Source organism: Brachyhypopomus gauderio, chromosome 2 (genome assembly GCF_052324685.1).
Source record: "Brachyhypopomus gauderio isolate BG-103 chromosome 2, BGAUD_0.2, whole genome shotgun sequence".
NCBI lineage: Eukaryota > Metazoa > Chordata > Actinopteri > Gymnotiformes > Hypopomidae > Brachyhypopomus > Brachyhypopomus gauderio.
The window spans coordinates 24347792-24418325 of record NC_135212.1 but is presented as its reverse complement, the minus strand read 5'-3'; the positions used below and the strand labels follow the sequence as shown (position 1 = coordinate 24418325).

At 42.2% G+C, this 70534-nt stretch overlaps 4 protein-coding genes across 12 annotated transcripts; all 4 read left to right on the top strand.

Annotated features, from left to right (window-relative positions):
- The first annotated feature begins 13883 nt into the window (after window positions 1-13883).
- skor1b (SKI family transcriptional corepressor 1b) lies at window positions 13884-21478 on the top strand. Of its 8 annotated transcripts, none has more exons than XM_076992324.1 (9): window positions 13884-14234; window positions 15295-17056; window positions 17583-17679; window positions 17796-17903; window positions 18066-18137; window positions 18702-18755; window positions 19047-19121; window positions 19847-19912; window positions 20274-21478. In XM_076992324.1, exons 2-9 carry the CDS (start codon window positions 15305-15307, stop codon window positions 20426-20428), a joined length of 2379 nt encoding a protein of 792 aa, XP_076848439.1. In that variant the 5' UTR covers window positions 13884-14234; window positions 15295-15304; the 3' UTR covers window positions 20429-21478. The 8 variants fall into 8 exon arrangements, with proteins under 8 accessions (XP_076848439.1, XP_076848440.1, XP_076848438.1 ...); XM_076992325.1 differs by having other exon boundaries at window positions 18702-18776; window positions 20331-21478; XM_076992323.1 differs by having other exon boundaries at window positions 18702-18776.
- Window positions 21479-24810: 3332 nt separating this feature from the next.
- On the top strand, window positions 24811-40556 carry pias1b (protein inhibitor of activated STAT, 1b). 2 transcript variants are annotated; one of them, XM_076992321.1, is made up of 14 exons: window positions 24811-24887; window positions 30915-31362; window positions 33067-33151; window positions 33436-33483; window positions 33876-33966; window positions 34285-34419; window positions 34512-34617; window positions 34749-34822; window positions 35380-35540; window positions 36148-36278; window positions 36712-36892; window positions 36984-37123; window positions 37342-37382; window positions 37568-40556. In XM_076992321.1, the coding sequence occupies exons 1-14, from the start codon at window positions 24846-24848 to the stop codon at window positions 37874-37876; spliced, it is 1992 nt and encodes a 663-aa protein (XP_076848436.1). In that variant the 5' UTR covers window positions 24811-24845; the 3' UTR covers window positions 37877-40556. The 2 variants fall into 2 exon arrangements, with proteins under 2 accessions (XP_076848436.1, XP_076848434.1); XM_076992319.1 differs by having other exon boundaries at window positions 24848-24887; window positions 30865-31362.
- Window positions 40557-41546: 990 nt separating this feature from the next.
- morf4l1 (mortality factor 4 like 1) lies at window positions 41547-48452 on the top strand. The gene is made up of 12 exons (XM_076992322.1): window positions 41547-42051; window positions 44277-44323; window positions 44636-44703; window positions 44805-44891; window positions 45149-45229; window positions 45336-45361; window positions 45530-45618; window positions 45886-45987; window positions 46191-46279; window positions 46781-46953; window positions 47347-47431; window positions 48045-48452. Exons 1-12 carry the CDS (start codon window positions 42012-42014, stop codon window positions 48127-48129), a joined length of 972 nt encoding a protein of 323 aa, XP_076848437.1. The 5' UTR covers window positions 41547-42011; the 3' UTR covers window positions 48130-48452.
- Window positions 48453-49030: 578 nt separating this feature from the next.
- uacaa (uveal autoantigen with coiled-coil domains and ankyrin repeats a) lies at window positions 49031-63604 on the top strand. Its single transcript, XM_076992318.1, has 17 exons — window positions 49031-49475; window positions 50383-50510; window positions 52514-52602; window positions 52791-52855; window positions 53362-53419; window positions 54869-54939; window positions 55801-55907; window positions 56924-57105; window positions 58200-58240; window positions 58581-58631; window positions 58944-59030; window positions 59148-59175; window positions 59260-59300; window positions 59658-60824; window positions 61066-61206; window positions 63059-63124; window positions 63225-63604. The coding sequence occupies exons 1-17, from the start codon at window positions 49428-49430 to the stop codon at window positions 63294-63296; spliced, it is 2442 nt and encodes an 813-aa protein (XP_076848433.1). The 5' UTR covers window positions 49031-49427; the 3' UTR covers window positions 63297-63604.
- The last annotated feature ends 6930 nt before the right edge of the window (window positions 63605-70534 follow it).

The following is a 70534-nucleotide window of genomic DNA, read 5'->3' as shown; positions in this document are numbered from 1 at the left end:
TTAAAGCCAAAAGATTTAAATGGGCTGCTGTAGAAATGAGGTGATCAGAAGGAAATGTGCGTTTTTCTGATTACTTTCTAACCCTACTGAGGAACCTCAGATGATAAATATGCAAATTAAAACCCATTGGGAAGCATCCCATTTGAATTTTAACATGCAAGAGTATTGTAATGTGATAAGTAATCAGATTGGGAAAATGTGCTAAATGCAACTTTGAATTCCCTGTGAGATAAATAAGTGTGCAAAATGGTGGGGGGTTTTATTACTGCTTTTAATGACAGTTCGTATTAACTAGGACGAATGGATAATTCACCTAGCAAACATGCGAAAATATCATTTTCCAATTTCCTCCTTGTGTGGTTGGCAATTATAGTTATTTTTGCAATGCAGGACAAATTCATTATCCATGTCGACTGATAATTCATTTGCTAGCAGCGGAATGGATATTGTGTCAGGTGGGGGGTCTCTAGGTATTAACAGAGAGAGGAGAATGCCAAGTCTTACTTAATTGAGAGAACAAATCAATAACAGCATTGTGCCTTTGTAAGAAACACTCTGCAAAATGGGCAGATAATGTAGTAAGTGACATCCAGAGAACAGGCTTTAAGGTCACCCTCTGTGCCCAGGGCCCATAAACATAACCTGAACTCAGCTGGAATGGTCAGAGTTGTGCAAGAAAAGAGACTAAGGAAACGCTAACGGAACTCTCCACCACACACTTAAATCTCCACCGAGTCCAGATGAATGTTTTGTGTCTCTTAATCTTCATTTAGGTCTGGTTTTCTGTGCTTAGTAAAGAGACAAGAGATCTGTCACAGAATGATGAATAAAGGTCTTTCCTGAATGTCACAGATGGATAAGTGCAAGCCAGAATAACTAAGTTTTTACTCTTCGGTCCTTGGGCTGGGATTGTGAGCCATACTAAATGAGAGCTTCTGCTGTTCACGTAGCACTGAAGCTCTAGTAGTGATTTGAATGACATTCCCCATCATGATCATAACCAGTTAGCATGGGACAAGACCGTAGCTGGAGGTCTTTTCAGTAAAAGTGTGGAAATCGAACTTGGATTTGAACGGCATTTTGTAGATTAAATCAGCTCCTACAGCAAAATGGATGTGTTGCGTGCTGCTTCTTCCTGCCGGAGGACAGCGTGCTTGGTGTTCGTCGTTTCTGTCGCGTCGCCAGGCTGCTCCATTTGATCGCAGAATATGCTAATTATTGTTTGTTTGTGAGTTTTGAAGAGATTTTAAAGTGATAAAATATGCTATTGTGTTAGACTTTATAACTGTGCACAGTGCTGTAAAGCAAGAGGGATTCCATCAATCACTGCCATTCTCAAGGAAATGGATGAATTTAAATCATTCTTTAAAGGGAAATATAAACCTACACTTTGGCAGGCATCCAAATATGTTAATTCCTATATATGGTTTTAGACTCAACTTCAAATTAAATGGGATTTTAATTGAAAACGAGATCATTGGAGCCTCTCTAGAGAAGAGTGGTATTGGAAAAGTAGTTATTTTGATCTGCAAAGAAAATAGTCACAGTTCTAAGTGTAAAATCAGAAAAAACAACATTTGCAAATGGATCAAGCATGCACGAGTACCTCCAACTCTGCGGCTCTGCTAGGACCTAAGGGCTAGAGAAACAGCACTTTTCCTCTGTAGTCCCCTTCCAAATTAAGGCGCGGGCTATTAACATTTGTGTATTTTCATTATGGAAATGGTGTTAACACATGCCCACAGATTGCCACCAGCCATGCTGTAATTTCCTCCCAGTGATCATAATGTGTCCGAACGAGTCGTTTTGATTATGACATGCTAATTACATATCGCCTTTCCCTTCTTCCTCTTTATGCTGCTTTTCTGACTCACTCCATCCAGGGATCTTTAATGGTAAGCTTTTATGAGGCTGGGGGGGGGGGGGGGGGGGGGGTACAGAGAATATCATCACTGCCTGTATTCCTGACGGCAGTGTGGGGCTCATGCTTCAGTGGCTCCCTTTAAACTTCCCAAATTGCATTTCACATTTCACAATGAAGAAATATCCAAGCCCTTAACTGCCTGTATTAGATTAGACACCATTAGATGTAATAGAACATTTCTACCCCTGTGATATTTTCATAAGAGTTTGATGCGTTTGATTAATCTGGGCACATTTTATTGCATTAATGATTTTTTTTCTTTCCCTCACCACTCCACAGTAAAGACATCGCATGTAGGCTAATGCTCTCGTCCTCTCTCCCTCCATGTCTCCACCCTCCTCTCCTACTCCCCCTCTCTCTCTCTCTCTCTCTCTCTCTCTCTCTCTCTCTCTCTCCTTGTAGCCTGTTCAAGCCTGCACGGTTATTGCAATGCATTGTTGATGAGGTGAGTCGCCGTCTTATGTGCTGTAGCTCCTAAAGTCATTGGTAATGGAGTGGAAAGCTTATATTTTGTTTCCTAATGAAGCAGACTGGTGCAGCTCCAGCTTGCTCTGTAATACCACACTGCCCCCAGCCATGCTGTTCGCTCACAGCCTGGGCGCGCCACGCCGGGCCAGCGGGCGGACACACGCTGTAGGCCCACGCTGGGGCCCCTTTCAGGTGGCGCATGGTATACATATCACATTAATACAATAACCCTGAACAGGTGAGGTCTGTCTGAGTCACTGCTGCAGCTGTAAATGGAAGGGCTGCTTTAAAAAAACTGATATTTGCCTCAGGTCTTTGCAATAGAGTAAAAAAATATATAAGCAAGCTATTTAGTGAGTAAAGGCCTGTATCTTAAGTTAGGCAGTGAGACACGGAGGGCTGGGCATTTGAACATTATTATCAAATGCCCTGGGTGTCTGAAAGAAGAGTTATTCTGAGCCCAGCTTCCAGAGCAAGGTCATTTTTAAAACACAATGCCTCTGACACTAACTAGGTCACCACACTCTCTCCTGTCTCTCTCTCTCTCTCTCTCTCTCTCTCTCTCTCTCTCTCTCTCTCCCCTCTTTCTTTCTCCCAAACTAACTGCCTGCCACAGCTGATAATTAAACACACTCAATTATCCCAAATTTAATGGGATTTCGGAGCCAGTGTTGTATTTAAAACGTAATGAATAATATTTTAATTGCTTACAGTCAGTAAGTGTGTGAGCCAAGTACGAATCTGTGTCTCCACGTGTAATTACTAAGCCATGCTGATTTGACTTGATATAGATTCCATGGTGTGTGAGTGCACACTCCGACCATAACCATAAAATGCTTGTTTTTCCTGTTTTTTTATTCTTCTCTGTGCCATTCCTCTGTGTGTGTGTGTGTGTGTGTGTGTGTGTTTAGGGGAAGGTGCAGCAACAGGGATGCCTGAAGTTGTCCTTTCCCTTCTGGAAGTGTGTAATTAATAATTAAGCAGCTGCAGTTGTAATGGCTTGACCTCTCTGAACTTTTCATTACTCAGGCGACAGAGGCATCACTCAAAGCCCAGCACTGCTCCGCACCCCCCCTACACACACACACACCACCCCACACAGCCCCCCCTGCCCCACACCGCTCTCTCCCGCTGGCTAGAGAACACCTATTTCAGCATCTATATTCAGCTGACCAGGGGCCTAATAGGGGCCTGGACTGAATTAAAACTCCCAGCTCCGTAGAGAACGGAAATCTGCTAAATCCTGCCGAACACCTTCCTTCAGTAATCCTGCTCAGTCTTTACTCTCTGGCCCTGGGAAGGAGTGTGGAGAGGGGGGAGGTGGAGGGGGAGGTGGAGAGGGAGATGGAGCTGAACCACAGAGAGGCAGCAGTGGGGCTATTTGAGTGTAAGATCACTGCCTGATACCCAGACTACTGCAAATATGTGGGTTTTGATGACCATCTTGGGTTCTCTTCCCTGTGGACAGGGAGCTCAGTCTGTTACACTTTTTTGACTTTGTGTCCATAGATTATACGTTTCAATATGTTCCACGAAAAAAAAACATTTCAAGTGCATAAGAAGCTTACTTAATTTTCTCTTCTGTAATTACTGATCAGTGTCTTCTCTGTTCTCCCTCTAATTGGGCCTTAATGATTACATGTATATGTACCAGCCACTGTGGGTGTCTGTGGGATGATAGTCTGTCTGTACTCTTTGGGAAAGATGAGTCTCACTGTCCTTCAACAGACATATAATCTCTTTCTCTATTCTCTAACACAAATGCATACTCTATCATATCTACAAACACACTTACTCTCTCTCTATTTCATACTCCCCCCTCCAAATACACACACACATGCACACATGCACACACACACTCACTTTCCTACATCAAAAGCTGCTGCCATTATGAATACATGCATGTCTGCTGGCCAGATTGCCTGGCTCAGTAGATGAAGTCTCATGCAAGGCTGCCCAGCCTGGGGTGCTGCGGTTAGGGGAGGGGGGAGCAGGACTCTGGGTAATGACACATTGCTCATCTGAGTGGCCACAGCCTTCCCCTTCTTAAAAAAAGAGTCCGATTACAACAAGTCACTCCTGAGTTAATTTAAATGGCCCAGTGCATTACGGCAGGTAGGAGGGTGTGAGTTGAAGCAGCCAGGGGGCTGTTCCTGTGAGCTCCAGTTAGGACGTGGGAGAGGCACCATCACTTCTCAACCCTGTTTTTTCTTAATCGCTTTGCACATTGTTGTTGTTGTTGTTGCTGTTGTTGTTTTGGGAGCGGCTCCCCAGCTGTTTGGTATGCACTGCCACTGTGATTGCTGTCACGGGCCACTTCTTTCCTTATTTCTCTACAACATATTGAACTGTGTTTTAGGGCACGTTCTGTCATAGGACTCATTCACCTGGATTATAAGAACAGGTGTGGGCTAATGCTGAAGAATATGGAATGTGTGTAAGCTACTGGTGTATCAGCATATGGAAGTCACTATATCCAAAGCAAATTACCATCTAAACCCATCAGCAGGCTGACCTTGGGGCATGTGTTGCTTTGGAAAACTTACACAATGTTTTCATTGACTATTATATTGACACAAGATGGAATTTCAATTCAATTTCAATTGATTTGAGTTGAACGGAATAAGAATGCCCTTGAGTGCAAACCACAGCAAAGCTACCCAAATGAAATTTGTGAATTGAAATAAAATGAAATAATATATATATAATATAATGTTATAATATATCAGTATTTTATGAAAGTTGACTAGTATCTAGTAGATATTTGAAAAGAGAAAACTATTTCAGTGTCTCCCCCACATCAAATTCACCCTCTGCTTTGTAAGGGATGGAGGTTCAGGTGCGAGCTAAACCATCATCTACAATGTAATTACATCTCAAAGAACAGACACAATGGCATTAGACTAATTTGGAACCCTTTATGAAGGACAAGTTCAAATGCCTTATTTTATCATAAGTATAATTTTTATTTTTCCCTGACCCACTTAATGGACTTCTAAGTACAAGGACAGGACTTGAGAATGGCATTTCTCTTTCTAACACTTCATGGTTTTTAATGACACGAGTAAATGAATGAAGATGAATTTGGAGCTTATTATGATATAACGTTTTTTGTTTTGCTTGTAAAGCACAGGGAAAAATCAGCCATATTAAAGTAACTCCTGCAATCAAACACTGTGGGAGTTTAATTCAGAACTGAGGAGTTTACATTGTTCTCCTCTCTTATAGACTTAAGAATATTGATGCGGTTTGTATTGCATGATGATATTAATATCCTCTTGCACTAATGTGTTGCTGAGGGAAAGCTAATACAAACTGAATCAGTCTTACTGGGGCTCATACTTCAGGGGGATTGGACAAGAGGAATGCAATGTCATTAGTCTGAATCACATCCTTTTAATGGAGTTTTTGTGAGCTCATCACCTGGAGTGTGGTGTGTGTGTGGCTGTGCGTGTGTGTGGCTGTGTGTGGCTGTGTTTGAATGCGTGCATATGCATGTGTGCTGCAGCTACTGTTTACACCCTTTTCCTCCAAAGCTATTATTAGTCCAGCCCTCGCATGCATAATTAATCACAATGCAAACAGGTTCCATCCTTAGCCCTAAAGTGTCACCTCTCTCCTCTCTCTGACATTGCATCTGGAATTTATCTGGGTCCTACTCAAATGTATAGCTTATACTCTTCTGTACACATGCTAAATATTCACTGTGGAAAACTATGTACATTCAACCTCACATTCAGACGTTAGCATGAAGACAACCTGCACTGAGGAAAATTATGAACTTTTACATTTTCATTTTACTTACTTTACTTACTTATGTTAGAATGTAAATGTAGCTCTGTAGCATTTTTAATATTCTATTTTATGACTTTTTCCTGTATACCAAGGTCAGGAAACAAAGTTTAAAAACTTTGCCTTTGGCCTCTCAGTACAAAACAGGGGTGGAGTTGTTGACAGGGATGTAGCATACATCTCCACTTCTGTTGTGCCCTGATGGAAATGTCTGGTTTCTGTTCACACACACGCACAGACATGAGGCTGAGACTATTTGCACCTGGTCCCTCTGAGAGTGCTGCTGGGCTTTTTCAGCACCCTGGACAGCAGCCTTATAAACATCCCCAGACTATGAATGTCAAAAATGTGTTCATGCATGGGGGTGTGTATAAGGAGATATATTGTATGTAATGTACACAAATCCACACAGTCATGATAATCTACATTCACATCATGATAACTCTACATTTACATTTAGGACATTTAGCAGATGCTCTTATCCAGAGCGACTTAGAAAGTGCTTTGCATCAGCTCACAGAATGCATCCTACATAGTAACAGATAGATAGATAGAATAGATAGATAGAACAGACAGATAGATCAGAATTCAAGACACCCTTGAGCCAGACTATTACTAAACTACAGGAATCAATGCCAAATCTATCTGTCTGTCTGTCTGTCTGCCTGCCTGCCTTTGTCTTGTCTGTCTGCACATCTGTCTGTCTACAAGGCAAACCAGTGCAAAACCAGGGCAAACCAGTTCTTCCTACAGGGCAAACCAGTGAGGATGAAGAGGAGATGGCCAGACCACAGCTTGAGCTCCCGGTCAGGAAGGCCGAGGGCATCTGTGCACCCGGGTGCTCCTCTCTACATACATATCACTCTTCTTCTGCACATCCATCTGTATGGAAATGCAGCCTCCACAGCTGGAATCCCACAAAAGCGCTGTCCTTTACTAATAGTTATTATCTCAGCGGACTGCTCGTCCGATAGACCCTGGAAAACAAGCACCTCGCATCTTTATGGTAATGCCCTGCTATACCATGAAAAGCCCCCCGGGCGAAGCGCCAGGCCCCGACACTGGATCTCATTACTATAATTCCCATTATCACTGACTGATGCTCATCCTGTGATTGGCACTATTGGACAGCATGCTGGGCTGAAGGAGGCACCTTCTCTGTGTTCTCTCTTTCACTCTCCCTCTATCTTTGCACTGTTTCTCTTTTCCTCACTCTTTCTCACTCTCTCTCTCTCTCTCTCTCTCTCTCTCTTGTGCTCTCTCGCTCTCTAATATGGACTGTTCTTCTCTTTTGAATGAGCATAAGGAATCACTATCTTAAGCTAAACTCTGTGTTCCTTCAGAGCTGCGCTGTGTCCTACTTTTAAAAATAACATAACCAGATGATGTCCTCACTCGTCTAAATATTATTTAGCAGAACACAGTCTATATTTGGGACTGAACTGAAATCTGAGTTCAACACGAAAGCTCGCTACTCATGGAGGTTATACAAATATACCCACCCTTTGAAAAACATCATTTTTAACACGATGTTAACAAGTGCTACTATATGGTGTTTAAAATGTGATAAACGGTGTCAAAGACACCGTAGTGTGTGTGTGTGTGTGTGTGTGTTTAATTGTGATTGAGGTTTGATTGACAGGCGTGGTTGTGTGTGGCAGGCCTCCTCCCATCTCAGGTTGCCCTCACTGTCACACTGCCTTTTAGCACTCTTGTTCAGCGTGTCCCTCCTGAGAGCAGACGCCGCACTGGCAGATGAGTCCCCGCGTGTGACAAAAGGCTGCACGTGCCCTCCGCCATTGAACGCCACGGCGGCACCCCCTCTCATTCCACGCATCTCTCTCGTACACCCGATGACATTAAAACACACACTCCACCGACCTTTTCCAACAGTGACCTCCATTCCAGCTCTTGTGTCTCACTGAAACAGCCACTCATACGTGCACACAAAGCACACGCATCAACGTGTGCATGCTGAGATGAAGTGTGCGCTCAGCAGTAGTGTGAGTGGGGCGTGAGTGTGTGTGGGTGTGTGTGTGTGTGTGTGTGTGTGAGAGAGAGAGAGAGAGAGAGAGAGAGAGAGAGAGAGAGAGAGAGAGACTAGGAGAGAGGAGGACCCAAGGGTAGGCTTTTAGAAGGCCGATAAACATCAGGCCAGGAGAGGAGTGATGTCTTGTTTACACATTAGCAGGTTGGAGAATCTTCTGCTTTAACTCTCCACACTCTCTCTCGACAGCCCTCCAGAGAGTACACTAATACCCCCCTCCACTGCGGTTTTCTTCCAGCTTAGCACACACATAGAGTCTGTGTAGAGCTCCGCTTCAGACGTCCATCTGGTTCGATGGAGTCGCGGAGCCCCTGGTCTCCTGTCTGACCTTGATTGAGTGTATGGCATCTGAAGGGCTGACTCAAAGTCACAGTTAAAGAAGATCTACTGTGTCGCTCTATGACACCATTAGTTAAAAAGAAACATCATTCCCGAAATGATCAATCCAGTGCCGCAGACCTGAAATTGGCCGTTGCCAACAGAAAGAACGGTGAGTTTTACTTCCTTGGGAATAAGACTATTAGTATGTAAATCTGTAAAGTCCCCATTATTGCACTGACCTTCTTAGCTACCACTCTCATTCTGCCAATCTCTTCTGTCCCTTTTTCCCCTCCGTTACAATCACTTGTTCCTCAGATTTTCAGCAGCATTGTGCAGTGCATTGTACGTCAAGAGGTTGTATTCAACTTTTAACAAACTTGCATGAATATACATAAACACTGTGCAGTACACCCTGCTAACCTTATTCTTAAACATAAATATGCATGTGTGTGCAAATCCTCTCTCTCTTTCTCTCTCTCTCTCTCTCTCTCTCTCTCTCCCTCCCTCTCTCCCTTCTCTGTCATATAAAACACACGTACTGCATCTTCCCAACATCAACTAATGAGGTAATGAGGTGATGACCAACCACTTGTTATAATTGCTTTAGACTACTTTTAATTTTCAAGCTTATTAATCATATGTAGAGTTATTTAAAAATGCATAAATTAATCTTGGATTAAAAAGCCGATCAAAGCCTCAAAACAATTAAAGAGTAAGGTGAGATTTCCCCAGGGCTAGCAGTTTTATTTTAATGGAGTGTTCAGGTGATTATCACACTTTGATGTGCAGCCTGTGATTAATGTAGGGACACTAAATGAGTTTTTCTTTCCCTCTTCCTCACAAAGGTAAGCATGAACCACATAATGACCTCCCAACTTTATGTCTGAATAGCTTTTCTCCTCCTCATTCAAACATCAGGTGCTGCCAGGAATGGTCCTCAGTGCTGGGGCCATGGCATGGCACTCATTTACATTCCCAATCTGAATAATGCTAATATGAGCATTAAATTATTCATGTATTATTAGCACCATTTGCATAGTTAGGTGAAGTTTTCCGTTAAGGTTGACTGTTGAGTGGAGGAAGCTTGTGCTGTACAGACTGGTGTTGGGAAATGAAGCCACACACTGCTACACCGACATTACCTCTCAGCACGCACTGACATGATACTACACTGGGGGAAAGTGTGGATGACAGTATATCTGCACCTCTCTTGAATCTAAAAAGAAGGTTATCCTGTCCGTGTTATTTGTTTATTTTGTTTATTTGAGTTTAACAAGTCAAATTTTCTTCTTAACGCCTAATTTAGTATTTAAGAATTCCTTTATATAAGAAATGCTATTGCATTCACTATTGCGTTCACTAGCCTATATTAGATCTTAATTAGCTCGGAGCCGGTCTGATGGAATCAGAGCTCCGTGACCCCATGTCAGGCGAACCAAGAGTGACAAGTTCATTTTAACCTCTGGTTTGTCGTGTATCTAATTTTCTGACTTGACTTGTAGAATTACCGTAACTGCCAGTCACAACTGGACATTCTCTAAATCTAACGACACTTTCCAATGTCTTTGATCAGACCCTGGAAAGTGGACATTTGAACTCAGTTTGGCCTATGAGAATGATTTGACGCGCATTTTACAGCTTCCCCACGCGCGTCTGAAACGTAGTTGGGAGGTTTCGAGACAATCTTGATCACCCGTTCCCTTTCGTGTGGGTTCACTAATCCATTTACACCCATTGACTGTTTCCAGAGGCTGGGATATAAATGACAGTGGGCCTATGAGCTCTCCGTGTAAACGCTTTCTAGATTATTGACCCACTTTGATTCGCTGATTGTATCTCAATTCTCCGCCACCGAGCGTTTCCCCATTCGCGGAGCGGCTCCACTCCCTCCTCGTGTGGTTGTGCTGCGTGCGTGTCCTGCTGCCTCGCTGCATTCACTACCCAGTGTTTGGACAGAAGGGCAGACACCGATAACAGCCCTGCACAGAGCTATTACCAGGACACCTTTATCAATGTCCAGTAATTAAATTGTCACCGTTTAATTTTCAGGCCACGGAGATTCTTCTCAAGCAATCTCTGCTTAATAAAGGGCCTAATCGAAATGCTATTTTCAGCTAAAACAAAAAGCCTTCGAGAGACGGACGAAGTGTGGCGAGTTGGTAGAAATCAATGCGAGAGCAACCGACTGATGCGCTACTAGAGTTAAATTTATTGGGGTCATGGTTTATGGACCTGATACGACATCAAAAAGAACAGAACATTTGTTTTTAACAGTTGTGTTATTTAATACTTTCTATTTTGAGTTTGTGGCGTATATCAGTAGGCTATATCACACCTTTTAAGCCCCATGGGTCTATTTAAATGTCTTGTTGTTCTTGTTGTTTTTAATAAATAGCCTGTTCAATTGAGGGTGTTTATTTGTTAAGGAAATTAATTCCTTGCTTGACTCAGTAGGCCTGTCATATGTTAGCGCCGAGTTTGGAAGTTTGTGCATCTATGCATGTCATTCTGCTCCCAGCTTTAAACATCGTTTCTACTGCTCATGTTTCCGCTGAGAAATGAACCAATAAAGTATAACCATTGTTTAATAAACATAAATAAGCTAAAGAACATATGGGGTCTCTGGAACCTCCCAGTTGGTTTGCAACTACACGTTTCTTCAACTGCGTCCATTTTCTTCATCCTACCATCTGTCTCCTTGAACTGGATTTCAAGAAAAAAGTATTTAATAAAAAAAAAAAGTTTCGCCACCCCTTTATCTGATGTTTGATGGTCTGTCGATTGATGTCCAACCTATTTTATGGTGTTCATTTTTTCCAGTCACCAATTATTTATTTTTCCCCCTTATTGCCCATGTATCTTATTTACATTGCCCTTTTCAAATGACATGCAAAAATGTCCATCATCAGCAAGACTCATTAGTGTCTACACCAGAGAGCTCACACTCAAAGCTCAGCAGGCTATGTAATGGGTATGTCCGCTACTCAACTTCTGTTGCCCACAAGCAAGACGCAGCGGCGTAGCTTAAGCCAATTATCACTGCCGGATTCATAGGACGTCGTTGCCTTTTTCCAAATTCTGAAGTACAAACAAGCGGTAAAACAGCAACAGTACAAAAAAAGGATTTAAAAATCCAAACAGTTTGATGACAAATATGACAGACTGGTGTATGGGCAAAGAAAATATACTGCAGTAAGTATTTGACTTACTCTTAACTGATAATAACCATCTAACAATTTATGATGCAAGTAGATGCTACCAAAATATTTGTGTATTACGATGAGTTACAGCTATTTTTATATGAAAATAAATCTTCGAAATTTAAACTTGCTTATTGCCCAATCGTCTAAACCAGAAAAAAACTCAATGTAGGACCAATGTAGGTTTCCCTTCTTGAAACACTGCCACCAATATGCGTCAGCAAAACCGATTAAAGCTTTTTACGAGTATAGGTACTACACGCGTATCTATACTAAAACCTTTGTCCTTCTCCATTAATTTTTAATTGGGTCGTAGAATGTAAACGTCAAGCCAATTTTATAAGAATACACAAAAATGGTGAGCTGGGTATTTGTCTTTGGTCCTTGACGATAGTCTCTAATTTTTACGGTATGCGACAAACTGTAACCTGAATCTTAATTTTACAATTAAGTACTAATTTCTGTAAGAAGTAAACATCTCGATTACAGCAACGCCAGTGTCAATTCCCCTCTTTCATGGAAAGGAATCTTGCCTTGACGGGCGCGCAAAAAAGGATAACAATGTGGCATTCACCTCACTCTTGAATAATTTAAAAGAAGTGAATAATTACAGTCCAAAATGGTAATTATTGTTGGTGAAGAAGAAAGTCTCTTGTCTGTGAAAGTCAATAGCACTGCGCTAGGTCGAATTACTCCTCCAAACTCTGGTTCCTCCCTTTGCCATCAATATTGCAGAAACCCTGAAAGAGGCGCGCAAGAAACTGCCTCACAAACGACTTCTTCTTAAAGTTTCTAAGATGCATTGGTAAAGAGTCGGATAAACGTCATAGATGCACGTTACGCTTTTTAAACAACATCTTATTTAGTATGTTATTAGGCTATAGCGTATAGTGTTTCGTGTATGTTTATGTCGTTAGAAAATTACACATCGGCCAGTCTAATGTTACAAGATAGACCAATTCAAAGGGTTCTCTCATTCTCTAAATAATCTGTAACATATCTTATAAAATCTAACCATCTTTCTCATTATCTAAATAATCATATATGAAAATGTTCTTTAAAGGTTGGTTATGAGAATCGGAGCACATGTAAGCAACGCGTATCCCCTCGCCACACCGTCCAAAATTGCCTCTGGAGACAATCACCGGTTACTAAGTCCCGCGGCGCATATCATTTCAATAACAATGTTTTATTTTTAAATGAATAGCGAATGCAGATGGAACGGCTCAAGGCAATTGTGTATTTTATAACAAATAGGCTTCAATATTTAAATAATAGTCTATTTTGACGACGCATATCAAGCACAAAATTCGCTAATTGTTATATATATAATTTTTTTTCTCGATTCATTTTGAAGAAGCTTGCTCCTTTCCCTGTCTGTAAACCCATTTTGAAATGTAGATTACAAAGTGCAACGGTACAACACTTGACACCGATACCCCCGCGCGAGGCTTTGTAGTGAGACAATGGTCATTGATCGGACTATAAATACTTCTAAATAATTGATACAACTGTAATACTTAAACCACTCATACTTTACTATGTAGGCGTTTGTCAAAACTAACATTACACCTATTTTCACAACTTTGGGTTTCTATGTGATACGTTGTAGATTTTGCAAGATTTTTGAAATCTAAAATGTCATATGAAACTTTTCATAGCCTAGGAAACAAAAACCGCTAAGCAATTAGAAAATATAACAGTTGTTAAAATGATAAACCCCCGGAAAAATTTTAACATAACAGAGACTGAAACAGAAACTAAATTACCTACCTATCATTCAAACAAATTTGCCAATAAGCAAAAATGTAACAAAAGAAAAAAAAGTCTTCTTCATTATTATTATTATTATTATTATTATTATTATTATTATTATTATTATTATGTTAGCATTAAAACTAAACACTACACGGCAAGCTTGGTTTATCTATCAAATAGGTAAACAAAGCAAACATGTAAGCTTCAACCCCCCCCCCAACCACACACGAACGAACGCACACACACGAACACACACAAACCCCGTAACGTCCCGTTCGTGTGTTAAAAGATCACGTGATGAACTTTAAACGTCCCCAGGCCTCTATGACAGCAGAGTCTGTCGTTTCCATTGGTCCCGAAGGCAAATAGTTAATGTAAATATGCTGGCGCTAAGTGGGAGTGCCTTGCCATTAGTTTAGCTGTCACTCGATCTTTGCGGAACGTCTTCAGTGGTTATTTGGTAAAGGTCCGCACTAGCGTGTGGTCACCCTGCGCGGACTTCTCCACAGTCTTCGCACCACAGCAGAATGCGAAGCCACTCGCTCTAGAAACCCACAGCTCCTCGAACAGCGCGTAGCCTTTCACGTGCGCCCGGAATTCAGTAGCCCATTTTACTAAAGGCAAGAAAGGAACAAGTGACGACTGATTTTAAAACGCATTACATAAAGGGGTGATTTACGAGGTCTTCTGATACACAACATTGCTTCTTTCCTCATCATATCAGGTAAGACGTCTTATTATGCGAGCGATCTTAACTGCAAATTTGCAACAATTTCTTGCTATCTTTAAATAATCGTACTCGATGATGCAGTTGTTTTACACTAAGAATGCATTTATAGGTGTTACAGAACGTAACATTGAAATCAATTATCACTTAAAAATAAACGACATCGAAGTTAGCTAGTTTGGTCAGGTAAGACTGAAAAATGTCATAAATAATCGCCGGAATACATGCTTAATTACGATGTATTGTATTGCCATGGAAAAGTGTCGACACAGAAATGTCCTAATTCTATTTTTTTGGAAAGTAAGTTTAAAGACGTACACTAGGCATTAATAATGATGAAATCGGATTAAGGGCTCTTATTCCATTCTGGCACGGCTCAGAGTATTTACCTGTTTTATCCTCTGTGCTGGCGCAAATATTTGTCTTAGTTAAAACCATTTAGCGACTTTTCCCCCCAAAATATTCTACATAGTACAACTTCAGTAAACAACGAAAATGTTGTAGATGCAAATAGACTGCAAAGAATACAAAAGAGCGATTACACTTTTAATGAATGAAAATGAGTTAATTAAGACCAATTAGGAAGGTGATCTCGGGATAAAGATCGTTTCTTTTCATATGAATTAACGAAGCTTCGAATAAGGGCCACGAGCGGTTGATTAACCTTAATGCCACACGTCAAGTTTCTACAATACTTCTAAAAGAGAATTTATTTTAATTCTGGGATCAATATTCAGTATTTTACTTTTTTATAGAAAATGTACTTTTTATTTTAGTTTCATTATAGCCTATTACCCATTCAGTTTATGTAGGCTATTTGGTTACAATATATTTTTAAACGGTTGTGGTATTTTTAAATTATTGTTATAACCCTACTGTATTTTATTGAATATGATCCCTTTTTTTAAATCAATCTTAATCATAGTTGTAATGTTCAACTGTGATTTCATCGAGTTTATTTATATTTCAGGGAACCTGTCAGAAAATAGAACGCCAAATATCGTTGACAATGGACTTGAAATGTCGATATTTCGTAACTTGCATTTGGTGTGTGCAGATTTCCAGGAATGGAATCTATTTCGAGCCAGCTGTCAGCGGGAAGAGATTCCACCTGTTCTCCTAACTCCAAACAAGAGCTGCAGTCATACCCCGGGACCACGCTCAAACCAAACCAAGTCAGTGAGACCTCTTTGTACGGAATACCCATCGTTTCTTTGGTCATAGATGGTCAGGAGCGACTTTGTCTGGCACAAATATCTAACACTCTCTTGAAGAACTATAGCTATAACGAAATTCACAACCGACGAGTGGCTTTGGGGATCACCTGTGTGCAGTGCACCCCAGTTCAGTTGGAGATTTTAAGGCGCGCGGGAGCTATGCCCATCTCCTCGAGGCGCTGCGGAATGATCACGAAACGAGAAGCAGAGCGGCTGTGCAAATCTTTCCTTGGAGAACACAACCCTCCCAAATTGCCCGAAAATTTTGCTTTCGATGTGTCACATGAATGTGCCTGGGGCAGCCGAGGCAATTTCATACCAGCTAGATACAACAGCTCAAGAGCTAAATGTATAAAGTGTTCATTCTGTAACATGTATTTCTCACCAAATAAGTTCATTTTCCATTCTCATCGCACACCGGAGTCCAAATACACACAACCTGATGCAGCAAACTTCAACTCTTGGAGACGGCACCTCAAACTGTCGGATAAAAACTCACCGGATGAGGTCACGCATGCCTGGGAGGACGTGAAAGCCATGTTTAACGGGGGCAGTCGTAAGAGGACACTGCCCATCAGTGGCTCTGAGAGCACATCCTCCTCAAAAGCACACGGAGCTGTAACTCGGCCCCAGAGAGAGTCGTCCGAGGTGCCCCACAAAATTCTCCGCTGCGAGGATGACATGGCCAACGTGACCATGTCGAGTAGCATCCGCAGTTATCCTGTGATCCCAGTGCCTAGCAAGACCTTCGGGGTACTTCAGAAGATCCCACCGCCCCTATTCCCTCACCCATACGGGTTTCCGACTTTTGGACTGTGTCAAAAGAAGGATGAGAATGTCGTTATGGGAGATCAGAACAAAGCTAACTTGTCAAATATGTTCTGGCCAGCCGCTAAAGACAGTGCGTACCCTTCCTTTCCGGTGTTCTGGCCTACAACCGGTAGTCTACCTATGCCGCCGTACCATCACCAACCTAAACCACCCTCTGACATCCTGTGCGCGAGGCAAAACGAGTTGGACGTCTCTGAACAAAGTGACCGAAGTACTCACACCCCTAAGGACAGTCTGCAGGATAATGAGCGCTGTTCCAGCACACAGTCTACCCGGAACGAGGAAGATAAATCTGGTGACGAAACCAGGTCAATGGAAGGGATGCCAGCCGCCCAGAGAAAAATCAGCTACATTTCAGCGTTCAGGCCAGTGGTCAAAGACGCGGAGAGTATAGCGAAGCTATACGGCAATAGAGGTCCGTATTCCGGAGGCCGAGCTGGCTACCTGTCTCCTGATTTCCTGAGTGAAAGTTCCAGTTACAGGTCAGTGTCTCCGGACGTGGACAGTGTAGAGGATCCAGATGTGGACGTGGAATCGCACAAGGCGCAAGAAGATGAAGAATGCCTTCAGCTGTCGGTGGATGACAACCAGAGTCCCCCGAGTTTAACTGTAGCGCACGGCGATGGAACAAAGGATCAAGAAGAGGGAAACTGCCAGACGGCCCCTATGGGTGATCCACGTGCAGCTACCTCGAGCGAGGCACGCGCCTCTGACGGAGAGAAGCAGATCAAACCATTGTTCGAGAGCAGCAAAACCACCGCGCGCTTTGAAGTGAGTAACACAATTCTCCACCGTTACAAAAACTCGCGACATGAACCGATAACAACGTGACACCCCTATAAAACTCTTACTTTTAAAAAATCCTGTTTAATTTAAAACCGCAAAGCTATATGCTGTTAGTCTAAACCTAATATTAGTTAAATGAGCTGAAATGCGTGTGTTTCATGATTTATAACTCTTTGACAATGCAAATACTTCATACAGCTTATCCCAAGCCAAGCTTGTCACTGTATCGATTTAATGTCCATTGTGATGTTAATCAAACAGATCTAGACGACAACCCAGGATACAAGAAGAATTGTAATAGCTTATACATTGCAAACGAATTCTAATCAACTTACTTTTGTTGTGAGTGGTCATGATTATAGTTCTTTAATTCGCTCTAAATAGTAGTTATTCTGATTTGGTTTGGTATTGAGGTGTTATTAAAATAGTCTGCTTTTGCTGTCTCGAGAGGGGATGTAAGAAACAGCAAAATTGAGGATAATTGCAATTAATTGCCTGGTTAATTTTACAGGTGTATACACATGAAAGGGATGAGCGTATGCATCCAATAAGTGCCCAGTGTTTTGGACCAACAGCCACTTATCAGCGTGACCCACGGGAGTCCAACGGTAGGCCCGTTATGCTCCCGGCTGGATCTGTGTTTGGGCTAAAGCACAGGCCTGCCCAGAACTACTTTTGTTACCGATTTGAAAGTAATCTGGGTTTTGTTCTGCTTTTTGTACAGTTAAAGATGCGCATGAAGAGGAGCCATCGTCAACTGTTGAGGAAATGGAACCGAAAGCACATGACCACGCCGGAGTTTCTGAAGAAGACCCAAGAGATCCCAGTGATGGTTCGTGAGGGTTTCTGCTTGTGAATGAATCACCTACATGTTAGAATCGATTAAATATAATCTAAATACAGACATACAGATGGCACGAGTGACACAATGGCGTGTAAATTAAATTAATGGAATGTTTTTGCTATTTCTGTTTTTCTGTTTTTTTCTGTCCAGATATGGAAGCAATGCGCAAAGAAACAGGCAGAGGAACACTGATAGAAAAGGACATTGAAAACATGGCAAAGGGTAAGGGTAGTAATTATTATTATTATTATTATTATTATTATTATTATTATTATTATTATTATTATTATTATTATATGTTTAATAAGAATTTTTTATTTTTGCTAATCAGATTTGCCTGCCGTGGTATAGATTAGCATTTAATTTTATATTTTACAAGTCACATTTATTACTAGAGAAATCCCAATAGTCACGGGGAGACCGAACATCCCTGACAACATGCTGAGATAATTAATAGCTACGTAATTAAGGTTTGAAGCATTTGTGCAGGCATTTATAACATTGTAGTTTGTATGTTCGTTGTAGGTCTGTAGGCTGAGAATTTAAGAAAAGTCAGGATCAAGAAAACGTGTGATACACTATGAATGCTCCTAAGCATAACAATTTTAGTAATCTAACATATTTTAGTAGTTAGATACAACAATTATGTATTGTTTATTGTTTATTTCTTAGCTGGCTTCAAATCAATTAAAGTAAAATGTTTAAATCCCCATAAAGATTTTCTGAATTAATTTCATGCAATGAAATATGTTGTCTAATATGGATTTAAATGTTTGATTCCAACAGAAGAACTACAGAAACAACTGGTGGAACAAGTGGAACTTAGGAAGAAGTTAGAACGTGAGTTCCAAAGTTTGAAAGGTACTTTTAACATGTTGTAATTCTAACATTATATACTGTATGCCATATTATTATACTTCCAGACATGGCGACAGTGTTTTTGCTGTATTTATATTAAAGGTATTTCTGTTATCTTGATTAATTTATTAATTTAATTTAATGGTCATCATTTCATTATCTTTCTTAGTAGTAATCTTTAATCATTCTTTGTTCTGATTTATTTTTCTAATCAACAAACCCCATTTGGCTTACACTGCATTGTTAACATATGCTGGGATGATTGCTTCCTAGACAATTTTCAGGACCAAATGAAAAGGGAACTGTCCTACCGAGAAGAGATGGTACAGCAACTACAGATTGTTCGAGGTGAGCTTCCCCAAAAATCTCCCTTACATTACACCAGTCAATCCTGCTCTATCCTTTACACTTTTACTAGCAGTGTTTGAATTATTTAATATACTGAAGTGATTAATTATGTTTAAATAATTCCAGTTCTAGGTTAATAATTTATATCCCCCCCCCCCCCCAAAAAAATCTAAAAGTTGGTCTAATCATATTAATTTAACTTTAAATAAATAAATTCCTTAATGATAAATGTACGTAATGTACATTTTGGATAAATAAATCTGGGGATATTAAGAACACAAAACCAATATCTTGGCAATTTTTAAACAATATTTTCACTTATTAAACAATAACTCAAAGATCTAAAATTTAAGATGTGATCACTTTTAAACTTTTGTCTATTTATTTATTGAAGTCTACATCTAAAAACAATTTAAATAAGTTCTCTCAAGGTGTAGTTCATTTACAAAATTCAGTATGATTTCACTGAAGGAAATTCCTGACAATCATGTTGAGAAAATCTGATTTAAAACCACATCAATCCATCACAGGCTTTTAACATTGAACTATAGATAAATAACTCCAGATGAGCTCATTTTGTATGAGTCATGTGCTGAACTTTAGCACATGCCTGAATGTCAAAAAATCACTTGTATGAATTAGAGTAACTGTGTTCTGGATATGAACACATGAGGTAGGATAATTGGCCTTTCATATCTGAGTCATCCTTTGTCTCTCCTGCTCAGACACATTGTGCAGCGAGTTGGACCATGAAAGAAAGGCTCGTTATGTTATTCAGCAGAAGTTAAAAGGTAATCAATGATTCTAGAATAGGGGACGCATAACCATCTAGTCAGAAAATTTCCAATTTAAAGAAACATCAAAATTATGAGTTAACACTTAAAAATATGGAGCCCTCAAGCAATATGGCTCTCAAATATGAACCCCTCTAAATTTCGATAGCAGATTTTCAGAAAACTTTCCCTCTCAGCACTGTGGGAGATGTTTATAAATCTTTATGAGGCCTTGATAGTTTTGACATTTATTGTAGAGTTATTGTATCATCTTTTGCCAGTGTTTTGCCAGGTGCATATTTCTTTATGACCTTTATCTCTTTTGTGTGTTTCTTTTTGCTCTCCACACACATAACTACAAACACACACATGCAAACAGATACTGCTTTTTGTCATAAGCTTTTGGTTTTAAGCAACCCATCCACTTTTTTCCCAGAAGCTCACGACGCACTCCACCATTTCTCGTGCAAAATGCTGACCCCACGTCATTGTTCAGCCACCTGTACCTTCAAGCCTCCTTTGCTGCCACCATGATGCCTTCAGGGTCCCAATAACAACAATACAGCTCTCAGCAACACTGCTTCCAGTATAACAGCTCCCAGTAAGACTGCTCCCAACAAGACTGTTCCTGACAACACTTCTCCCAGTAAGACTGCTCCCAGTAAGACTGCTCCCAGTAAGACCGCTCCTGACAGGACTGCGAGAAGGTTGGATACTGAGAAGTTTGCTGTATAAAATAAAAAACATCATGCTCATACTAGCCCAGTGTTTCATGTAAGGAGCTGAGATAAGGGTGTATGGTAGTATGTTAACTTTCAAACTGTAATCAAACTGTAATTACTATTAAATTTAAAAGGATTATTGTATGTATTGTATAATTTATATAAAAATCTAGCTCATCATTACGGAAATGTTCATTAAAATGATAACCATCAGTTTAAAAAATGCTGATGTACTTGTATTAGGTGGCTTTGTGCAATGCATATATTATGTATTATAATTATTTTCATTTTTGTTGATATTAGGGCACTTTGTTAAGTTATTTATAAAATATGTAACATTTTTTAAGTTTAATTTCATTCTTGTTGTTCATTAATGTTGTTTGTTCTCATCTGTAAACTGTGTAAATTATTGATGTAAAGCACTTTAAATAGATTACCTGAAATGTGTATTAAATGATCTTGTATGAGAGGGCTATATTATTGTGATCTTTGATAACAATTCTGGATTAGCCATTGTGTTATTATTCACTGTGAGTATTTTCCACTGGAGAGGACGTAACAAGAACTGTGTTACAGGATGATCATTTTCCTTTGCCACGGTATGAATAGACAAATTAAACATTTTTAAGTACTTTGCATTATTATAGAGCAATGCTACATAGATACTAGAATATCAGTTTCAATATCAGTCTATTGTATGTGAATTGTCCTTAATTAGAATGCAGTGACCAACCCTTTTTTCAGATAATGATAATCATCTAACGGCCACACTCTGCAGGTCAAATCATAGGACGCTGAATATCAAATTACAGGACAAAGCAGCCAGTACTTCTCAGTGCTTTCCTGAGAAGAGCCACCTGTGTGCGTGTTCATATTGTGTGTTCTGTGTTCATATGTATGTATGATACACTGAAGTAAAACATGAAGGTTTCAGATGATTTCACCGCACAGTGTCATGTCACTGATGTGCACATCAGTTCTAAGGTGATTGTGGTGTTTTAGATGTGATCCACATGCATAAGCACATACACTCTCCACATTGTACAGAGCAAGTTTACAGAATGAAGGCAGGTGTGAAAGCGTTTACTGTTCCACACCAAGAACACACAACAATCCAAGAACAACATACAATCAGTTTTCTGTCTCTCTCTCCTCCTCTGTCACCATCTCACTCTCTCTCTATCTTTGTGTGTCTATATGTATGCATGCGTGTGTTCTGATAATAACAATTACAATACACGAATGTGGACAAACTAAAGGATAGTCTAATTGTAGTTTTTTGGTTGTATAAAAAAAGAGCTTGACTTCAAGCTCTGCAAAATTACTGCAGCCAATTTAAACTGCTGTTTAACAATATATATTATATAGAGATATAAATATAGATATAGAAAGATGACAATTAATTTGGGATGATTAAATAAATCTTAAATATAATCCTTAACATTCGACATGCACAGTATTAGGGTTTTGTGAAATTGTTATTACATAGTCGGTCTTCTGGCGCCATCTAATGGCCGTGGATGTACTGAACGAATACGGGATGTGATTCCATCCTTTGAGATTTCCCCTCTCACCACGTGACTGATAATTGGAGCGTTTTAATCTTGTTGGACACAAGTTTCCATGACGATTTCTGTATGCTTACATTATCTAAAATATTGCAGTAGAACTGAACGAATCAAGTCAGCTTAATGCTCTAGCCTAAGTGTATACAGGAAATAACTTATTGCTTTGTCCAAGCAATATATTGTCCTTGCCAGGACAAAAATGAGAAGATATTTGTAAATGTAAATGTAAATGTATTCACTTTTATTCATAATGCTAGCTATGGCATCAGCCCCAGGGTGCTCACAGCTGCATGAGAAGTACTCACAGCCATGGGTGTGGTGGTGGGGGGGGGGGGTCGACCAGACTACTCAGGGCCCGAGTAGGGAGAGGGGCCCATTTTTTGCTCATGTGCCTTGTTTACTGGTATTTATAGGGGCCCACTGACATTGAGAGTGTACAGGACCCAGAATTTGCTGCTACGCCCTTGCTCACAGCTATTCTTGGGAGAATAAAGCCCATACCGTTGACCCATGCGACACATTACCCATATGTGGTCAAAGGCACAAACATTTATTTAAAAAATAAACTTAGCACTTAACAACCTGATCTGCTAGATAAATAAATGGGTTGAATGTGGTGTTGTCCCCTTGTCAGTAATTTGCTCAGCTACACACTGATGCACTAATCCATTAGTTTGAGCTAATGTTTTAAACAATGCAATAAAGATCTACCATATAAGTTTGATATAATGGCTGATAAAGCAAAGAATGGTTCTTGAAGCCCTGGAGGTAATAATAGATGGTAATTGTTCAACAGGTGAAAATTTCACATCAGAAAGTAAAATTCAGAAAGTGGACTTGGAGTTTTCCTGCTTAGACTGGGATGTTAATCTACCATTAAAATGCCTGACTTCAAGTATTCGTCTACTGAAAGAACGAAGCCCTGCAGTTGTTTCCAACATTGGGACCTTTGAATTGTATGTATATTTTGTAAAACTCTATTTTGCAAAACTCTTTACTGAAATATCAGTCTATACAAACTCAAATATGTTTGATAAGAAAAGCACAAGACACACAAATAAGAGATGCAAAAAAATAACAGAAAAACTATACTGTCTGAGCAGACCAACAATGTTATTATTATCAAGTACAAGCAATCTAAAGGGTAGAAGACTATCTCTGGCTTTCCTGATTCAACAATTTGAGATGTTCTGAAGTTTGCTTCTCATGAAAAAAACAGAACTCATAGGACATGATGGAAAGAGGAACAGTAATGACACCCTGTGAACCCTGTGAACGTTGGGTCAAAAAGTGGAAAAGGAACCATGTAAAAACATCCAAGAAACGTCGGGCTGAGTTGGAGATATCTAAAGGGATGGTCTCCACATACTGAACAGAGAAGGATCATATGAACAAAGGTCAAGGAAGAAGAAAGGCAGAAAAATAAGTGATTGAATGTTTGCCAATTGTGTAGATAAACCACAATTCTTCCATAGTGAAACAAAATGAAACAAAGACCAGTGTTACATGTGCATTCCTACAGTTAAAATCTGTTGGGCTGCTCTGCTGTCTCTGGGATTGGCCTTAATTGGTACAGGATCAGGATTATTGCAGCAAAATCTGGGCCCTGTACACTCAATGTCAGTGGGCCCCTATAAATGCCAGTAAAGGAGGCACATGAGCAAAAAGGACCCCTCTCCCTACTCGTGCCCTGAGTAGTCAGGTCCACTCTTCCGTCTCCGTCCCCCCCCCCCCCCCCCACCACTACCACACCCATGTACATTATTGTATTATCAATGCATTTTAGACGGAGAATATGCTCCCAACTTTAAGTATACAGTGGGCCTTCTGATGAATAAAAACAAAGGTACAAAGGATAGTTGAGAATGAAAAATGACCAGTATTTAATGGGCCTCCCTGTGGGGAGAGAGAGAGATATAAAAAATTGTAGTAAAGTACAAAGTTTACGGATAAGAACCTCTGTCAGAAACGTCCTGTTTCTCTGGAAACTGTACTTTCCATAATACTGACATACCACAATAATGCATGTTCCCACAGCAGGAAAAGAAAGCATGTATTTTACACGTTTCCTCTTCCAGTTATTCTGCCCAAACAAGGACATTGCTAAGTGAAAAGTAACGGGTTATTAAACCTAACTATTTACTTCCAAAGTTATTAACATGTGGTGCACATATTGCTACTGAATCAAACAGAATACCGAAACATTAGTTACATATCTGTTCAATAATTGACAAAACAAAGATATTAACATGTGGTGCACATATTCGTATTGAATATCAAACACAATACCGAAACATTAGTTACATTAATTGAACCAATTGTTCTATAATTAGTGGTTTACGCTCATTAATAGTTGTGTGAGGTAGCTAACAATGCAGTTGCACCATTCAGTCATGTTTGCTATAATTTACGTCGTTATACTTGTATTTAGAAACATATAGGCCAGAATTCTTTTTTTATTAATTTATTTTGACTAAACCTCTTCTACAATACAACAACGGGGTATGACATCAAAATAATACGCTGTCTCGTTAACTACCGTGTCTGCACAAGCCTATCCAAAAAGCGGCGGGGATTAAACATACCAGGCGCTAATTTTGAATCTGCGCGAGAAGCGTTATTAGAAATACGTCCCGTTCACGTGCCTGGGGACGATCACGCATGCGCCACAGAAACAAGATGGCGGAGAGTGCGGAATTGAAGGTAAAGCGTAGCCAGAAAATTACTATTGATACAATTTCTATTTGGAACATTTTCGATTGCTCTGTGTGGTATGTGGTGTGTTTTCTTTACATGTAGCGACGCGTTAAACGGACCTTTAACGACGAAGCTACGGTACTAGCTTCGTTTCGGCATCGATGAACATTGTTATTGTTGTGATGTTGAGACTTGGTTGTGTCAACTCGGTAGCTAACCTAGCTAAGTTGCTAGCTAGCTAACATGGCTAGTACGCTAGCTACCCCGCCAGCCAGCTGGGTAACTAATGTAGATGTTCAGCTGGGTAACTAATGTAGATGTTCAGCTGGTGTAACTAATGTAGATGTTCAGCTGGTGTAACTAATGTAGATGTTCAGCTGGGTAACTATTGTAGATGTTCAGCTGGTGTAACTAATGTAGATGTTCAGCTGGTGTAACTAATGTAGATGTACAGCTGGGTAACTAATGTAGATGTACAGCTGGTGTAACTAATGTAGATGTACAGCTGGTGTAACTAATGTAGATGTTCAGCTGGTGTAACTAATGTAGATGTTCAGCTGGTGTAACTAATGTAGATGTACAGCTGGTGTAACTAATGTAGATGTTCAGCTGGTGTAACTAATGTAGATGTTCAGCTGGTGTAACTAATGTAGATGTACAGCTGGGTAACTAATGTAGATGTACAGCTGGTGTAACTAATGTAGATGTACAGCTGGTGTAACTAATGTAGATGTTCAGCTGGGGTAACTAATGTAGATGTTCAGCTGGTGTAACTAATGTAGATGTTCAGCTGGGGTAACTAATGTAGATGTTCAGCTGGTGTAACTAATGTAGATGTTCAGCTGGTGTAACTAATGTAGATGTTCAGCTGGGTAACTAATGTAGATGTTCAGCTGGGTAACTAATGTAGATGTACAGCTGGGTAACTAATGTAGATGTACAGCTGGTGTAACTAATGTAGATGTTCAGCTGGTGTAACTAATGTAGATGTTCAGCTGGGTAACTAATGTAGATGTTCAGCTGGGTAACTAATGTAGATGTACAGCTGGGTAACTAATGTAGATGTACAGCTGGTGTAACTAATGTAGATGTACAGCTGGTGTAACTAATGTAGATGTACAGCTGGTGTAACTAATGTAGATGTACAGCTGGTGTAACTAATGTAGATGTACAGCTGGTGTAACTAATGTAGATGTTCAGCTGGTGTAACTAATGTAGATGTACAGCTGGGGTAACTAATGTAGATGTACAGCTGGGGTAACTAATGTAGACGTTCAGCTGGTGTAACTAATGTAGACGTACAGCTGGTGTAACTAACGTAGACGTTCAGCTGGGGTAACTAACGTAGACGTTCAGCTGGGGTAACTAACGTAGACGTTCAGCTGGGGTAACTAACGTAGACGTACAGCTGGGGTAACTAACGTAGACGTTCAGCTGGGGTAACTAACGTAGACGTTCAGCTGGGGTAACTAACGTAGACGTTCAGCTGGGGTAACTAACGTAGACGTTCAGCTGGTGTAACTAACGTAGACGTACAGCTGGGTAACTAACGTAGACGTTCAGCTGGTGTAACTAACGTAGACGTTCAGCTGGTGTAACTAACGTAGACGTACAGCTGGTGTAACTAATGTAGACGTACAGCTGGTGTAACTAACGTAGACGTTCAGCTGGTGTAACTAACGTAGACGTCCAGCTGGTGTAACTAACGTTTTTGAATCATGTGAAATTTGTGTTGCTAACATTGGTAGCTATATGTTTGTTGTGAGCTGTATGTTTAGTTATGGCCACATAAGCTACAGTTATTTTACTATACACATTCACACTTCGATACATTATTACTGTTGAATGGTACGTGGTAACGAGCACCCGTGTGTAGTTTGTTTGGAGCTGGACGTTTTTATGTTTTGGATATTGTGTCTACTCGACACGATACTTTGACGAGAAATGTTAATCAGGACCAAGGATTCCAGAAAGCAGCATTTGTAAAAATCATCTCACTCTTGCTTTTTTACAAAGTAATGATCTTTCTGTCATTGTGCACATATGTAACTTGTATGTGGGCTTTCTCACATGCAACCTCGGCCCCAGCCGAGTTCCCTGTGTTCCCTGTGTTGATAAAAACTGTAGACTTTGGTTGTTAAGGTTGTTGACACACTAGCTGTATTTCTGCTTGTCTCTGTCTGCACACACCTCAGTGTGGATTGGACTAACATATATGCACACACAATGTTTTGTTTTGTATTATTGCATTTGTTATGAGGAGTCATTGTTATAAAATGAGTTAAAGCTTATAAAAATCGATGTGAATATTTGGCCATTTTTTATGCTTCTAAAGAATGCCTTCAAAATGGTTAGTAGAGGTGTGCCAAAAAAACGATTCATATATCAAAAATTGATTCTCATTTACTACAATTCAGAATCAATTTAAATGTCCCAAAATTGATTCTAAGTCGTGGTGAAAACTCGTGTTAGGTAATTACAAAATTACACGAGACTTTACGCAGCAGATTCTGGGACACACTCATGTGCGGATAAGTTTCAAAACAAATGGAGGAAAGAGATATTCAACCTGTCCCGTCTTCATTTAAGGCAAAAATATGGGTTCATTTTGGTTTTTACCGAATGCCGGGGAAGACCGAACTTGACACAATGTAGCTCGTGTGCAAGGCTTGTGTAACGCGGTGAGCACGGGAACGTACACGCTGCTTGAAATAATATAGAGAAGGGTGCACCCAAGTGAAATAATATAGAGAAGGGTGGACCCAAGTGCCAGCTCACAAGATCAAGACGTTTTATACTCGTCACATGCATTAGCGAGAGGGAAACGCGCACAGCGACCCAGAACAAACAAACAAACAAAACAACGCCGAAGACTCGACGCGCAAAAGAATAGAAACAAATGCCATGAGGGCACGGAGTAAATAGAAAATACAACGCGTGGAAAATAACACTCAGACGGGAGAAAGAAGCAAAATAACAACAGTAACTAAAAAACAGCGCGGATAAATGCAACACGAAAATGAAACCAAGGACGCCAGCAGAAGTAACTGGCAAAAAATGCCAAAAGTAACAGGATTGGGAAAACTTGAGATAAGTCAGGAAGCGAGGCAGGAGATAGATACTCGAATAAGTAAAGAGAAAGCATAACAGAGAGAGGTGACGAGACACCATTAAACGAGAAGCAACCACAGTAACGGCTGGGGGAACTGCATCCGAGCAAGCCCTGAGAGTTTGCAAAATGAAGCTAAAGAATTTTGGTAACACAACAAAAAGCATTTTATTTTACCAAAGCACATTATTTTTGTTAATTAAAAGTGAAAGATACGTTATTTTCTGTATTTGTCATTCTGTCTTGCAAAGCAGACTGTAGTAGATCATGTAGATTTTATAGACTGAAGCAGAAATTTTTATAAATCAAATTGTTTTTTTTAATCGAAAATCATTTTGAAACGAAAATAGATTTTGAATCGAATCGTGGCCCCCAAAATCGGAATCTAATCAAATTGTGAGATAGTAAACAATTCCCACCCCTAATGGTTAGTGTTAAATGATGTAAAATTATTTAATCTTCTGAGCATGGTTGGTAGTCGTATCGTCTTATTGAAGTATCATGACAGCACTAGTGCAAAATCATAGAAGGCTTTGCTGACGGGTCTGCTGTCATATCACATGTTTTTTTAATTGCATAATCTGAGCATCCTAACCTAGTAATTCCAGATAAGTGTATTACATATCTGTTTATATATCTGTATGTATTATATATATGTGTGTATTAAATGCCTTATGGCATTCATCAACAGTCTCTTTGACTGTCGCTTCATGGTTTTCAGTAGTAATGTTATATATTGAAAGACATGCATATATAGATATATACAATATACATTGCCAGTCACGATGGTATTGACTAGTATTTTGTCCTTGTCATAAGGCCCCACTGTACATCATAATCCTGATTGTGGTTTTTGTAAAGAGTAAGTTCACTTGTGACAAATTACCTGCTTTTTGAGAAGACACTTCCTTCTATGGAATAGTGAATCTCAGTTAGCTGATGTTGTTGTTTTTTATTTAGCAGCAAACACAGAATATGAATGTGCGAGGCTCAGAAAAACCCATTAATAGCTTGCTAGGTAGACCTTTGTTGTACTGGACATAATAACATTGAACTTTGTTCCAGATGCTACCTTTAGCTGGCTGTACTACATCTGAGGCCGTTAGCCTAATTTCTGAGCTCTTTTCTTTTGAACCTCTACTTGAATCTATCCAACCAGGCTGGCCATTAGAACGGAATCTCCTATTATCCACCTTTGATCTGTTTGAAGTGCTGTGGTGGCATTACTGAGTGCTGGGCCTCTGCCTGCCCTCCCAGAACAGCTGCCAAGTTCTTGTTGTGATTTGATCCAAAGTTCTGTGATTCTCTGATTATAAGAGCAATGTTTTCTGGGCTGAGTTAACCTGGAATACTAATGCACAGTGCACTAAAATACTAATAGTGCAACAAGGTTCTTCACCCGAATGTTTCAGTTTGCTGGCTGCTGGTTTTAGTTCACTGGTAATGTTTACGTGCAGAAACCTTTGCTGAATGAATTATTCCGATTGAACATATTGAATGAGCCTATATACTCCGTGCACCCTAAACGGAGCAATATGTTTACATCTATGGAATATTCCATTCAAACAAGCTGTGTGCATGTTAGGTTGTGCATTTAGTATCAGAATCCCAGTAGCCTCACAAGTAGGCAACTGACAACCTTTCTAAGAAGCGTAATATGCAAGTTACTCTGGATATGACATTACAACATTCAACATACAACATTCTTGATTAGGGCTATAATAAACTCCTTTTGTTAATGTTTTTGTTTAAGACGAGCCAAAATGCAGACAGTGGACTACTCCACCCTACTGGTGTACTTTGGGAGTTGGTCTGTGCCACTGCCAAGTAATGATGAGGTTCCGAGTGCTGCCTCTCCCAACTCCGACGCACCGGGGCTATGTGTTTGTGGGGGGTGTGGTCAGGATTCTTAAAATGAATGCTTTTGTCTGTTTATATCAGTTGTCCACATGGCACTTTGCAACGTACTGATTAGTCCTCGTACGTAAAGATGGACGACAAAGGAGCTACTGGTATGTGCTGTGCCGTTTGCGTTCTCTGGGTGTGAGCTTCACTTGTGTTATGAAGTCTCACTGGTTGGAGGTTTGACTCCATCTTCCCCCTCCCCCGCTATCTTCTCATCTAGTCCTCTCTGGCCGTAGTTTTAATAGAAACCAAATGTTAGGTACCCTTAGTGTTTAGTTTTAAAATATTTAAGAACTGTGAGAGCATTAGTCATGTTTCGTTATGTCTCAGATGGTTCAAAGCTCACAATGAGTTCATTTGGAGGAATTGCCCATCACATCTGTAACTTCATCAGAACTGCAGCTAATCAGTGGGACTGGGTGGACCTTCATTCACAGGGCCTTAGTTGATTCATTTCATATGAAAACACATCCACGTCTCACCCTTAGGGGGGAAAAAGTGTTTTTTATAATTTACGTCAATTTGGTGGTTCTGAGAAAAGGAAATGATCTGATTCCTTCTGTCTCTTACATCCAGTATTTATTAGTTTGACACAAGATAATTGTGGTCTGAGTCATCTCAGTTTCAGGCATGTAATGCGACTGGAGGTTGGGGAGTTTGAGCTGGTTCAAGCTGTCTAGCACACACTGCTTACAACGCATAGGTGTTGTGTTTACTTTGAGCCTTGCTGCTAAATGTTGAATATATGTGCAGGGTGGGTGTATGCTGCATTAAACATCATTTATTGAGATTAAGCTGGTTTTTGTGTGATGTTACTTGTCTAGTGCCAACTGGAAACATATGAGCCTTACTGTAACATATGGATCTTATGGTGCATGCCCAAATTTTGGCACATGGCTTCATCAGGACTGTCTTTCTCACTTACTTATTGTACCGTATCTTTTGTTTTCTGTTTTATCTCATTTCTAGCAGCACCACTGAAGTTTGTTTCCTTTTCTGTCTCTCTGGGCTACAAACAGCAAATGGTGATGAGCCTGCGTGTTTCGGAGCTACAGGTACTTCTGGGATACGCAGGCCGCAACAAGCACGGACGAAAGCACGAACTCTTGACCAAAGCTCTCCACCTCCTGAAGGCCGGCTGCAGCCCTGCTGTGCAGATGAAGATCAAGGAGCTGTATCGCCGCCGCTTCCCCACCAAGATGGTGGCTCCTACAGACCTGTCGCTCCCGGGAGTCCACTCCACCACGGGCGCTGGGCCCGGCGGCCTGCCGCCCAGCCTGACCCCGCTGGGCTTCGACGGCCACGGAGCCGCGTCTCCCATGCTGCCCGTGTCTCTGCTGGGGCCGAAGCACGAGCTGGGTCTTCCGCACCTTCCTGCCGCCCTTCACCCCGTCCACCCGGACGTCAAGCTCCAGAGGCTGCCTTTCTACGACGTGCTGGATGAGCTGATCAAGCCCACCAGCCTGGGTGAGTGGCGTTGTTTTCCACCGGCCATTCTTGCCACTTAGTGGCGTGGACCTCAAGGTGCCTCCGAGTGATTTATGTCTTATCAGACTGGACTCAGGCCAAGGAGGCTATATATAGCTGTGGTATTAAATATAAAGGGCTAAGGTCAGAGGGAAGGATGAGTTGGACAGAGCTGATGCGCTCTCTCTCTCTCTCTCTCTCTCTCTCTCTCTCTCTCTCTCTCTCTCTCTCTCTCTCTCCCTCTCCAGTCGGTATTGAATGTTTTTTGGGAAGAGATTATTAAAAAATGCAACAAAATGGAATATTAACAAAATGGACTAAAATGAAATACATAAAATCTGGGGGAAATTACGACTTGGTCTCTGTACAGCTTTAGTATAGCTGTTAATAATATGGGAGATATTAAGCAGAGGAATTGTCTAAATCAGTGTTTCAGTCTAGCCGGGGCTTCGAGGGATTGAAATCGGTCCACGCATTCACCATCTCTGTTAGCAGGAGCAACGTGGACATTAGCCACACTCCACAAACAAGCACAAAAAAAAGGCTCGTTACAAATTAATCATGCAACAAATTGTTTGTCTATTTAAATACAAATCATACAATACTACAGATTACATATCACGGGCAAAGTGACAGAAATTGTATAATTTATAATAATAATAAGATTAACAAGCTTTAATCATGGGTAGTATCTTAAATTTTGACAAGTGTGTGGACCCAGTATTTTGTTTCGAACTGCCAAACATTCACTGTCTGATTAAGGACTCAGAAAGCGAGTTATCAGCCCGTAGTTTACCTACCACACAAAGATTATCTCACTCTGCTCTAGAGAAAGCTCTCCTGGTGCTCTTAACCTTAAAGTGCAATTTCCCCCTGTTATTTATTTTACTTATTAGACCATCATTTAAAAATCATAATAGACTAATACACTTGTTCATCGCAACATCTCTCTCGCTCTCTCTGACTCGGTGGAAGAGAGGAAAAGCCCGTTAGCTCTCCAAGGTGTGATGGTGTGGTGTGGCTAAAAGGCACATCCTGTGATAGGTTGTGTAAAACAGAGGGCCTTGCTGTGTGATCTGGGCTACGGCTGCTCTCTTATCTCCCACACTCTTCAAGTCCTTCCTTGCTTTGAGGAGATTGTGTTGCGTAAGTTGGGGGGGGGGGGGGGTGTATTTTTGGACCTGTTGCAGTTTGGCTATTAACATGAGCACAAGCATTTGTGCTAGGGTTGTATACCACAAAGAGGAGCGCTGTTAGTCCTTTTTAAGAGGAAATGTGTTTGTTTTTGGTACAGTGTTTTTTCTGGTATATGGAATGTCTTAATAATCTGTAACATTTGTCTTTGTTAAATTCAGGTGCATTTCTGCTAAATACTTTCTGAATAAGTCCATGTGTCACATTCACAAACTGTTCTGGGATTTTCCTCTTTGTTCTTTCTGGTGCTTAAAACTGAGTTTGAATAGTAAGAAGTTTTGCTTGGGATTTTTTATTTACTTTTGTTTTTCATTAACCATGAAGCAACTTTGCCACAGCAACTTTCCCACATGGCCGTGTGACCTCCTGATAGCAATGATAAAAAACAGTGAACCTTCCCTCACGTTCACCACCATTAGGTTGATCTTTGCTGTCTTTGGTCTGTGGATGATACCACACCAGTGTTATCATGCCTCATCTTCCTGTCTCCCCTCCTCTATTGTTCTTCAGCCTCAGACAACAATCAGAGGTTTCAGGAAACGTGTTTTGCATTTGCATTGACGCCTCAACAAGTCCAACAGATCAGCAGCTCAATGTAAGTGTTGGGGGAGGGCCGGCTACTCACTTAACTCAGCTGAATACTGAAATCCAAATGTTCGCTCCAGCTTTCAAATAGTTGGGCCATGGGAACTGGAAATGTAGTCAGTTTAACCAACTTCTAATGAGCTGATAGTGTAGCTCTGGAGCGCATGAGCTAGCAGTTAGTGTTGGTCTCTCCCACAATGCCCTGGTGTCTCAAACACGTCCAAGCTGTTCTTCAGAATGCTTGGTATGCTGATTCTCACTCGTCTTCTCACATCCCCCCCTCCGTTTTTACAGGGACATCTCTGGGACCAAATGTGACTTCTCAGTGCAAGTTCAGCTAAGGTATGACGAGCACAGAGTCCCCGAGAGAGAAAAACAATATGTTATTAATCTGAGTAAACAATGAAAGATTCCTTTTATTATTATTTTTTTTAAGATTATTAAGATCACATGATTTACAACAATGCATGATGAAATTGATAAAGGAATAATGTGGAGAATGCTTATCTTTGAACGTGTCTTCATTTCGCATGTGTAAGGTACATATGAGCGTACTCTCGGATCATTCTCATCGAGAACTCTTCCAGAAGGTTTAGAGGGTTGTGTGTGCATGTGTGTGGGTGTGCATGCATGTGTGTGTTTGGGGGGGGTTGTTGCTCAGTGAAGACCTTTCCCACGCATTCCTCCAGTGGTCCCATGTCATCACCCAGGTGCTGTCTGCTTCGCTCATGCAGGTTTTGCCTCTCGGAGACGAGTTGTCCTCAGGAAGACCATTTCCCCCCCAACCTCTGTGTGAAGGTCAACGGGAAGCCGTGCAACCTTCCCGTGAGTTTGGGCTTGTCAGAGCACCTCTGTAGGAGAACGAGGCCAGCATGGTTGATGGGGGACATCTCTCCACTGTAGCCGTCTTTAATTGAGGCTTAGTAGTGAAGTGTTAGTGTGGTAGTTACAGAAACAGATGCTTAGCATCTCTTGGTTAATTTAGTTAATCTCTTAGACACATTTTTGTTCTGTACAGCAGATTATTTTTAAAAAGGGATCATTGAAAAGTGACCATGTTTAGCTTTGATGTATGTTAATAAGTTTCAACCTCGTACTTTGAGCCATATCTGTGGCTGGTAATCTCATCTCTGCTTGTCTCAGGGTTATCTCCCTCCAACTAAGAACGGAGTCGAGCCAAAGCGGCCAAGCAGACCCATCAACATCACCTCTCTGGTGCGCTTATCCACAACTGTCCCTAATACTATCGTGGTGTCATGGACATCAGAAATCGGGAGGGTGAGTAAAGACCACGGGCTGCCGCGGAAAACTCCGGAAAACTGTTCCACGGCGCAAGGCGTCTCTTAAGCGCGGTTCTGTTGTATGTTTAGAGCTACTCCATGGCGGTGTACCTCGTGCGGCAGCAGACTTCCTCCGTGCTGCTGCAGAGACTCCGGGCCAAAGGGATCAGGAACCCAGACCACTCCAGAGCTCTCAGTGGGTTCACTAGAGGACGCAGCAGATCGAATGACGCATGGCTGAAGCTTTCCTATTAGTATCTGCCTCTTGGACATGTGCTTGATTTTAGAATTTATTTTCATTTCTTTGTATGTTTAAAATCTCAACAGTCAAAGAGAAGCTGACGGCCGACCCCGACAGTGAGATCGCCACCACTAGTCTCAGAGTCTCTCTACTTTGTCCGGTATGCAGCTTTTTTTTGTTTGTTTTTTTAGATTGGTCTTTCAACATGATTCTATGCACATGGTAACCTTTTAAAAGTAGTAATATAACAAATAACCATCAGATGCTTCTTGCAGAATAACGCATCTGTTACTTGGTCACCTGTTTGCTCACCATTGTCTGAGATGGTCGTGCTTTTCCAGTGTCCCCTGCGCTAGTCTAGCTTCGATTCCTCTCACACTGGCCCCGCCCTCCTAGACCCCCGGGGCTGGACTGGCCCACTTTGCCAGCAGGCTGTTGACTCGGCTCATATTCAGCTGGTTGTGCAGTAGTTCTCTGTAACACAGTATAGAACATTTCCTAAACATTGAGTACTAATCTGACACATGCTAGTCCTGAGAAGTGAGGATTCTGAGGATTGTGGTGTGTGTGTGTGTTTTGTGAGTGTGTTGTTGTTGTTGTTGTTGTGTGCGCGTGTGTGTGTGTGGTGGTGCATGTGTGTTGTTGTTGTGTGTGTGTGTGTGGTGTTGTTGCGGTGCGTATGTGTGTTGTGCGTGCGTGTGTGTGTGTGAATGGCAGCTGGGGAAGATGCGGCTGATGATTCCCTGTCGAGCACTGACCTGCTCGCACCTGCAGTGCTTTGATGCTACGCTCTACATCCAGATGAATGAGAAGAAGCCCACCTGGGTCTGTCCAGTCTGCGACAAGAAGGCTCCATACGAGCACCTCATCATCGACGGGTCAGTGGGCCTTCACCTCACACTCCTGTTACTGCGGACCAGCTGAGGCAGAGAGGATCCAAACATCTCTAGGTTGCGGGATTTCTGTTAGACAACCTAAACCACCAGTCTGTGCTGGGAGATATTGGTGTTCTGATAGCCTTGTTTAAGAAACACCCAAAGTTTCAATGAAACGTTTAACACACCCAGCTGGGGATCCTGTATTTGTTCAGCATAAGACATCTCCACAGGTGGCACTTTAGACAAATGTTAACCTGGTTGTAGTCACTCTTTGTTATTCATCAAAGAGAACTTAACCTACTGGTCACTACTAGAAGCACACGATGCTCACTTTACATGTCTTCCTGTTAGAAATGGTGCATATCTTCTTCTGCACATGCCTTTGGTTCACCAGTGGACCAGGTTTTTACTTCTTTTGCCCTTTGTTAACCTGCATGTGTAGTTTTTCTGTAACTGTAGAAACTGTAATTCTAGAAAACCTACTGAGTGAAGAGGTTTCAGTAACTCTAGAAACCTACTGAGTGAAGAGGTTTCAGTAACTCTAGAAACGTGTTGAGATGTTAAACTGATGAGATGTTAAGAGGTCCGGTTGTCTTGTTGTGTCCAGGTTGTTCATGGAGATTCTGAACAGTTGTGTAGACTGTGATGAGATCCAGTTTAAGGAAGATGGCAACTGGGCTCCTATGAGATCTAAGAAGGTGGTGCAGGAGGTGTCTGCTTCTTCAAATGGTCTGGAGGGTACGCACTGCAAACTCACACTTTCCTGCCCTCTAGAGGACTCGAGTAGAATTGCTTAAGACTGGGAAACACTTTGGGATCTTTTTGTTTAACAAAAACTCTCTATGTAAATATATATGTTTTGTTGTGAATTGCTCATTTGCATTTAAAGCTGAACCTGGTGATATTCCAATACAGAAAAGTAGTTTTAAATACAGGACACAATTTTAATTATCTCTGCTAAAACCAATAGTAAAGCCCCTGGGGCAAGTATACCAAGACAAAATTGTAACAAATCAAATGTCAAAATGTTATCCAAAGTGAAGTATCAGCTATTAAAAGACACAGACGCTGACATAGATTTCTTTTCTGGAGTGAAAGTGAAACCGTATTCGTGAGCTACCACGACACTTATTCCAACTATTATTGATTCCTTCTTTGTTGGTCTGTTCAGGTTCGTGTCGGCCAGTGGTGTCTGAACACAGAAACATTTCATCGCATAGCAGCAACAGTAAAAAGGTGGAAGTGATTGACCTGACACTGGACAGCTCCTCAGATGATGACAACGACGACGAACCTCCTCCCAAACGCGCCTGCCCGTCTCTCTCACCCGCCTCACCTCCCATCAGTAAAGGGTCGGTCTCCGCCACGGTGCACGCCCACTTCACAGGTTTGTCCCGCAATCTCCTCTCTCATCTTCTGTACGTCCTTTTCGCACACGAGCAGGGTGTTGAATCTTCATCATCAAGCGTCCCCGGTGACACGAGCCCCTAGCATGCCGCCGGTGGAGACGAGCTACATCCCCCCTCCTCCTCCTCTCATCCAGGACTACCGCCACTATTACCACACGCCCAGCGACCTATCAGGTACCTGCTCAAACTGCCCACTGGTCAGGGGGTGCTTAATGGGGATTGTGGCACCTGTTCAGATGTTTGATGTATTAACTACTGCATTGCATAGCCTCTTCATTCACTCCAGAGCAATTGCTATGGTGGAGAAATGGGCACGAGAGGAGAGACTTGGGCATCTTTTCTGGTATTTTTAATACCCACTATTCTTATTTTGTTTTATTTTTGTTCCACAGATCTAAATTTCTTTTCATTTTTACAAGGGGAAAATCACCCGGTAAGCTTTTAATCTAGGTCTTGCTTTGTTCTGGGTTAACTGGCAATTGAAAATGCTGTGCATGGGGCTTCTAGTGTCTTTATCGGCTATTGCTCTTCTGAAATGTCAAATGTCCAGTGTGAGCCGTCCTGCATGCAGCTCAGTTGTCCCCTCTCGTTGTCTCTTGTCCGCTGTCCCTCCCGCAGCACTATAACATGGTCATGGCAGCTGCGGCCGCTGCGTCCGCCTCCGCCTCGGCGTCCGAGGACCACGAGCTGCTCCTCAACCGCTTCATGCCCTCGTACGGCTCGTCCCAGCTGTACCTGGATCAGCCGGCCAACCCGGTGAGCGGCTCGCTGGCGGCGGCCAATGGCGGCGGGGGGGGCGGCGGCAGCCTGGTGTCCTCCGGGAGCCTGCGGGACGGCCACGCCCACAACGTCGTGTCACGCTCGCGCTCGGACACCGCCGCCTCCGTCATATACGGCTCCATCTCGGACGTCATCTCGCTGGACTGAGCATGAGAGGGCACCGCTCCCACAAACTGGTACCATCGGTGGGAGAGGAGAGAGGCATGCTGGGTACTGAGAGGATTTAGATGTGAATGGGGCAAGAGGAGGAAAGGAAAGAGAGAGAACAAAGACTTTTGTACAAAAAAAGATAAGAAGAAGAAAAAAAATGCTGTACAGAGAAGAAATATCTATTTTCAGTTTTACTTTTGTACATAAACAATAGGACGCTGCCTGCCCAGTGAGTGACTTCAGTTGATATTTTTTGTGTGGATACTGAAGATGTTTTTCACAGCTCAGTGTGTCGTCTCTTGATCTTATTCTATACCTTTTATACTCTTTTGCTATTTTATTTCACCTCAGAACACTTATTTCACTCCCAATCGTGGAATCAAAAGCATTTTGGTCAGTTTTTCCATCTTCCATCAAGACTCTGGCCTCAGACATTGTGTTGATCTTTTGAGGGGTCAGTATGTTATTTATAAACTCTTTCTTGTGCAGATAATTTATGAGGCTTTTAAGTTATGTAGTTTGTATACTGTATAAAAACCATTTTCATATGCCATTACAGGATCTAGCCATGAGGCACGCTCAGAATGGAAACAGTCACCTTTTATTCCAGCTTAACATTTACTTTCACCTCCGCAATATATACAGAAGGAACAGCAGATTATGCACAAATGTCACACCTTTTGAAATGATCATGGTTTGAATACCAATCATGAATAATTTGTTAGTTGTGGCAAAAAAACATTAAAGAAACAAAACAGAAAGTGCCAGGTACTATAGTGTGACACATTTATGAAATTGGTTGTTGACATAAGCAGTATATTAAAAGAACATCATAGGGCATCAGGAAAACTGATGGTCACCTGCGTTTTGCCTGAGATCAGTGATTGTTCTATCTGAAGGCTATTGGAGATCTACCTGCAGATCTGAAGAGAAGTTAAATTAGGTCTTTATTCCAATCCTTACAACAGGTTGGCTTTTCTTTAGGAGTCAAACCGTGTGAGGGTAAAGTTGTCTTGCTGAAGGTGAACCTTCTCTTGGCTTCCTCATAATCAACGTTCATGGCTAGGGTGAGTCCTGCTCGTCATCCTTGAGTTCTTCACATCAGCAGCACTTCCATTCAGTTGCATCAGTGGTGTCACAGGAACCACTCTGGCCTGAAATGGGATTCGTTACAGTGATTGTACATCTTTGCTTGCCTTTACATTGTCACTGTGTCCAGTAAGTACACGTTTGAAGAGCTCCTGTGGTCAGAAGTGTAAATGCATGCAGTAACAACAAAAAAATCTACTTTCTGAATTCTACAATGTTATTTTTTCATAGTTGTTATGGCTGTGATAATCATCTCTGAGTCTCTTTAAATGGATAGTTTAAAATTTTTGGCAGGTATGTGGTTGTTTTTGTTTTTTTTTGGGGGGGGGTTTGTTTTGTTTTATTTTTTACTTTAAGGGTTTAATAAAATCATGGATACCTATTATAGACAGTGTGCAGATGGATACAAATGGATGAATGCACCTGCATTAAAGTAAAAGAAAAAGTAAAAGAAAATATTTACTTGCCAATATCTTTAAAATATTTTTAGCTACGTTTTAAGTAATCTTTGAGTTTCTTTTGATGATCTTACAGCCACATCATCCTCGGTGACCCCTACCCCTCCATTCTTTGTAGAAATTTAAATTTATTTATTATCTATATATTATATTTTTACTATTTGACAATTATGCTTTACTGTCATTTTACATTTATTTCCATATTAATTATTTAAAGAGCTCATTATTTGCTTTGCATTATAAGAAGCATCTTATTTCACTTTGTGTTTGTTCTCTCATATTGATCTTGATCTGTGCTGTACCAGATGCTTGAGGCATTAATTCCATCTCCAGAATCTGTCATGCAGTGGCAGATTTGACTAATCTTGTTGCAATTAAACACTTAAACGATGACGAAGGCCAGCTGAGTGTTGATGTCCACTGGCTCCATTGTGATGTGACCCTGCAATAACAGATTTAAGACTGCTTGTAAAGTTACTTAACAGTGCCACTGCTCAGTCACTGTGGTCCAGACACTGACTATCTTTTGGCAGAGGTATATTCAGTATTTATATGCATAGTACATGAATACATGTTGAGTTGATTAAAATGATAAACCCACTGAGGGACCATGACCTGAACTTAACCACTTCCAACACTGTCTTGGAGACAACACTGAAATTTTTTTTTTGATGAAATAAAGATGACACTGAATTTACACCATTGATAATGTTATTAGCTTCACGCCAGCACCATGTAATTCAATGTGTTTTAAATTGTCCCACAACCCCCCCTCCCCCACAAATTGCAAAGCACACCAACACCCTTTGACAAACTCTTTCTTTTTGAATGTATTGTGGACCTTCGGCTATCACTTCTATCTTTTTCCCTTTCCAAATAGAAACAGAACAGTGGGAACCAGCCCATTTCAGCTGTACCAGTGACACTGGCGCAAACAAGCTCTCTCTGCCTTAAAATTTTATTATTTTATGGTACATTATGAGAGAGGTCATTATGTATATCAAGCCACTATTGGTTTGTACAAAATATCAAATAAATTATTTATTTGCTTTGGAATACATTGTTTACCTAATGAATGTTACTTGTTTATGTAGAGAGCGGTTTAGCTGTAATAAAACAAATTCCAACTAGCCACATGTTTGTTTTTATTTATATTTTGCTCTCAGATTTTCTTTTGCTTAAAAATATTGCTAGAATTTTCTAATGGATTCAAGCAAAAAAAGTTTCTATTGACCTTCACCTACACAGAGTTAATCTGTAATGGAAATAATAACCATTAAATCTTAAGTGCATTGAAACAGCATTCCGGGAGTCCTGATAGCCTGTGGTGTGGGATGTAGAGACACATTCACATCCCCAGTGAGAGTGACCGTCGAGTGTGACCGCTGTCACTGCAAGTCATGTGCTCACATTGAGCAAGTGCAGGCATCATCCTGGTGAGCGACATGGTGGTGGAGCTCTTTGGCGTACCATGTTCTGGACATGCTGAAATCCTCCGACCAAGCGGGACAGCCAGTCACAAGCTCTGTGGGCGACCTGTACTCATGGTCAAACATCGGATGAGAAATTGTTGACAGCATGAACAGGGGTTGGTGGTTATTCCGGTTACACTGGTATTGTGCAGGTACTGATTAGATTAGATTAAACAGAACTTTATTAAACTCTTTGGGATGGTTTATTCCAGGAAATTCATGCAGTAGCATCATTACAGTCGATGAATAAGTAGTGTGAGAGTGGGGAATGTCTGGCTGAAACACTGCCACAACCGCAGATCGTATGCCTGGTCACTGTCGAAACCACTCCAGCGTCATGCTCTGGTCCAAGACCATGTAAGCATCAGGATACTTTGTAAAGCTGACATAGTCCTGGAGGTTCCCAGTGGATGTGGTAGAAAGGAGGTCCAGCACGTCCACAGCAACCTTCTCCATCGGTGAGCTGGAGCAGAGAGATCGAGGTGCAATAAAACTGCACATGGCCCTACTTTGCCCTGGCCATAGCGGTGCACATACAGCTCAGCGTCTGTGCAGCAGCCTGGCCAATAGAATCTCTGCGCCATACTCCTCTGCCCCGCCCACGCACCACGCTCCTCCCACACTGACACGCGCAGTAACGGCATCCACAGTTGGTTAGACAGAACGTCTGAATCTCTGAATTTTAGACTTCAGTGATAGTACATTGGATTTTTAAATTCGTTTTTCGATTTCTACAGGCTTTCCATATTACTCCCGTGGAGAATCGGAAATCTTCAAATTGCTCCCCCTGTCGGATTTATCTGTGCGCTCTGTTCATTCACGTGAAAGGGCAAGCCTATTATGGATTTCGTATCAAGATTTGAAAACACAGCAGTCGCACACTGTATCTAGTTACAGTTACCACTTAATGATAATCTGGTTATTCAAAAATATCAACGAATCCATTTTCGTTTGTTTTCTGTATCTCGTTTGCTCGTGTAATGTCACGTGACACAGGCGCTAAAATAATGCGTCAGGAGACAAACGTAGTGCGCCTTCACCGTATCTGAACGAAATCGGAGCTGGCGATGCCTGGATGTGATTTTCCAGCTATTTTTATTGTTTAATCTGTGAATGGCGCCTAAACAGGACCCTAAACCTAAATTTCAAGAAGGTAAGACATCGCTCGAAACGCGGTAATCTCTGCTAGAAAAAAGGCGCTGTTGTTGTGCTGGCGCCGCCGCCGCTCGCGTGTGCACAATGGCGCGCGCAGTAGCTAGCTAACAGGCTAGGCTAGGCTAGCGTACTGTACACACACAAACGTACTGAGCTGTGACGACTAGGGACGTGTCCGATTTAAAACCTCTAGATTTACGTCTCTGTGATTTTTGTGACATCCTCTGTTGTCGCACGTTTAATTACAAACTCGTCGAGTAAAGCACAATGCCAACACTGCCGCTGTCTGCGCGTCCTAACGTTAGCAGACCAGCGAAGCTAACCGGCTAGCTAGCTAGTCTAGTGGTTGGTTTACAAGCTTTAACAACTAGTTAGCGCAGTTAGCTGGTTGGTTGTTGGCTAGTGTAGGTAGTTCACTATACACACCACCTGTGGTTACATGCTTCAATAACCACAACCATTCTGATAGCTTGCAATAAATCTGTATAAAACCACTAGCTTGCTAGCTAGCTATTAATGACAGGTGTTCAGGTTATTTCTGTTCTAATACTCGCAGGTCTAGCTGATGTTTTTAAGCCCATTAATATAATCAATAATTCAAGTGATGCTGGTATTTAATGATTCCACATGTGTAACTAAAATGTATTTAGCAGAATTCATGTCTTGGCAACCAGCAACCAAGCTGTAAAATTTCTGCACTTATTTTTAAGTTATGTTTTAAACTAGTGTGATATAATGCTTTTATATATCTCCAAGATTTCATGTTTATTAAAAATGTTTACTTTAGTGCAGTGGTTCTCAAACTGTGGTACGCGTACCACTGGTGGTACGCAAAGCACCCCGCGGTGGTACGCCAGATGAACTCGGAAAATAAAAGATGCTTTGAGGTTTTTTTTTTTTTTTTACACAACACATTTTTTTTTATTAAAACAGAATTATGACAAGTCCTGAAATTCAGAAACTAAAAGGGATTACTCGTATTATGTGCGGAGAAAATGTCGCTAAACAGTTCGACCTGGTGCATCTTTCAAACGACACGGTCACTCGCAGAATTGATGAAATGGTGGACAACGTCAGACAAACATTGACCGAGAGAATTAAAATGAGTAAATGCTTCTCACTGCAGTTAGATGAATCCCTAGATGTCGCAGATTTAGACAACTTGCTCGTTTACGTGCGATATGCGTATGAGGGCATGTCGCACGAAGAATTTTTGTGCTGTACCAACCACTACCAACACGAACTACAGGAGAACTACATTATAACATATGTGTGTAATGAGCAGGGTTGCCAAATGCGTGAGACACACGCATTTGACCGTCTTCACACGCCACACATCCGATTTCTCACGTCGACAAAAAAAATCTAGTTTATTTACCTCTGATCCACATCTATGATTCAATGAGTTACTAGTTCGCTCTGGCGCCAACCATCGTGATATAGCCTAATACTTAATTCGTGTCTATTTTACATCCTCCCGGTAACAATTTACATTCGCCCCCCGCCCCCCCGTCAACAACTTAAACTTGCCAAACAGCTTTTTCTTTTTTTTTTTTTTTGGGGGGGTGGGGGGGTGGGGGGGGGGTAGTAGGTGGTACGTGGAGGTTTTTCGTTTGACAGTTGGTGGTACTTTGTCTAAAAAGTTTGAGAACCACTGCTTTAGTGAATGAACTGAGTGTGAATAATGCAGTGAAAACACCTGGAAAAATTTAGTTTGGAGCTTAACTAATTTATGATGAATACAATGGCATCTCATATTCTGATGAAATAATCTGATTGATTCTGAAATCAATTATTGTTTGTTTTTTTTTAAGTATATTGCAGAAAATGTAATTACAGTTACAGATTTTGGTGTACCACAGTCAGCTAAATATCTATGTATGACCCACACAATTTACACCCTTTTCTTCAACTGTTGTGATGCATAGACAGCAGCAGTCAGTTGTGGATCCAAGCTTCAGATGTTTGTGTGCTAACCTGTAGCTTCAGCTGTAACTCGAGGAGGAATGTAAAGTGATGTCAGATGCCCTTGTTTGGCAGGGAAGTTGTTGATCCCAAACTTCTGTGTAAATTATGGACAATAGAAAATGTTTATGTGTGAGCAGGAAAAGGCACAGCTATAGTTAGTATTCCTTTGAAAAAGATTCAGCTTGGGGAAACGCTAAACCAAAGGCAAAGAGTCTTATGTTGCAAACTGGCTGACTTTCCTGTTCTTTGTTGCAGGTGAACGAGTGCTGTGTTTTCATGGGCCATTGCTATACGAAGCTAAGGTATATGTCTGTTTTATCAGCGTTTTTGTTAAAGAAAGTGAAACCAAATAAAAGGCCTGTTGGCTCTATGCTTCCGTGATGGCTCTTGCAGTGCCTTTTCATAAGCTGTTGCATGTAATATTTCTTGCTGTAGCGGTTCTGCTCCATGATCCATTTTTGATGAGATAATTTTGATAAAAGTAATTTAAGCCAAAGTTGGCTTACTTGAGTCTTGGTTCTTATTATTGAGTAATGAGTGACTAAAATTTAAACAGCTGTTAGAGTTGAGATGTCAGGTGGAGATGTTTACTTGTTTGCAATATGTCTCTGCAGTGTGTAAAAATCAATATCAAGGACAAGCAAGTCAAATACTTCATTCATTACAGTGGATGGAATAAAAAGTAAGTTTTCCTATTTACTATAAGAAATTCATGACACCATGTTATGCTCTTGATTTATTTCTTTGGTTAGAAAATGCGTTATGAATGTGTCCTGTTTTTAGCTGGGACGAATGGGTTCCTGAAAGCCGTGTGCTCAAATATGTGGACAGTAACCTACAGAAACAGAAAGAGCTTCAGAAGGCAAATCAGTGAGTTTCCTCCACTTCTGCAGAACCAATGAGGCAACTTTGATGTGCTTGACGTGTGACTTCATTGTAGTCATTTTTCCATTGTATTGTTTTAAAATGATGAAAGTGGTGCTTGGCGTCTGAATAAATAATGCTTTGTGCATTATTGTTTAAAATGAGGATGAAAGCCATTTATCTGATGGCCATTAGACTTTATCTGAGTTGTGTCACTAAAGTACGTGTGTACGTGTGTGTGTGTGTGTGTGTACACGTTGTAGAGACCATTATGTTGAGGGAAGGATGAGGGGAGTCGCACCGAGTAAGAAGATAGCTGCTGTGCAGCAAAAAAACGTTGACGTGTAAGTTGTCCACGTCCCCCTCCTGTAATGCCGCCACACCCCCTGGACAGTGTCTACAAATGTCCTCAGAATGGAGAGATGAATCTAACCTGTTTTTACTTTTCAGGAAAACAAAGAAGAACAAACAAAAGAGTAAGTTGATCTTTTCTTAAGCATTGCAAGAGTGTAGAGATAAGCAGTTTGTTTTATTTAAAGGGAGTTTGATGATAACATGAGGATACTTACTATGGAGTATTCAATGTAATTGGCAGTATTGACTATTGAAGTGATGAATGGGAGTATTGATTGGGCCTTCTCTAGCACCAGGAGCTGGAGAGGGCACCAGCACAGCAGAAATGCCCCATCCCCCACGCAAGAAGAGGGCCCGTGTTGACCCCACTGTGGAGAGCGTATGTTTACCCTGACCATCTGTTGACACACTCCTTGTCCATCAGTCCATTTATTCAACTTAAACTGCTGTTTTAATGCTTATCACAGTTTTCTTAGGAACAGTGTCTGTTTTGTTAGACTGCTGTTATTAGATTGCTGTCTTATTCAAATGACTTGTGAATCCTGCTGTTCTGACCATCTGTTTGATATTTGATAAATATCAAAATAAAAAATAAATAAATGATATTTTCCAATTATTGTCATTCATCAAACTGTTTTTGGTATAGGAAGAGACTTTTATCAACCGGGTAGAAGTAAAGGTGAAGATTCCCGAGGAGTTAAAACCATGGCTAGTCGATGACTGGGACCTCATTACCAGACAGAAGCAGGTGACCCAATTCTACCCAAAATTAAACCTAATCCAACTCAAATTAGAAATGCATTGCCTTTTGTGCAGCCTGTTTGTTCTGACAGTTTACTATAATGTACACAGTCATGTAGATTTTGAGATCACGCAAGTAATTTGGTGTGGATTCTCTTGTTCGTGTCTGAAAATAATTACAAAACGTAATTGTCGTTGCTTTGTTAAAAGCTTTTCCACCTGCCAGCAAAAAAGACTGTCGATGCCGTCCTGGAGGACTATGCAAATTACAAGAAGTCAAGAGGAAACTGTGATAACAAGTATGTATGTTGAGTGTGGAGGCATGTATAGGACAGACAGACAGACAGACAGACAGGACGGCGCCAGACAGTGTGTGTGGTTATCAGCAGTGAACTGGACTGGCCTTTGCTCTAGGCTGCATTAATCCCCCCCTAGAATGCTGTTAAACATGGTTTCAATGATTTGTACTGGGAAATGGTTCTGCTAATATGGACCATTTGAGCAGGTTGGAGCAGGCATGGTCGTTTGAATGCTTCCTTTGTTCTTTCTAATGGAAAATAATCCCATTCGAGTAACATGCAATAGAGTGCTTGATTTGTGTTTGGTTTTGTCTTAAATGTATTGCTTTGGTTACAATTTATGACTCAAAGAAAAAAACCTTTCATAAATATCCATTTTTTTCAAATCTGGCACTGTTTTGGTAGAGATCCTTCCTCTATCATTACATTTATATTTACATTTTGGGCATTTAGCAGATGCTCTTATCCAGTGATCAGCTTCTCTCTGACATCTTTATCCAGGGAATATGCTGTGAATGAAGTGGTTGCTGGTATCCGCGAGTACTTCAATGTTATGTTGGGCACCCAGCTCCTATACAAGTTTGAAAGACCACAGTATGCTGAAATCCTGGCAAACCATCCAGACACCTCGATGTCTCAAATCTATGGGGCACCGCACCTGCTGAGACTCTTTGGTATGCAGCATTTGTCAAACTTTTTAACATGTTCATTTGTGGAGCAGAATATTTAAGCTGTAGTCTAAATGTGTCCCCATGTTGATGATAAATTGCACCTCAAGGTGGCACTGTATCATAATAGTGCACATCCCATAGTGTGAAACTTGTATGCTCACAATGAAACATTCACTCTGAATCCATTGTAATAATTTGAACTTGAGACTCATCTGATGTAATGGACAGAACATCACAGGCATGTCTTTATTTTCAGATCTAAATTGCGTTTTGTAATTAAAGTAGAGTCCTTAAAGACTTTTAACCACCATGTCTCAGAATTTTCACAGGCAAGAACTTTCACAGGCAAGTGAAGTGATGAGGTGTAATTTACAATAGTTGTCATTGTCGTAACAGTGAGAATCGGAGCCATGCTGGCATACACACCTCTGGATGAGAAGAGTCTCAGCCTCCTTCTCAGCTATCTGCAAGATTTCTTAAAGTAAGTACAGGCTGATTTTTGACGTTTTAAAGCTGTTTGGAAGGCATGATTTAAAAGTGTGACCATTAATCTGTCTGAAACTCAAATTGGACATACAGAGAGAAGCAAGACTGAGATGCAATATTTGAAAACGGTCATAAACCGTATTCTGATTACGTAGGATGCTGAGGTCATTCTTATGCAGGTCATCAATCTAAAAATAAAATCTGAAAAGCAAGATCTCTCTGATGTACGGGGTCATCAGACCATTTGAGACTACAGATGTAATACAGTAGTTGCTTTAGTTGGATAAAGTTGGTATTCAGAGCTGCATTCAGAATTGTTCACTCCTCTTTTGAATAGCATCATTGTTATAAAACTAAAGGCCAAAACCACAGAGAGGCTGTCAAAAGAGTATTGCACACTGTAAATATGAACTGGAGCAATGTTTTGTTTTTGAAGACAGATACTAATAAATCACACTTTATATTTAAAAAAAAAAGTCTGCGTGTCCCCTGAAAGTTTAAATCCAACAGTCAGCATTGCTTGGAAACATGTTCCATTTTGCAGAGCTTTCAGAAAAGGGATAAATGGTCTGTAAATGCCCTAATTTTAATATGCCTGTACAACACAGGTATCTTGTGAAGAATTCATCGTCTCTATTCAACGCCAGCGACTACGAGGTTGCACCACCAGAGTACCATCGCAAGGCGGTGTGAGCGCAAATTCCAAGAGGATCTGCATTTTAATTTTGTTTATTTTAAAAAGTCCTCTTTAAGGGAGACTCCAAGCCCCAAGGAAGACCCTAGAAACATTTTGGTTGACTGAAAAGTAAATAAAGACCACACGTAACAGCCCATTGTACTGGTCTGGCACTAAGTCTCAGTGGACAACTGCTGCTCACAACTGACTGTATTGTGGAACATATTTTGGTTCAAATAAAATTGACGGTAACTTTGATAAAGGTGAATTGTCAAAGGAATTGCTGCCAAATTTGTAGTGTTTTTTATTTTAGTTTGTTAATAAACTGTCCTCAGACGTTCATCTGTGTTTGGTTGTTTTGTTTATTTTGGGTTGTTTTTTTTGTACTGCTCACTTTTTATGTACAGTAGAGTTTTTTTTCCAGGTGCATCTGATCTAATAGTTTGTTGACCTATGGACTATTAGTCCTAGAACATTTGTACAGTGATGTGAATTAAGTAATTATCAAAAGGTTTATATGGCCTTAATAAATCAAGTTATTTCCTTAAACGCACTCTAGACAAATAAAATTGGAGCAATTTTTTATTCATGAATGTTTCTCCCTTTAACTGCTCATTGATATAGCAGCTCGAAGGACCCAGTATATAAGTAATATTGTGGTTACACTGCACATTATTTACATTTTTCATAAATGAACTAATAAACAGCTGAAAGGTTTGGTTCAGACTTAACCAGCTTAAAGTAAAGAGAGGATACCAGGACAAATGTTTAGTTTTCCAAGTACACTTAAATAATACAATCTCTCTGTATGATCAGATTTGTTCGTTTTCTGTGCAATGTTAACCCCTGCTTATGCTGTTAAAAACGAGCCAGTCCAGCCCCACTCGATGTGAACATTGCGGCTTTAGTTTGTGCCGAGTGATCGGCGCTCTGAGACTCGCTACAGTAACCGCACGTGGCCCCGCGGCTCGCACGAGCTCAGCCTGCGGCACCGGGGCGGTGCACGCGGAGCCTCCGGAACCAATACCGAGGCCGCGGGAGTAGAGCGAGCCAGGGATACGCGGCTCACGTCATGTGAATCCACTTTTCACGGTGTGATCTTCGGTCCGATATTTTAGCCACGCCGATTGGCTATGATTCCCGACTTATTACAGCGTTTCCCTCGTTATTGGTTTGTGCAGACGCGTCAGTCCTGCTGGTTGTGACTGACTGGTGGATTTCACAGGAAAAGTTGGACAGAAACAAGTTCTTCGGGTCCTGACAGCTAGTGAACTGCTGGCTGAGCATTTAGATTAGTTGACTACTCTCTACAACGATGAAAAGTCTTAAACAGCGATTGAAGAAACAAGAAACATCAACAAGTGTGAGTAACCCCACGCTTCTTTACGAGATAAAATCTTATCTGGGTTTTTTTTGGCCTTTCTCCATGACGTTCAGAAACAGCGCAGGTTGCTCGCTAGCTTATTAAGGTGGAGCTTTGCGAGAACAAGGGTGTGTGTCACTGGAAGACCACCAAGTTACCTTATTTAATGCAACTTATGCGTGCGCGCGTGTATTTAATTTAAACATATCCATAAATTGTTTAAAAACACACTCATGTAGTGACAACGTTAATGATAATAGATACGTAATAACCACATGGCGCATGTAGAAGAATTCGCAGAATTACTGATCAGACCGGCTGTCAAACTACCGTCACGGTGTGCACCTGACCCACAGCGCCCGGGCACCCCTTATGAGCCATGTGAAGCCAACAGCACCCCAAAGTTCACAAAAACAACGCTAACGTTTTTATTACACACTCACTGCTGTCCTCAGATCCAGTTTTATTCTACAGAACAATAATGTTTGATATGTAGTAGTCCAGGTTCTGTTTGATTCGAGTCATTCTGGGTGTTACTTCGTCGCATCTTTGGAGCACGCCGCAAGTTTTACCAGTTGAGGGTTTACATAGTGATTCTCATTCTTATGACTGTATGCTATGTCTACATGTGATTTCTCTAATCTGTCCTATATGGTGATGGGCTTCTGTTTTTGGCTGACTACAGGAAGTTGCTTTTTAAGTAAAATAATAATTGAGATAACACAGACAAACAGACCATAAATAGACCTACTCTGGACTTGTATAGTGGACGTAAAACATTCAGTTTAACCACAGAAGAACTCAAAGTAGTTCCAAATATAGCCAGGATATTGTTATAGGTCTCTTTCTTTGACATGGTACCAATTGTGTTTTCTGGTGCCATCTTGTGGTTTACTCAATGTTGCAGAGTACAGATTGGAGCAAATATGACGAGCGTCTTCTAAAAGCAGTGGAGAATGGTGATGTTGATAAAATCGCCGCCATTCTCAAGAAGGGAGCCACCCCCACCAAACTAAACACGGAGGGCCGCTCCGCGTGAGTGTCCCACTATCACGGCCTCCATAATCATATACATGTCTGTCAGTTTCTTTACAGTATCCTCCTTGTTTCAATCTGTCTCCATTCTTCCACCCAGTGTTAAGAAGTAAACAATGCCTTGAGTGTGTTTATGTAATTGCTTGTAAAGAGAAACTGTGACACTGATGTGAATTGTATTGTTACACTTTCCCTTTGATTCAGGGATTTTTTTTTGTTGCTACAATCTTACATTTGCATTCTCAGTATACATCTCTCTCCTTTTTGAAGCTGATCTCAATTGTTGCTAAATTCTCACACACTGACATCTGCTTTTTGATTAACGTTTTAGTGGGCAGCCGTACAGTACAAGGCCTGTAATGAGGTCCTTTAAAGAGAGCGCTCTGTGGAAAAATGGTGCCTTAATACCCACTTTTCTGTGACATGACTTTTGAGACTTTTAATGGATAACTTAGAGAGACTACTGGCTCAGTTAAGTGCTTCAGTGCTAAAATGTTCACCTGCTCTAGAGAGTCCTTAAAACATGTTTTGAAAAACTACATGGTTTGGTTTGACTACATTTGTCAGACATAACAGTGTTTTTTTGCTGAAGAAGGTCAGGTGTGTGGACCTGATGCCACCTCACAACATGCCTACACAACGTCTTTGTGCTTTTCGAAGTGTGAACAAGGTCAAAATAGCAACAAGAGAAAAAAATGTTTGTGCCTCCTCACTCCCATATTAAATGACAAGACCATGAAGTAACAAAAGTTTCAGAACTTTCAGCTTGACTTGTAAAACTGGTTTAGTTGTTCTGAGTAGAGAGGTAACAGAAAGCCATGGGAAAATAATCCCTCATGGTGGATTGATTTTTTACTCTTATTTTTGCAGATCTTTGCAGAAAGCAGCATTAGCTTTATATCAGCCATCTAATTATGGGAAAAATAGATGTTGGACTTTCTCACCTCTCTGTAGGCCATGAAGCTGTGGGTTTGGATAGGGAGGTAGATGCAGGCTTCCACTCTTCAGAGTGCACTTCTCTTCAGAGTGCACTTCTCCTCCCAGTTACTGATTTCTGAACAAAGGAGAAGAACATTTGTGCTTCTACCAGCTGGTTAATCGTCACACTGACAGATCCTTTCATCATTAGATTGTTTTCCCATAGCTCTCATGACGTGCTTCCTTTAAAGCCATGACCTTCTTTGTCCGAGCACCACAGAGGTCATACTGAGTCATCTGAACCTGTGGCGATCTTCATAATTGACTGTGCACTGTACTTTGAAGTGTTTGTTTGTGCTAGGTGTCATGTGTTAGCTATCTAACATGCTGGGGATGTCATGAACAGATTTTGGAGGTATTTGCTTTGAATCATAATGAAGACGTTATGATGAAAATGCATGTCTAATTTGAAGGATTTGCGGTGTGGGTTGGCAAACCTTAGTAAAGGGGATAATATTTGTTAATCTTGCTTTAATAGGACAAAAATGAACACTGAAAGAAACAATATTTTGAGGATTTTCCTGTATACGTGCCTAATGAGGACAAAACAAACAAAAATGAACTCAAGACAGCATTCAGATGAACAGGTCATAACTGAGTAACTGCCCCCTGACTGTCATGACAGGCCTAAATATCACCTGATTAAGCACAGCACCCTTTTATAAGCCACATTCAGAATATAAAATGCCGAACTGTCCAAATGTCTTGACTCATTTACTTTTTGACCAAATTTCATACTTGTTCATGTCTACTGTTACTTATCTGTTCTAGTTTTCTAATAATGTGTTTTTGTCGAAGCGTCTGTTGAACCCTGAGGCTTATCTGTCTTGTTTCCTCCTAAGCCTGTTAGCCTCTCGTCATTTTCTAGCCATCTTCCCATTTTTTCCTTGTTTATCATGACATTAAGCTTAAACAGATTAAGTTTAGCAGTTGAAACTTGTACACATTGCAGGAATTAAACTGATTTTAGTTATCATTTCCACTAATGGATAAACACAAAATGATATCTCGTGTGTTCTTTGCAGTTTGCACCTAGCGGCCAGAGACGGGCTGATAAACAGTCTGTACCTTTTGCTCAGCCATGGTGTCAACCTGCACTCTCCGGACACAGCCGGTAAGAGCCACTTTCAGACCCGAAGGCGGTTCGGTAACTGTCGTGCTCACTAGGAGGAAGCGATACTGTATGTCTCATCATTTCGAGTCATGTGTGTCAGCACAGCCGTGTGCTGTTGGGTCGCGGCCGCCTGCACCTGCTCATGTGTCCTGCATGTTTGGCATGTCCTTGTTGTTCTGTCTGCGCAGGTAAGACCGCTCTGCACCTCTCTGCGGGAGCGGGCCATTCTGCGTGCGTGCAGAGACTGCTGCAGGTACTGCCAGCTCGGTTTTCACTGGCTAACAATCGCAGGAAGATAGGCTAGGGAGGGCAGACGCCCTGGAATGACGACCTGACCTATTGACGTGTCTTGTAAAAACAGCCCCGCCAAAAAACATTCCTTCCAAATCCTGACGCAGCAGTCGGAGACGGGGTGGTGTCGGCTGTAGCGTGCTCTCTCCTGCCCCCACGCCATCTGCTCGTCTCTGCGACTCCCTGATCTTCTGCTGCCTTCTATCAAACATCAGGGTTGAACTGCAGCTTTTTTTCTACCTCAGCGACAAAGTCTCAGTGTATAGAAAACACTGAGATATAAATGGAGTGAAAAAGATTAGCCTCGACTAAAGGAATGTCTCATTTGCACAAGAACTGTATAGTGTATAAAAAACCATCCGCAGAAGTAAACGTTTTCATGGGGAAATAAAGGGCTGGTGAATTAAAGTTTAAGTGAATTTAAATTTTAACGCTCAAGATGTGAATATTTTGAATGTTGTTCCACAGTGCAGAAGTCCTGTTGATAGCACAGACCTGCAGGGGAGGACAGCTCTGCATGATGCAGGTGAGAAGATCTCCATCTCTGGATGACTAACACCACCAAGCCTGCCATCTGAACCCCACAGGACTGTTGTTATTTAGGTTCAGATCACCAACAGCTGCAGATTCTGTGTTCCACGTGTGTTATGTGCTTTCTAGCATCTTAACAAAAGTGAGGGTGGCTCTCCTAAATCTGTTCTTGTTAGTGTCACGACGATTAGGAAGTAGTTGTGAAAATGCCTTCCAACCACCACCCTCTCTCACCAGTATCCTCTGTCAGATAGCAATGGCATTGTACGCGACTTTTAGTTTGATTTAGTTTAGTTAGATTCTGCCACTCATGCCTATGTTTTGGTTATGTGCCAAACCCCACACCACATTCACCACACGTCTTGTATTATGCTGTTTACGTTGTCCTTTCATAAGCCTTTTATGTTAGTGTAACCATTTGTCATTTGTCATTAATAGATTTCTTTAGTTCTTTAGAGGTTTCGTTTTCGTTTCATTAAAACCTTCACTTGGGCGTTTGCTTCCCTACGTGTACTACGCCCATGACGGTACTCCTTATAAATGCTGTCTCTCCCAGATGACTTCTGGATTTAATCTAGCATGTTATCAGGAAGACTGCTTGCCCAGCGGTCTCATGAATACTCTTAGATGTCTCTGTCAGGTGTGGATTCAGGGAGGAAATGAACCCAGGTAGTGTTGAGGTGATATGATGATGAACTCCTGATATAACTCCTCCATCCACCTGGTGGTCTGCCCTAGGCTTGTTAAAAAATGACTCATGCCAAATATTCGTGCAAAAGAAGGAGTTAAACCTAAATTCATGCCTTAATCCAGCATGTTTCCTGTTATCGTCTGAGTTAATCCTGTTTAATGACCTTGACAAAGGCTGATGTTCTTTGTGCTGTTCAGCACTCACAAATGGATTCAGTCAAATATTCACATTGCAAGCTCCTAACGGCCCAAACGAAATATCTGTGCGCTACATCTCAGCCCACAGTCCACCTAGAAAGTGGATTTGTAGTATTTCATGACTGCTAATTGGTATGCGCTGTCAGTCAGTTTGAGATTGCCTGCTTGGTGTTTTTTTTTTTACAATTGTGTATGGTTTAAACTTAGTAAACATGTATATAATATTTTGATATGAATGTCTTTCATAGGCAGACAATGAGGCCAGATTTGCATTTTTTTAATTTTTTGTGAAAATGGAAAACAATAGAATGTGTCAGTCAATCAAATATTGTGAAGAGTCATGGTGGATAATTTCCTGATGAACCTTATTAACTGAATGTCTAATCTACGTTGTAATGTTGTTTTCATTTTCAAAACAAGAAACATCAACATAGCTGACTCTCTCCACATGTTCCCAAACCTTTGATGACTATGATGATGAACTGTTCACAGTGCCAGCACAACTTTGTCTAATCTGATGTCTGAACTGGCTGGTTTGCTGGTTGTCTTTCCACAGCATATGCAGGTCACAGCATCATAATCAAAATGCTGTGTGAAAGTGGTGCATCTGTCAACTCTGTTGACATGGTAAGTACAACATTTATTTTCTTATTCATAATTAATAAATATGTTTATGCATGTGTTATGCTTATGTGGTCTGGAAAGACTCCTGTGTGTTTATGGCTTTCTGAAACGATGATTGCACACACAAAGACAGGGATATACAAAGCCCTATCATAGACAGCTTTTATCTTGTAATGCTCTAGTGTACTACCTTAAACCACTGGTCTCTAGTTCACTACCTTAAACCACTGGTCTCTAGTGCACTACCTTAAACCACTGGTCTCTAGTTCACTATCTTAAACCACTGGTCTCTAGTTCACTACCTTAAACCACTGGTCTCTAGTTCACTATCTTAAACCACTGGTCTCTAGTGCACTACCTTAAACCACTGGTCTCTAGTTCACTACCTTAAACCACTGGTCTCTAGTTCACTACCTTAAACCACTGGTCTCTAGTTCACTACCTTAAACCACTGGTCTCTAGTTCACTACCTTAAATCACTGGTCTGTAGTTCACTACCGTAAACCACTGGGAGGAGATTCTGATTCTGGGAGCTGCTTCCAGTATTTTATTTTATTAAGTGTACAGCTGGAAGAAGCTTTTATCATCACTTTCTAAATACCTTCAGCTGCATTGATGGCAGTATTTAAGCAATCTTTATCTTAGCTGGCATACAACTAAGGTTTTGTCTTGTTGCCTGGTTACTGCTAGTTTGAATCAGTGCTACAGCTGTCTGTGGTCTGGAGACCAGGCTTACGTCCAAAATCACAAAGCACGAGCACATGGCTCGGGACCATGTGGGATCCTCTACCAAGTCATCGTGTGGAGTGTTTTACAAATGGAACTGTTGTTGTCATTTGTGTTGCATGTGTGTGTCCTCCCCAGGATGGCTACTCTCCCTTGTTACTAGCGGCACGGCGAGGTCACCCGCGAGCATGCCAGCAGCTGCTGCATTCTGGGGCTTCCGGCGCTTTCCGAGACAAACACAATAAGTCTGTACTTCCCCTCTGTCCTTATTTATATTCTGAACTAGTTCAGGCTGTGGAGTGTAGAAGGGTGATTTGAAAGCCAAATTCACCCCCTAAGCTCTATACTGTACAGGAAATGCATGTCCTTCAAGAAATGTTTACCAATTAGGGGGCACGCAGTACACAGGAGATAAACAAGTTTTCCTCTACTTGTTTTTCAAAGTGTAAATCATGCAGATTTATGGATAAGTGGCTTGTGTGATGGTGACTGTGGGCCTCTGAAGGAGAGGGGTAGTGTGATAGAGAGCGTCGTTCCGAAGGGTAAATGTGTGTTCTCGCCGGTTGGTCCGGTGGTCAGGACACATGCCTCCTGCAGCCTCCTGGCTCTGGGGCTCTCTTCCTTTTTCCAGTGTGGAGTAACTTGGTAGGATTCTTGTGGGTAGGATCATATATAAAGGAAGGTGTGAGAGCTCAAAGGCATTAAATCCAAAGCATAATGGATGTGTACATGAGGTGCAAATGCTGCCAACTACAGGGGTCAGAGTACTTGGGGCTGACTGGCCTGGAAAGGACCGGAACATTCTTTACCCTTGCTCACTAGCCACATTATGATAAATGCCTTGTAAGAGACATATGACTCAAGTTAGCACAGCTCAGTTTGATCTGGGGTCCCATCCATTTTTTTGTCTACGACCACAGAATTACTGTAGTAAATATGTTCATGGATATTTGCTGTTTGAGAGTTTGTGCATGTCTGCATTCTGGATGACATCTTTACATCCACTAGGGAGCCATATCCACACTGCAACCTTTTCTGTATCTTTTTATCAAATATAAGGTCAGTCGAGGTGTAATTGTCTGGTGTGCCCCTGAATGAAAGAGTAAATGACCAGCAAAGAACCTGTAGACTGACTTATTGAACACTTTATCTTATGGCCATGAAGATAACCCAAGGTTGTGACACTTGCAGATGCCTTCTGAGGTTTTCAGCCTTCCTCTGATAAGCTGTGCGCTGTGTGTCTGTGTGTGGATGCTTGCAGGACTGCCCTCATCTTGGCCTGTGAGCACCCTTGTCGTGACGTAGTGGAGGTCTTACTGAAAAATAAGGCAGACGTCACTGCCCTGGACATCCATGGCTATGACTCTTGCCACTACGCTCGGTTGAGTGAGGACCAAGCCCTGATCACCATGGTCAGACAAGCGTGGGAAGCAGCCTGCAAGGGTAAAACTTCTCCTTCAATCTGTACCCAACAGCATCGGTGCGGCCATTTTATTCAAACCCCCCTCCCCCCACCCCACCCCATACAGGTTTTCCTGAGCCACAACTGCATTTTTAAACATTTCGCTTATGTTACTTATTGGTTATTATCTGTTTTTAGATGACATTCAGCTATATTTTCCATTTTAAAATATAGCTGATATAAAAAATATAATATATATAGCTAATATAGCTTTAGGTTCTGTATGCTCCTCAATGTGTGACCCGTCCCCAGCATTTGAAATGTATGTTAAACAGATTAAAGCTTTTGCCACGTAAGGACTATTAGCGAATTGCAAGCATTGCTTTGGTATGTGCCTCTAATTCCTCTCATATTGACTACTGCAATGCAGTCTTTCCAGCATTTAGTAGGTCAGCCCTTGAAAGACTGCAGATCATTCACCCTGCTGCCAGTGCTCGGTTTCGTACTCAAGCAGATGGTCTCACGTCACGCCTGTTCTTAGATGTCTCCACTGGTTCTCCATATAGAATTCAGTTTAAAATCCGCACTCTCTGTGTGCTACTGTCTTCTTATGGGGCATTGCACAACCAGAGCCCTGCATGTGGGACTGATGTGTTTCATCCTTCTTCATCAGATCCTTCTCATGGGTCACATGAGCGTAATCCACTAGCTGTCCTGCACGATGTGTCAATGTCCTGTGGTGACTGAGCTTTTGAGGTTTTGGCAACCAAATTGTGACTGATATCGGCAAAAAGTGCCTTATATACGTAAATTGTACTTGCTTCCTTATTAATCTGAGATATCAGAACTAGTTGTATTATTCAAAAGAGTGTTCACATTTCAGTAGGCTACAGATCACTGCTCCTGGGTTATGTACTGCATAAGAGGAGATACCGCATATCAGCACCAGGTATCTTAAGGGCTTGGCTCAGGTGTGGTGGGAGGTCTGATGATCTCTAGGTCTGGGTTGGCAAACACTGCACATCATGGCAAATAAAACATCAGTATATATCTTTTAAAATTTCTTATGTTTGTTAATGGAAGCAACAGTCAAATGATGCATTAATGGTAAATGCATGATTCTCTCTCTGTACAGCTAAAGAGTCTGAAAAAACAGCACAGAAAGTACATCAGCAGGTAATGATGAATGACTCATCCTGGATCCAGTGAAGTGTTGTTTATAATGTAGTTTAATTTAATGATCTAATGATGTTTCTATATGCCTTCGTTGACACCCTCTTCATTACCAGGTACTTGCTTTGGCGCTGTAAAGACATTCCCAGAATCTAAAAGAGGTTCTAAGCCTCCTTCTGATTTTGGCTATTTGTGTGCATCACTGCCACCTAGAGGTCAAACTGTTTTTAACAGTGCAGTTTTGTAAGCACGCCATGCTTCTCATGTTGAGAACGAATCGCGTTCTTTCCTTGCTGTGGCCAGATCAATAATGAAGGACAATGTGTATTGTTTTTTTCTCCAGAGATCAATGAACACTGAAGCTCAGACTCCTATGAGGAAGTCGACAGCACATGTGAGCAGAATATAACCCTCTATCATCTTAACACCACTGTTTGGAAAATTAACCTATGACTTCTATCATTCATTTCTATAATTGATTTGACCTAGACAGGAGACAGTAGATCTTAGATATAGTTTAATTTATATTCTGTTAGAGAAAAGAACAGCGTGCTACCAGTGCTTATCCTGTAGAGTGTTTCTGTACATTCTTGAATAACGCCACAAGATGCGTTAAGAAGACAGTTTTACGCAGTGTGATTTTCCAGACGGTTAAAGGTTTATGGGATTTACAACCACTGCCATTGCAATATTTCTCTTTCACAAGGCTCCTGCCAGAGTCCCATCTTCTGGTACCAGCTGGACCGGTGCGGACGAGGTGAAGCACGAGAAAGGAGCGTCCCACCAGTCCGCCGTGAGTCACTTTACGAGTGCTGATCAAAACCCGTAGCCATTTCCCTCTGTGGCGGAGCTTAACCCGCCCCATTCCGCCGTGAGACACCGCCAGTCACGACTGCTCTTTGAATTGCAGAGAGAACGTGGCGGCCTCTCCGCTGATGGTAAGTGCTCTGCCTTCTCATTACAATCAGAGGTGAAGCAGGTAATGGTTGAGTCGCTGTTTTGACCCTGGTGCTTTCGTCCAGGAAAAGAGGTGGAGAGGAGACCTCGTCTGGAGTCAGCGCAGGTACCTGCCCCCTCCTCTCCAACACCTCCCCATTCAACACCTCCCCATTCAACACCTCCCCATTCTGGCCTTTCATTTTATTACTGATATAATGAGCTAATTGTGCTAATTGTTAGTTTTGAATGTACTCAAAGGTAACTCTTATATATATTTGTATATTTAATGGCAATTGAATATCCATTTCCTGGTATGTAGAAGTCGAGTTGTTGACTTTGCCTTGTTTTGTTAGCCTGTAGGCAGCACCCCCATAAAAAATGAAAAAAAAAAAAATGGAATGGATCAAAAATTGAACATTTTTGCACTCAGACTTTGGGTGCAATGTAACTGTGTTTCTGCTTCTGTTTTAACCTGTTTCAGTCTCCACATTCAGCTTCCTTCCGATCAGCGCTCAGACCAGCGGAGGTGCTGGCCGGGGACGCAGAGCCCCTGAGGCGGGAGCTGGGGGAGGCACGGAGGCGTCAGGAGGCGGCCCAGCAGGAGGTGCTCAGGCTGGAGGCAGTTCTGGCCAAGCGCATCCGTGACTATGAGGAGCTGAGGATGGGCAGTGAGCTCGCCCTGCAGGAGGCCCACGGCAGGGCGTGGGAGCTGGAGGAGGCCCTGTGGGAGGTGCAGCGGCGGATGGCCGGCTCGGAGGCCAGGGTCCGGCAGATGCAGGCCCACCTGGTGTCCGTGCGGGAGAACCTGGTGGAGGAGATCAGGGCTCAGCGACACGAGGCCAGAGCCCACAAGGAGGTGGCCGCGGCCCAGCTGGAGGAGGTGAGGAAGGAGCTCGGGCAGAGCCGCAGGGAGCTGGAGGAACAGCGCGGACAGCGGGACGAGCTCCTGAAGCAAGTGCACGAGCTCACCAAAGACCTGCGGAGCAGAGATGAGCACACTGAAGCTCAGAAGGCCAGCCTGGAGGAGGTGCAGGCCAGAAGAACTGAAATGGCTTGCAAGGAGATCCAGACCTCCTCGGCTTGGCAGCCTGTGTCTCCAGAGACCACTTTCACAGACCTCACCAACGGCACTCTTCAGCGGGACACGGACGGGAAGGACCACATCGGCCTGGAGGAGCACGAGGAGGCAAGGAGCGTCCTCAGCACGGCCCTCAGGCAGGCGGAGGCCTGCACCATGGAGGCTCTGCAGAAGCAGCGGCGAGCGGAGGAGGAGACCCGGGGCCTCCTGGCTGAGCTGCAGGATCAGAAGGCGGAGCTGGACATCCTGCAGGAGGCGCTGCAGGCTCGGTTTGTGCCAGTGGCCCTGCTGGAGGAGAAGGAGAGAGAGCTGGACCAGCTCAGGCTGATCATTAAAGAGATGGAGACCAAGCAGAGGAACCAAACCACTGAAGAGACAGGGAGGCAGCAAGAGGGACCAAGGCAGCCTGACCCTGCTCATTGTGTCAGACCAGAACATGTGGACAATACGGACCCACAGGCTGGTAGTTCCCCACAGGAGAGTATGAAGCCAAATAGCAAAACCACAGAGGTGTCCGTCTGTGTTGATCAGGAGAGAATATTGGCAAAACCTCCTGATGGACCAGACAAGGTTTGAGGAACAAGGATGACTATCACTCTTTTCAAATCATATCTGGGTTAAATTCAAAGAATGGTACAGCTTTGGTGCCAGACATTCCCAAATTAACTACAAATTATATTTTTGTGCTGTTTCTCCAAGCTCTACAGTCACATCTGTGAAAGGTTCCTACACTGTAGTTTGGAGGACTGTTTGTTGTTGTTGTTGACGTTTTGGAGCCTTGCGGCCTTACCCTGAGTGTTTTCTATCCCAGGGTCTGCAGGACGCAGTGGAGGCACAGGGGCAAAGGGAGACTCAGAACAGGTCATCTGCCCCGAGCTGCCCCTGCCCTGTTGCACACTCTGACTGCGCCGCCCTGCAGGCGCACGTTAGCCGCTTGCAGCAGCAAATAGAGGTCAGTGTCCCCCCCACAATGAAATATGGTGGTCAGGCCTCTGGTGTTTAGCCTTGTCTCACGGTCAGGAGACAGTGCTGGCTGTGAGGTGGGTGGAGATGGGCCTTGGATTTATAAACGTCTGACCTCAAACCACCCCAACCCTGAAGCCAGATCATTATTCCTATTCACGAGTAATGTATTTATTCATGAGTTTTGGTTGAAGCTTTGTGCATACTCTCCTACCAATGCGAGTTGAATAGAAGAGGCTCTCCAGCTATTGGTAGGAAGGGTGTTGTGCTGGAGCATGCAGGGAAATCTGTTATTCCGTTATTCTGTCTCCGTGCGGCGGAGGCCGTTTTCAGGGAGAGGGCCCCCTCGTTGGCCTGCACCTGCACACGTGAGCCCTCCAGACTAGAGGCTCACGTGACCAAGCCCTCCATGCAGGGAGACTAGAGGCTCACGTGACCCAGCCTCCTGTTGTGCTGAGAGGAGCGCCCACTGACTCAAGATGGCTGATACTGTGTTACATTTTCAAGTGCCTGTTGAACTGAAATTACTCTGACAAAAATAGATATTATGTCAGCTAGAGATTGAGAGGAAACATATCCTTATTTTGCTTTATTTTAGCCATTCGAAAAAAATCTAAGAAGAAAACTTTGTTTCATTCCTTATGTGTCTACTTTTGGTGTGCTTGTTTCGATGTATACAGCAGGGGTGGGTTTCCCGAAACGTTCGTAGCGCTAAGTACTTCGTAACCTCATATGAAACGTACGAGGTTAAGAAGTACTTAGCGCTACGAACGTTTCGGGAAACCCACCCCAGATAAGTAAGAAGCATCTATGGTTGGGCACTGTAACAATATGTTATAGTGATAAACCTTCACTTTTTGCTTTTCTTTACATCATGGATATTGCCAGTATTTCTGACCAGGTGCACATTGACATATTATTGTATATGTATATTGCATATTTATCATTTGTTCATTTATTTGTTTATTTGTAAATGTTACATTCAAAAGCATCATTGTATTCATGTACTCATCTACCTTTTCAATTTTAGCATACCTGCGTTGCTGTTTTGGTGTTGAAATGTTTCGAATTTACTAACGAACCTCAGAAAAAAATTTGTTGCATTATTATTCATTGTTTATTAGTTATTCGTTGTAAAAATATGATGTTTTTGCCATTTTACCCCCCCTACCCCATCCTTATCCCCACCCCCATCACTACCTCTAACCTTCATCATATTTACCCCACAGTGACCTCATAGCGGGGCTTCAAATGCCCCCAAAACACATTTCCTGTTTCTCACATTCCGTTGCACAATTCAGTTGAGGTGTGAGATATTGAAAAACCTAACCTATCTAAATAAAGAATGTCTTAAAATAAACCTGCATAATATGTTGGGGTTTTTGTGCCAGGTTGCTGTTTGGTTAGGAGATGGTCTCATACACTACCGGGTACAGGGACATCAGGGGCCCTGAGCTGTTGAATGACTTCCACTGGTTCACATTTGGACTGGTGCTGCGGTGTAATACAGGAAGGCTGCTTCCTGTCATGTTCAGTAGACAAGGCTCAAACTAGTGGACTAGGCTCAAACTAGTGCACTAGGCTCCTGGGTGTTCCTGGGTATAAGTGAATGTAGATATATGTATCCATATAAGGCAAACACAGCATAGCATGCTATCCAATGCAATCCAGCCACTGGAGCTTTGCTTTTTTTTATTAGCAGACACCAAGATTTCTGTAAGTGTTTACTGTGCAGGTTGAAATCCACAATAAAGTCTGAAAAATATTCATGGAATATATTTTGTACTCATTTTGGAATGTAAAATTGACATTTTATACTATTCTGGTCTTGTTCTTGACAGAACTCTGAAAGGCATTACAGGCAAGTTCTCTCAGTCTATCGTGCACGTCTTCTCAGCGCGGCTCAGGTACGATCGTGTTCTTGCCATCTGATGGTTCCTCTGTGTCTCTCTGTAACATTTGATCTGCTTACTGAGACCTGCTTAACCGCCTGTGTCTCGCCCGCAGGGCTACATGGACGTGGAGGCCAGAGAGGCCCTGCTTCAGATCGCCCAGATGAGACCAGGGTGTGTGTGTTGATCTGTGTGTGTGGCCGGGTCTGCGTATGTTTATAAAATAAGTTTCACATTCATGAAGCTCCATGTGGAAGATGGTTGCTTTTGAACATGGCATGTTCTGCACTGTGGTTGTGTACCCAGACATGTGCCTAGACATCTTTCAGAAGTGCTTTAATTATGTAAGTATTTATATAATATCTGTCAGACTAAATAAATGTATAAAATTATTTATACAATTTTATATTATATTTAGACATAAGTATAAATCATTATCTGCTCTTCATTATGTACATGTACTATAACTAACTAATGAAAATTCTTTTAAATGCCTTTGATATCCTGCCTGTTTTTTTTTTAGTGTTTTTGGTTTTTGTTTGAAAAATCACAGATCCTTCAGATTTAGATGTGATCTTTGGGTAAGGATTCTTCATCAAGAAGCTGCTTAATGGGTTTTGTCATATTTTTTGTCTGATATTGTGAAAAACTTCCACTGCCCTCTAGTGGGTACTAGCAAAAACCAGTTTGCATTCCAGTAAGAGAATTTACATCCTAAAGAAATGCTTGTGGATTTTGTATAAACATCCTGCTGTATAACTTAACATCATAACCAAGTACCGTCCCTGACTGGATACAGTCTCTGACGTCAGCTTCAGTGTTGCTAAATTAAGACCTAACCTTTGCGAATTCAGTGAAATCTGCCTGTCCGCAGTCCCTCCCCCAAAAAAGAAAAAGAAAAATAACATTTAAAAGAGAAAGAGGGGGGAAGACTCCATCTCTCAGTCATGCTGGTATTTTGTTCCAGCAAAATCCCTTGAGGTTAAACCTCTTAAATATTCTCCAGAACAGCTCTCCATCTGGTCTTTATTTGAACAGTAACCAGAGAAATGGCACACTCGTAGTCTTACACACACCTCAACACAGTCATTCATCTGCACTTTCATTTGAGTTAATAAGATTTATTTCCTACACCAGTCCAGGGTAGCAGTGCTCTGCTTAGACTCACACCTGTATGTTTTCCATTCTGTGACTGAATAGAGATATTGTGGCTAATGTGGTTTCATTCATTTTCTTGGCCTTAGTGTGTACAGTGGAGCTACAGTCTGAAAGCGTGTGATATTATTTAGAAAAGCCCTTTGGCAGTAGAGCTGTGTGCTTTATTTCACTGAGGGCTGGAGGTTTTCTGCAGGAGAAAGAAATTCAATACGCCATTTAACTTTGATGCCAAGCCAACCACATTCCCTTCCTCTCCCCCTTCACCTCAATTTGTACAGTTGAGACTCACTTCCACGCTCTGGTCATTATTGAGAGTCCTGCTTCATATTTAAAAGGAACGTGAATCACAACATTGGTTTCGAGTTTAGGTCTTTGTGGTCTGATCTGTCTAAGCTGTTCTCAGTAATTAATGGTGAACGTCTTTCTGTGTGTCTGGAGATTTGCCGTTAATCAGATTTCCAGTGCAGTAACCAGAACCAGATGGCTGCTTTGGGTATGTTTTTATATATTTTTGCTCATTTTGTTCAGTGTGCGTAAAGATCACATCGTGACGTTTAACAGCTCCCTAACAAGTGCTGGCGGTAAGTTGTTTCCAGCTCCTTCCCCAGTTCTGTTCCGCCTGCCCTCGTGGAAACCTCCGCCTCTTCCTCCACTCACATCACTGTAAAACCAGTGAATCTCCCCCACTGGAGCAAAACACACGAACCAGTAACAGTTACTCCATTCAGAACGTTTCCTGCCTTTATTGTAGTGCTTGAGGACAATGCTGTAATGTAATTAATGGTGTGTGTGTTAGGATGGCCCATCATTTTCTACGTGACGCTAATGCCTGTTTACGTGATGCTGGGCTTGTGGTTGGCTGGTATTTCCGAGTATGCTGGACAGATCTGGGGCTTTTATCTCCTCCTGACGTGGAACGCCATCCGTCCTCCATCCACCACTTGCAAAGACCATTTTTACCTCTCCACTCATCCATTTAATGGCCAAACAACTCCTGATCACACTTCCCATATAACCTCCGCACTCTTACTCTGTGCCCTTATAGGAAGGCCTTCTTCACCCCAAGTCCTCAAGGACTTACAGACCTTCCTTCTTAATATTACATTGTTCTGTGTTGTTTCTGTGGTTCCTGTTGTAGTGTCCGGTGTCGACCAGAGGAGGATTATCCCCTTAGGGAGTTTTCCTTTGACACTGTTGCCTTTGGCTTGTACCCTCTGGGCTTGGAATCAGACACCTGTAAAGATGCTGTGTGACTGTGGCAGTTGTAAAAAAACAAAAACAAGCACCACATAAATACATTAAACTTTCACTTCACAAACTCTGAAAACATCACAAACGTCCCACAGACACGTTGACCCTGCCAGCAAGACCATATCCCATCCTCCCCAGGACACTCGAGCTCCTCTTCGTCTCTGGGTGACGTATGACTAGGTGGTGACATCACCTTCTTTTGGGTGGGGGATTCGCCGCTCATTAGGAGGTGGTTACCCACTAGAGCGTCTCGTTCCAGGTCACAGGAAGGCTGTCCTTGTCCAGCCCAGAGGAACCGGGCCTGGAGCTCTAAGTGTTGATGGAACCACGCTGTGTAATAGGAGATGCCAGTAAGGAATCTAAAATCAGTAGAGAGAAAGAGGACTGTGTGGAATACTACCAAAGTTCACCATAAGCAGATCCTCAGATCCTAATCTACACACATGGCACGTATAGTTGATAGATGCTACTGTTATCCCAACTGTTATCCTGCTGTTCTGTCAGAGGCAAAAGCACATCACAACAGGTTTAAATACAGTAATGCTCCACTCCAGCTGAGAACTGAAGGTGCTCTGGTCTCACCAGACTGTCCCCAGGTGGGAACAGAGTCCAATCTGCAGTGCATTAACGGCAGGATGTCTTTATCCTTAGCGTTTCTGTGTCTTTCCCCTGGTGGATGCCACGAACACCCCCAGGCAGCTGCGTTATTGCTGATGGTTGATGCCAAAATATCTTCATTTGATTGGGATTGTGACATATTGGGCTTCTGGGTTGCCAAGAAGGGTCTTGCCAAGATCTGGGATCATTTGATGTTTTTTTTAATAATGTGCTTGATGTATTTGGATCTGAAAATGTTTTGTGAGATTTTTATGGCCAGTTTAGTGTGCTGAAAAAAAGACATTAGCAATTGAATTTAGCTAGGAATGCTTTTGTTTTAAACTCAGTGGTGATTGCCAGTATTGCCAAAATATGCTAGACGTTTCTCAATAACTGTCATTTTGGGAACTTTGAGTTTCTTATGAAGCCTTGGGTTTCAAGTGCCAAGTATTACGTTTCTATATGAGGGTTACATGCTCTGTTAATGGGAGCTTGGTGCTGGGCTGCAGTGTGCTCTTTGTGGGAAAGTCAGCAGTAAAAGGAGATGTAAGCAGAGGACTTTAGATGTAAAGACATGCGTTGTGACAGCTTGGAACACCGAGTTAAATCAGAAGACCGCAAGCCAAACCTCAGTCAGCGTCCTGTCAGAAGTTACCCCGCACCACACACACACACCCATGGGAAAGCTTAAGTGTGGGGCCCCGGCTGTTTGAGTCTGGCTCGTTCTGTGATCGCCTGCGTTCCTACACTTCCTTTAAACGCTTTCTGAAGAGCTCCGCCAGCTGTTCGGCCACACGGGGCTCCGCGGAGTGCTGGGGGTTTTTAATGTGGCTGTGAATGTTTCCCCAGAGCAGGAGTTAGTGGTAGCGTAATTACCCAGTCGGCACGGAGCCCAAGTTCCGCAGCCGGGGAGTAACCAGCTCTGCTTGTGCGTGTGACTGTTGATCGTTAGTATTGGAAAATACCTCGGCCACAAAAGAGGCTGCGGTCTCTCTCAGCCATTAAAAACATGAAAGAACAAACCCCTCCTCTCCGCAGAGAGGAACCCACCAGACATAAACAGCCTGTAAAATGGAAAACTACATCTGTGTTCATTTGGTGCCACGCGAGATGGCCACATTTGGTAATCCTTAGTGAAAATTCCTTCCAATAGCTAGAATCAGGCCGCAGAGACGGGAGGCAGACTGCATTGCTCATCTGTTTTCAGTGGGGCTTTAATGGTGGTTTGGAGCCATGAGCTATAATGCAGCAGCGTGGAGAGAGGGATGAGTTGTGGAAAGAGGGATGAGTCATGGGGAGAGGGACATTGAGAGAGGGATGAGTCGTGAGCTCTCCACGGCCCTCCATCCGTGTTTAGCTCTCGTGAAACAAACACTTCCTACTCCGCCGAGATGTTTACAGAGAGGTTTTGAAAGATGTGATGGTTTAATGCAGACCGTGCAGTCAGCGTCCACAGCAGGAGAGTGTTGTCTTGTGTTTCAGGCCCTTGGCTACGTGGGGGAGCTGACTTGGAACAGCACCAGGAACATTTGTGTCTGGAGAGGATTTGGCTGTTGTTCAGCTTCAGGAATGATGAAGGAATTAGAGCAGGTTTTAGCATTCCGCTCCCCACACGCCTTAACGCTGCGCCGGCCTTGTTAGCTAATGGAGGCGTATGTAGACCTGGGTGGTGCACAGCTGACGGGTGGAGAGAGAGTACAGACAGGAGGGAGTCCACCACTGAGCGGCACCAGGGGAGAACACGGCGCTGTCGACTAGAGGGGCAGGCCTGGGTGAAGCATCAGGGTGTTTTAATTGAATCCGCTGAGACTGGGTCTAAAAATAAGCAGGCCCACCTCTTTATCAGAATGAGGGATTGTGCCACTTCATGTGCAAGGGAGGTGTAGAAGGTTCTGTGAAAGGTGGCAAGAATATGTGAAGAGGAAAAACCTGCTCAACAGTTCTCTCACTATTCAGCCCCCCCCCCCCCCCTGCGCTCTCTCTTTCTCTCTCTCTCTCTCTCTCTCTCTCTCTCTCTCTCTCCCTCTCTGTCTTCCTCTCTCTCTTCATTAAGCTGAATGCAGAGGTAAAACACCTTCTAATGTCGCCTTTAGAGCTGCCTGTTCTCTGCCCTCTTTTATCTTAGCTCCTCCTGAGATGTTCTGGGCTTTGATCACCATTGTGGTCTGTTGCCTTTGATTGCACCTTTGTGCTTCAGATTTGTCAGTGCATTGAAATGTAAATTCTGCTGTTAGTAACTTCCTAAAACCCACCTTTAAAATCAGTTCAGAATGTGATTACCTACCTGTGAATAGTCAAGAATTATTTTATATTTGTCTTGCTTGTAGCTTGAAGGAGTGTGTGCGTATGTGTGTGAGTGTGTGTGTGTGTGTGAGAGAGAGAGAGATAGAGAGAGAGAGAGACTCTGTGTGTATGTGGTTTATGTATATCCAACTGACCTCATGTCCATCAGCGAGGACAAGTGTGTATACAAGATGTGTGCTGTGAACTGCTGTATGATGTAGCTTGTAGTATGTTAACACACACTGTCATTAAACATAAGGGTGCACAGATGGGACATATAATTGCCTAGCCCTGTTTTGCCCTGGTCTGCTCTTAAACCGAGACTCCTCATGTAAGTCATGAACAGTCTCCGTGCTTGAGCCCATGAACAAAATCAGGAGCTCTAAGAGGGAAAAATACCGAACTTCCTCCAGAGCTCCAGGTGTTCATCTCTTTCACAAATGACAGTCAAGTCAAATGTATTCATGAAGCACTTTTTACAGCACTTGTCACAAAGCAGATTTACAAATGAATGAGGCCAGATCTCTGATGAACATGCCAAAGACAACAGTGGTAAGAGAAAAACACTCTGGGCTGGTTTAAGGAAGAAACCTTGGGAGGGTCTAGACTGAAGAGTTTTGAACAATATGAACAGAGACACACAAATATTTTCTGGTCCTTCAAAACCTTGAATTCAGTCCAGCACCTTCAGTCCTGCACTTCTTTTGCTTATGCTGAATAAGAACATCACTGTTACTTTCACAAAAAAACATTTTACGTTAGCATTGTGTACCTCTACATTGTATAAACATGATTGTGAAAGATCATTGGCCTGCAATTCTCTTTCTGTCCAACAGAGGGCAAGCTTGCACTTCAATCAGTTAGTTAAAGGTCTCATATGTGTCTCAACAGATGGCGCTTTAGAGAACACTAATGCTCGAGTCTTTTGCTTTGATGAAGGTCTGTTTTGGATTTTGTGGTTGCTCTGAGTGATGTTTGAATTCAAACAGCATGTTTTTTCCTGCCTTTCCATGTTTGCAACAAAACTTTCAAGCTATCATGGAAGAAGACAGACAGAACTAACCACTGGAGCTAATTTAATAGTAATAATGTTAAGTTGTCCATGTACATAAACACCCGCACTGAGTGTCAAAAACATGCAGCTATCACCTCAGATGTGGGTGTGTAGCACAGTACCAAACATACAAAACCAGCCCCACATGTCTCAACAGGCTCTTCCCTCAGGGTCCTCCATGTGTGGTTGGGTCCACACTGCTATGGAAGAGTGGTGGGCGGAGCCTGACTGGAGGCACCAGCGCCACCTGCTGTACATTGCGGTCCACACTACGCTTCTCCACCTCTAGGCCGAGGATGGCCACACCGAGCTGGTGGGCCAGGGGCCCCTGGTTCGGCGGGTCTTCTCGGCAGTATGCAGGAGCAGTATGCCTGTCGGTTTTGCGAGTCTGCCTTTCGCACTGAGGTCTCCCACCCACAGAGTTCCAGCAAGCCTGTTAAGTTTCCAGCTCTGATCTAATGAATGGAATTATAAGAACGAGAGCGTAAGGGTTGGGTGGGGGGTGGGGCAGGACAAATATCTGCAGGACATTCGAGGACACTTCTAATAAAGGAGCATTCTGCTGAATGTGTTTTTACACTTGTGCTGTTCCCGATACCAACCTTTTGAATGTCAGCAGTAGTTCTGACTTCTGTATATCTGCATATGCACTTACATGTAGTGTCTGTCGGGCTGTGGCACTGAGAGATTTACTGTACGGTTGAGTTCTGGACAGCAGCTTTGTGAACTGGAGAGCGGTAATCCGGTATGGAGCCTCCCCAGTGCAATGCCAGAGGAGCTCGTTGGAAAATCACTGATGTCTTACAAATATTTACTTTTGCCCTGCAACATCTGCTATATTTATTGTTTTAAATCTCCCCCACCACTGCTAAGCTAGGGATCACAGTGTCCAGATGTTTCCAATAACACCCTGCTAGCTTCGCTCCACCAGAGCAACAGAGGTGCCCTTGGGCCAGTGGGCCTATCCAACCCTCTTTAGCCCACAGTCCTGCCCTTTCTGGCTGGATTACGGCCAACATGGACCCTGGAGAGCCCCTTATATTAAAAACGTGCTCTGATGTGGTGTGGCATGAGGTGGGCCT

What these genes read in the sequence shown, in the direction of transcription:
- skor1b (XM_076992323.1), top strand. Translation starts at nt 15,305, where the DNA reads ATGGAATCTATTTCGAGCCAGCTGTCAGCGGGAAGAGATTCCACCTGT. An exon ending in AAACCACCGCGCGCTTTGAA is followed by an intron (nt 17,057 to 17,582) that starts GTGAGTAACACA and finishes TTAATTTTACAG; the next exon opens with GTGTATACACATGAAAGGGA. An exon ending in TATTCAGCAGAAGTTAAAAG is followed by an intron (nt 19,913 to 20,273) that starts GTAATCAATGAT and finishes ACATGCAAACAG; the next exon opens with ATACTGCTTTTTGTCATAAG.
- pias1b (XM_076992321.1), top strand. Translation starts at nt 24,846, where the DNA reads ATGCGCCACAGAAACAAGATGGCGGAGAGTGCGGAATTGAAG. An exon ending in GATCAAGCCCACCAGCCTGG is followed by an intron (nt 31,363 to 33,066) that starts GTGAGTGGCGTT and finishes ATTGTTCTTCAG; the next exon opens with CCTCAGACAACAATCAGAGG. An exon ending in TCACCTCCCATCAGTAAAGG is followed by an intron (nt 36,893 to 36,983) that starts GTCGGTCTCCGC and finishes GCACACGAGCAG; the next exon opens with GGTGTTGAATCTTCATCATC.
- morf4l1 (XM_076992322.1), top strand. Translation starts at nt 42,012, where the DNA reads ATGGCGCCTAAACAGGACCCTAAACCTAAATTTCAAGAAG. An exon ending in TAAACCTAAATTTCAAGAAG is followed by an intron (nt 42,052 to 44,276) that starts GTAAGACATCGC and finishes TCTTTGTTGCAG; the next exon opens with GTGAACGAGTGCTGTGTTTT. An exon ending in TCATTACCAGACAGAAGCAG is followed by an intron (nt 45,988 to 46,190) that starts GTGACCCAATTC and finishes CTTTGTTAAAAG; the next exon opens with CTTTTCCACCTGCCAGCAAA.
- uacaa (XM_076992318.1), top strand. Translation starts at nt 49,428, where the DNA reads ATGAAAAGTCTTAAACAGCGATTGAAGAAACAAGAAACATCAACAAGT. An exon ending in CACAGAAAGTACATCAGCAG is followed by an intron (nt 58,241 to 58,580) that starts GTAATGATGAAT and finishes TTTTTTCTCCAG; the next exon opens with AGATCAATGAACACTGAAGC. An exon ending in TGGCGGCCTCTCCGCTGATG is followed by an intron (nt 59,176 to 59,259) that starts GTAAGTGCTCTG and finishes GCTTTCGTCCAG; the next exon opens with GAAAAGAGGTGGAGAGGAGA.